The sequence below is a fragment of the Grampus griseus genome (genome assembly GCF_964374135.1).
Source record: "Grampus griseus genome assembly, chromosome: 9".
Classification (NCBI taxonomy): domain Eukaryota; kingdom Metazoa; phylum Chordata; class Mammalia; order Artiodactyla; family Delphinidae; genus Grampus; species Grampus griseus.
The window spans coordinates 99,352,576-99,424,664 of NC_139003.1; the positions used below are offsets into that span (position 1 = coordinate 99,352,576).

Consider the following 72,089-nt stretch of genomic DNA (forward strand, 5'->3'; position numbering starts at 1 on the left):
CTGTTACAAGAGACAAGGAAGGACACTACATAATGATCAAGGGATCAGTCCAAGAAGAAGATATAACAATTGTAAATATATATGCACCCACCATAGGAGCACCTCAATATAAAAGGCAAACACTAACAGCCATAAAAGAGGAAATCAACAGCAACACAATAATAGTGGGGAATTTCAACACCCCACTTACACCAATGGATAGATCATCCAGATAGAAAATTAATAAGGAAACACAAGGTTTAAATGACACATTAGAACAGAAAGACTTAATTGATATTTATAGAACATTCCATCTGAAAGCAGCAGAATACACTTTATTCTCGAGTGCACAAGGAACATTTTCCAGGGTAGATCACATCTTGGGCCACAAATCAAGCCTCGGTAAATTTAAGAAAACTGACATCATATCAAGCATCTTTTCTGACCACAACGCTATGAGATTAGAAATCAATTACAGGGAAAAAATTGTAAAAAACACAAACACATGGAGGCTAAACAATATGTTCCTAAATAGGCAATGGATCACTGAAGAAACCAAAGAGGAGATCAAAAAATACCTAGAGACAAATGACAACAAAAACACAGTGATCCAAAACCTATGGGATGCATGCAGCAAAAGCACTTCTAAGAGGAGAAGGTTATAGCAATACAATCTAACCTCAGGAAACAAGAATCAACTCAAATGAACAACCCAACCTTACACCTAAAGCAACTAGAGAAAGAGGAACAAACAAAACCCAAAGTTAGTAGAAGGAAAGAAATCATGAAGATCAGAGCAGAAATAAATGAAATAGAAACGAAGAAAACAATAGCAAAGATCAATGAAACTACAAGCTGGTTCTTTTAGAAGATAAACAAAATTGATAAATCTTTAGCCAGACTCATCAAGAAAAAAAGGGAGAGGACTCAAATCAATAAGATTAGAAATGAAAAAGAAGTTACAAGTGACACCACAGAAATACAAAGGATCATAAGAGACTACTACAAGCAACTATATGCCAATAAAAGGGAAAACCTAGAAGAATTGCACAAATTCTTAGAAAGGTACACCCTTCCAAGACTGAACCAGGAAGAAACAGAAAATATGAACAGACCAGTCACAAGTACTGAAAATGAAACTGTGATCAAGAAACTTCCAACAAACAAAAGTCCAGGACCAGATGGCTTCAAGGTGAATTCTATCAAACATTTAGAGACGAGTTAACACCTATCCTTCTAAAACTTTTACAAACAAATGCAGAGGAAGGCACACTCTCAAGTTCATTCTACGAGGCCACCATCACCCTGATACCAAAAACCAGACAAAGTTATCACAAAAAAAGAAAGTTACAGGTCAATATCACTGATGAACATAGATGAAAAATCCCTAACAAAAAACTAGTAAACCAAATCCAACAGTACATTAAAAGGATCGTACACCATGATCAAGTGGGATTTATCTCAGGGATATAAGGTTTCTTCAATATACACAAATCAATCAGTGTGATACACCACATTAACAAACTGAAGAATAAAAACCACATGATCATCTCAACAGATGCAGAAAAATCTTTTGACAAAATTCAACACCCATTTATGATAAAAACTCCAGAAAGCTGGCAAAGGGGGAACCTACCTCAACATAATAAAGGCCATATATGACAAACCCACAGCAAACAGCATTCTGAATGGTGAAAAACTGAAAGCATTTCCTCTAAGATTAGAAACAAGACAAGGATGTCCATTCTCACCACTTTTATTCAACATAGTTTTGGAAGTCCTAGCCACGGCAATCTGAGAAGAAAAAGAAATAAAAGGAATCCAAATTGGAAAAGAAGAAGTAAAACTGTCACTGTTTGCAGATGACATGATACTATACATAGAGAATCCTAAAGATGCTACCAGAAAACTACAAGAGCTCAACAATGAATTTGGTAAAGTTGCAGGACACCAAACTAATACACAGAAATCCTTGCATTCCTATACACTAAAGATGAAAGATCAGAAAGAGAAATTAAGGGAACAATCCCATTTACCATCACATCAAAAAGAATAAAATCCCTAGGAATAAACCTGCCCAAGGAGGCAAAAGACCTGTACTCAGAAAACTATAAGATACTGATGAAAGAAATCACAGATGACACAGATGGAGAGATATACCATGTTCTTGGATTGAAAGACTCAATATTGTGAAAATGACTATACTACCCAAAGCAATCTACAGATTCAATACAATCCCAATCAAATTACCAATGGCATTATTTTTTACAGAACTAGAACAAAAAAATCTTAAAATTTGTATGGAGACACAAAAGACCCTGAATATCCAAAGCAGTCTTGAGGGGAAAAAAATGGAACTGGAGGAATCAGACTCCCTGACTTCAGACTATACTACAGATCTACAGTAATCAAGACAGTATGGTACTGCCACAAAAACAGAAATATAGATCAATGGAACAGGATAGAAAGTCTAGAGATAAATCCAAGCACCTATGGTCAATTAATCTATGACAAAGGGGGCAAGAATATAAAATGGAGAAAAAACAGTCTCTTCAATAAGGGGTGCTGAGAAAAATAGATAGCTACATGTAAAAGAATGAAATTAGAACACTCCCTAACAGCCTACAGAAAAATAAGCTCAAAATGGATTAAAGACTGAAATGTAAGGCTGGATACTATAAAACTCTTAAAGGAAAACATAGGCAGAATACTCTCTGACATAAATCGAAGCAAGATATATTTTGATCCACCTCCTAGAATAATGAAAATAAAAACAAAAATAAACAAATGGGGCCTAATTAAACGTAAAAACTTTTGCATGGCAAAGAACACCATAAACAAAATGAAAAGACAGCCCACAGAATGGGAGAAAGTATTTGCAAATGAAGTGACTGATGAGGGATTAATCTCCAAAATACACAAACAGCTCTTGTAGCTCAATATCAAAAAAACAAAAAACCCAATCAAAATATGGGCAGAAGATTTAAATAGACTTTTCTCCAAAGAAGACATACAGATGGCCAAAAAGCACATGAAAAGATGCTCAATATTGCTAATTATTAGAGAAATGCAAATCAAAGCTACAATGAGATATCACCTCACACCAGTCAGAATGGCTATCATCAAAAAATCTACAAACAATAAATGCTGGAGAGGGTGTAGAGAAAAGGGAACCCTCCTACACCTTTGGCAGGAATGTAAATTAGTACAGCCACTATGGAGAACAGTATGGAGGTTCCTTAAAGAACTAAAAATAGAATTACCATATGACCCAGCAATCCCACTACTGGGCATATACCCAGAGAAAACCATAATTCAAAAAGACACATGCACCCCAATGTTCACTGCAGCACTATTTACAATAGCCAGGTCATGGACGCAACCTAAATGTCCATCAACAGAGGAATGGATAAAGAAGATGTGGTACATATATACAATGGAATATTACTCAGCCATAATAAAGAATGAAATAATGTCATCTGTAGCAACATGGATGGACCTAGAGATTGTCATATTGAGTGAAGTCAGACAGAGAAAAACAAATATATGATATCGCTCATATGTGGAATCTAAAAAAAATGGTACAAATGAACTTATTTACAAAACAGAAATAGAGTTACAGATGTAGACACAAACTTATGGTTCCTGGGGGTGGGGAATGGCAGGGAGAGGGATAAATCAGGAGATTGGGATTGACCTATACACACTACTATATAAAAAGTAGATAACTAATAAGGACCTACTGTATAGCACAGGGAACTCTTCTCAATACTCTGTAATGACCTATTTGGGAAAAGAATCTAAAAAAGAGTGGATATATGTATATGTATAACTAATTCACTTTGTTGTACAGCAGAAACTAACACAACAACTATACTCCAATTATACTCACCTATAATCCAATAAAAATTTGGAAAAAAAACTATAAAGCTACACAACACAAAGAGGAACCCTAATGTAAACTATAGATGTTAGTTAATAATATATCAATATTGGTTCATTGATTATAACAAATGTACCATAGCAATGCTAGATGTTAATAGAAAAAAAGAAAAAAACCCCAACTCTTAAATAAAACCTAAAGTAGTTTTCATAATCCCTCTAAGCATGTCATTTCATCCCATTATCCTGTTTTTCTATTACCTTCTGGACCCAAAGGCAGGCTTTTTATTTAGTCCCTATTAAACTGCACTGTGTATTTATTAGTCTGATAGTGTTTGACCATGATTCTACCACCCAGCACATGCCCTATTCTCTTGTAGGTATGTACTACCCAGTAGTTTGGTGAGTAGTTCTTTGTTCATGTATACGTCATAAATTAAAATGAATGAACCAATTTCGTCAACAACTATTTGTTAAGTAACTGGTGTGTACCAGGCATTGCTCTGGTATCAGTGAGCAAGATATGAGTTCTGGTGGAACTTATATTCGTGAGCAGGAAGACAGACAATAACCAATAACATCACAAATGAGTTCTCAAATAGGTTAGGAAAATCTAAGCATCATGGGAAAAACAGAAAGGGGTGGAGGGGATCATTAATTATTCAAGTGCCCTGGATCTGAGCTTGGAAGGAACATGGCGGGTTTGAGGTAGTGTGGAAAGGCCAGTCTGTGATGGCCACGTGGAGAGCAGGAGACAGATGAGGCCACAGGGTGCTGCGAGGCCAGAGCACGCTGGGCTGCATGGGCTGAGGCGAGGGCTTGGAACTCTATGCCCTCCTTCCCCCCACAATAGAAAGCCATTCCACGGTTTTAAACAACAGGGATGATGAAACAAGCCTCTCAAAGAGAGAACGGACGGGAGGGAGGTGAGAGGCGCCGTGGGGAGGAGAGCAGCAGCAGTCCAGAGGGGCTGCGGGGCTTGGAGCAGGACAGCGGGGAGACGGGAAAGCAGGGGCCGCTGAGAGGAAGAGCTGACTCCCCGGCCTCCGTGAACAGTCAGGCGGGAAGGGGAAGCGCTCACCGAGACCGGAAGTCCTGGAGCCGGGGGAGCGGTCCGGGCAGCCTGATGGGGTGTGAGGCGCCTGTGACGTGCACAGGCAGGAGAAGCGGCAGGCAGGTGCATCTGTGGGGCTGGGGATCAGACCCGTGCGTTCATTCAACAAGACGTAGCTTTCCCTGGCTAGGGCAGTATCATAGTCACTGTTCCTGCATCTTGCAGAAGTGTCGCAAAGGCATGTTACGGGAGACGAGAACAGGGCTTCATGCCACGCGGACGTGAGTGCAGTTTCCTTGAGCTCACTGAACTTCTCTGAGTCTCAGCTCTCCCTCTTTTGCAAGTTCTGGTCATCACTTCAGTGAAGGATTTTTGTCAGGCTTGAAAAAGATAACGTGTTAAAAAACTCTAAAAGATCTTTTCTATTTGAGATGAGAATCCTCAAGTCCCCCCTGTCTCTGTCCCTCTCTTTATCACCCCTCCTCTATTTTTTCTTCTAGAGTTTCCTATTTTACTTTCAAAAAAGGAATTTTGTTCTCACATGTCTTATCCCCAGGGTATCTACACAGTCTCCTCCTCAGTGACTGACATGCCTCTAATAATCTGCTCTAGGATTTTTTAACGTCGACCATAAGAAGGTTGTGGACTTAAGAACGCATCTTATTTTCTTTTGTCAAGGCTTTACCTACATCTGAGACTCCCGTCTCTTACCAGCCTTGCACAAATCCTAAATGCTCACGAACAGCATTTGTCATAACGTCAATCCGCCATCACTTGATTTCAATCCGGCTGCACCAGGCAGTGAAGGAGAAACTGAGAATGTGGGCAGATGGGTTCCTTTGGAGTTGGGATTTGACGACACAGCTTTGGTGGAAAGATAAGAAAGCAAGAAAAGTGCAATGCTGATGTACTATTGTAAAATGGTCAATCATTCTGTTCAGCCTTGCTGATAGAGTGAACTGGGAAACTAGGATGATATATACATCCCAGTGATACAAAGAGCAGTGTTACTCGGAATAAAAGAAAAGGCAAAGAGAAAGAACGGCAGGCTCGGTGACATCTAAGCTCATTATTTCAGAGGTGGGATAATCACAGTGTGACCAAGAGAAGAAACTGCTTAAGTGAAATAGAAGTGAAGATTGTCAGGGTTCAGGAGAAGAATATTTTGAGAAAAATTATAACATGAGATAAGAGTCTCTAACCAGATATAGAAACATACTATAACATATCATGTTTAAAGCAAAGAAATATGGCTGAAAAACAGAAAAACATATGAGTGGTAAAGTATAGACAGCCCAGAAATTGACCTAGATCAGTGTGGGATTATTGAAATATTGCTGGATAATGAGTGGGAAACAGCAGAAACTTAATAAATTATATTGGGTAAAAATTAGACAGTATTTTGGAAAAAGTAAATATATAACCATATTCGGAAATCTCTGAATATATCAAAGAACTAAATATTAGGGAAATCACAGACGAGCTTGCATAAAGGCAGAATTTGTTATAACTTTAAACTGTTGATATCATTTGAAGAATTGAAGCAATATAAAAGTATGAGAGAAAAACAACAGATTCTATTACATAGAAATGTAAAATTTTTGTAAGCAAAGAAGGGTTAAAATAAAAATGCAACAGAAGACTGGGTAACACATACAAACAGAGTGCATACATATAATAAAGCAAGTGGTATAAATTGCTACAGCCCTAACGGAACGTTAATCGACTATGGAAATATTCATATAATTTGGACCAGTACTCTAACCTCTAAAAATTTATCCTAAGGAAATAGTAAAAAGGAGAAAAAGTTAGGTCCATGAAAGTATTAATTGCAGGATTATCTGTAACTGTAAAATAATAAAAACAAACCAAATATCTAACAATAAGGGAATGGTTAAGGAAATTAGGACATAGTGGCTCAATGACATATTTAGCTATTAAAATGGTAATTTGGAAAACGATATAATAACACGAAAAATATTTGAGATAATATTTAAAGGGTATGGTAACATTTATATGGTTATGGAAGAACACTAAAATAGCACACTGGAGAGTTAATACAATTCTTTTAGTGTGTTAGGATTATGGGTGATTTTATTTTGTAAGTTTCATTTAAGAGTTTAAAATAGTATATGGAAAATTCAAACAGAAGACATGCACAAGGTAGGAAGGACTACAGGTGTTGCTGAAACCAGACTGGTAAGTCACCCAGGCTAATGGCACAGGCTACAGGAGTTCTGGGTTGTGTCTGAAGCCCCCACAGGGTTTCCTTATCACCCCGATTCCCTCACCAATACTAGAATTAATTTATGTTACTCACAGGAAGTGGTTTGCTTAGATGACTGACTTAATGTCCTCAGATGAGTCTCCTCCCTGAGGCACTGCCCCTCCTAGTAACTACGCACCACCATCATTTTCTAGGCAATAAAAATTTAGGACGGTCAAGCCTAAGCTTCTGAAATGCATAAAAACTGACGTTTTCAAAGTTTGGGCTTTTTCAAAACTTCCTGAATCTTCTGAAAGCAAAATGGACCCATAAGCACCAATTCTATTGGTCCTTCACTTCCTCTGTGCCCAGACAGAGGAAGATTTCTTCCTTTTACTGTACGTCCTCTGCCAGGTAATTTGTGGACCTTTTGGATTATGGATCTTCAAAACATGGAGAAAAGAGGAGAAATGAGACCTGAGACAAGGAGGAACAGAGGAGGGCCAGGAGAGGCTATCAGTCTACAAAGTAAGGCAAGGGGATGTGAGCGGAGGAGGGGCTTGGGGGGGACGGGTCTGCCACCAGAGGGCAGATCCAGGGTGCAAAGGAAGGGGGTGAAGGAAGGGGCTTTGGAGAAGGGCTGCTCTGGGTTCCGAGTCTCTCTCGATGTCCCTGCAAGATGCCAGCGATGCCTTTTTAATTAGTTTGTGGCTGAACCATACTTCTATACGTGAGCCATTGATTTCAGGGAAGGAGCCACACTGGGCCTGAGAACTTATAAATGCCTCCCTCCCCTCCCTATGGATACGTCCTGGTGCCACTCCAGACAAGAGGCCGGGTGGTTCGTGCCTCTCCTCCTTCCTAAGGAGCAGGCCCTGTCGAATGGCTCACGGGAGCCAGAGCTGAAAGTTTTCTCTGCTGGATGTTTCTGCCAAGGAAGGAAAGTAAAGGCAGAATCTTCCGCATCAGAGTTAAATGATGAAGGATACCAACTAGAACAGTATTTCTACGTATTTCCATTTTCCATGAGAGACTGTACCTCATGGAAATTCCTCTCTGGAGTAAAATAATTAAAGGTAGATACAAGTGTGTCCTTTTGCCACACTTTTAGTATTAGTTCTCTTAAGGGGTAATATTTAACATATTTATCCACTGCCTAGGACACAGGCACCAATCATTAAAATGAAACAGACATTAGCCTTGACTGGCTGGAGTGACAGGGCGTTGTGAAGGCTTGGAGCAGGGACCATTTACCAGCCACTTGGAAATACTGCAGTATTTTAACAAAAGTGTGGCCATGTTGGCATCTACTTATTATCAGCCTTGGTTCTTCCTCTTCTCTTCTTTCCCTTGGTAGCTGCAGCCTCTTTTTTGTCCCGCCTGACCACCGCCAGTGCTGGGTGTGATTCCCTTTCACTCTGATCATGAATTACTTCATGTGCCTGGTGGTGACCGGGATCCTACAGGTAGACTTATTCCTCAGGCGCGAATGGGGGCAAGTGGGTGGGTAGTGGTGTGACAGCCAGGGTGATGACCCCAATTGTCATGGAAGCGGAGGACGGTTTCCGTCTTGGGCAGGAAGTCAGAGAGTGCCCGCGGTGGCAGAATGGAGCCCGTGGGGACATTCCAGACGGGGAAACTTTTCCCAGTGGTATAACACTGGGTGGCCCCTAACATCTCCAACCTTCTCAAAGCTGCAGACGTTGCTCGCTTTTGTGAGACCACGCAGACCCCTCACTGAGCCCAGCTGCAGCACTGTTTCGTAGCAACGAATTCCCTCAACGTATCCCCTGGATGAATTCCCAAAGGAGGGGTGGGAGCGGGGACGGGCAAGAGCTTCCTGTGAGCTACACTGATTTCATTAATTTCATTCTCAGTACTTGTATCATCTACTAGAACAAGTAAATCAAGTTATAAGGATGGCTGTCTCGATTCAAGCTGTAAGGAAAAAAAGAAGCAAGTGTTCCACGTTACAAATAGAAACAAAGGGGAAAGAATGACGCTTTAGAAGAGGTTGATGATTTTAACACCTCCAGGTCTATACTCATTTACTCAGTACAGCAAACCCTACTTGGTAAAGTAAGACAAAAGAATGTCCTGTTAAAGAAGCACACAAAACATTTGCATTTGAATGAGTACAATCCCCAAACCTCAATGCTGAAAAGCAGCAGCTGGGGTGCAGTGGAAGGAACTTCTGGACCAGGAGCTGAGAGAACTGGGCTCCAGGCCGGCTCTGCCATTCAGCAGCTGCCTGACTGTGCCCAGCTCAGCCGGCCTGAGCTTGGGTTTCCTCTTCGGTAAATGAAATGCTCGACTAAAGGATCTCTACAATCCCGTCGAGTGGCAATCTCTCTTACTGTTGTCTGCAGTAGACACAAATGAATGGCAACTCCTGACCACCTCTGCCCTCCCCACCCAGCTCACAGCCAGGTGAGTCTGGTGGTCCAGGGAGTGGCAATGTACGATGGTTTATTTATCTATATTTCCCCCAGTACTTCTCTTAAATAATTGATAGTAGCTGGAAAATGCTTTCAAACTTAGCAGTCACTGGGCAGAGATGAGAGGTTGACCCTTAGACTGATTTTATTTAAAGACCACCACAATCTGCAAACCCTCTATACTTTCCTTGCTGTGTGTGGCAAACTTTTTTTGCAGAAGCTGAAGTGTCAGACAACGTTTTGTACGTGGTCCTGCCCTGTCTAAGGTAAGGGTGACCTGCCTATAACTTCTCTCCATTACAGACACTCCAGGCTCCTTTAGGAATGGCTATCAGCACTCTTCCTTGACAGATAATGTGCATTTCTTTATGGCATTTTGATAATTATTTCCTTAAGCCATTAGTTAAAGATATTATTGATATTTTGCTTTTCAAGTGCAGAAGTGCTGTGCCTATAAGTATTAATAGCTATGATTTGATGAGAACCTACCACGTGCAAGTTTCCAGGATGGAAACTTTATATACAATATTATTTAACTGTCAAAATACCCCTTTGAGTGGAGATATTCCTATCTCCAGTTAACAGATCAGGAAAAGCTAAAATCACGTAAGTATCTCGCCCAGTGTCAAACTGATGGTGGGGCAGAAATCTGACCCCAGGCCACTCCAGCTGCGGTTTCCCACTCATCCCCTCCCCCATCCCTTCTGGATGCCAGGCTCACAGCTTTCAATCCCATGGTTTTTATTCCCCAATTCTTATAAATTCTTTATATTAAGAAGTATCTGCTAGCATCATTTGCGTTCATCCCAATATATTCCCTATAATTTTAGCATAATCAACTTAGAGCCTTATTTATAGTGAAGAGGTCATGCTTCATACAAGAGGGCTTGAGTGGACCTGAGGCAAATCCTCAAGAGACCTAAGGATTCAGCACTGCTGCCTCCCAGTGGCTGTGAACCTTGAGTGACTACCGAGCTTTAGAGACCTGCGATTATAGTGATTTTGGGTAGAATGAAGATGTAGAGGAAGGAAAAGATAGGAAAGGTTCTGAGGAAGTATATACTATGAGGCTTGATGACTGGGTATGGAAAGTGGTGGTAAGTGAGAGAGGTTGGAAAGTAGATGATGTTTATCACAATATTGAAATGAAATTACAAAGGGTTTGGTGGGGGACAGAGGGACTTGGAGGCCAGTGAGAAGACCAGTGGGTTGAATGTGGAGTTTCACTAACGTTTAGGAGGTGATCAGAGCAAGAAAACAATCAGTAAATAGTCCGAGAAGGAACAGGAAGAGAGTAGAATAGAAATGGGGAAAGATGATGTGGAAGAGAATTTTAAGGACTAGTCAGCCAAGGGTGTAAAATGTCAGAGTCTATGATTGTATTAAGCTAATTGTTAGTTTAAGAAAATTGCTTTAAAATTACTGCAGCAGATTACTTGACTTCTAGAAATACACAGCGAAATAACTTGTGTAATTTCTCCATTATGTGTCATTCTTTAGTCCCTAAGAGCCCTGAAAACAGATATTACACTGGTAGAGGAAAATGACCCCAGAAATGGGTCACGGTAGAGCCTGCAAAAGATTTGTTTTGCCTACTTTATAGATTTTTATCAACATTATGAAAGTAAATCTTATTAATTTTATGAGTCAATAATATCTACCCCAAGGATTGATATTTATGAAATAAGTAAAACTAGAATGCTGACTTAAACCCCAGGGAACTTTGTTATAATGAGAAATCCTCAAGACCTGAATTTAATCAAGAACTTGATGCGGATTTTACACTGTGCTATTAGTCATACTCCTCAGGATTTAGCTCATCATATACTCTTCCTTCATTTAATAATTTTTTTCTAACTTTGCTGATTTAGAAGCATTCCAGAAACTGATCACGACGCAATAAGCATTACCAACAATGACCCTATTGTAGTGGAAATGACCTCATTATCACTCTTGTTGCCAAAAGCAATCCAGGGCAGATGTGGTCTTGGTTTGAGATGAAGAAAACAGTCTTAGGATGAAACAGAGACACTGGGAAGATGTCTCCCCCCAAATCCCGATCTGTTCCTCTTACAAAAATGATCATGAAACTTTGGTTCCAATACCAATGAATGCACCGCTGATTTAAGAGACAGTGCACGTCAAGCTGACGATTAGAATTTCTATAAATGAGGTATGGACAGCATGACGCGAGCTTGGCTGTGTATTTAAGAGCAATAGCTGGAGTCACAGCAGTGACTGCCCTGCACCTGTGGCTTCTGCTCCCAGTTACAGCACTGCCGTAAATTCAGACATCTCCTTAGCAGGCCTCTGTCACTACCGAGACATAACTTCAAGTAAATATGGCCTTTCCTTCTAACTTTCAGTTCCTTTTTCAGTCATTTACTTCATCATTACTCATGCTATTATTATCTTATTCCTTCAACAAATTATTTTTTGTTTACCTTTCTATGTGCCTTTCCATGTACTGTTCTAGTGGCAGACAAGACAGACAGCATTCCTGGCTCTATGGGGAGACAGAGCCGATGGGCCCCGCTGCTCAGGCCCTCCCTACTTCTGGTGGCTGAGCAGAGAGCTTGGGAAGGAGACCTGAGCCAGTTTAACAGAAGGATGGGCTAATTACTAGTTTCCATGACCTGGAGCATCCTCCTTTCCACCAAAGCTACTTCCCCAGCCAGGGAACTTACGTGATCTCAAGGATGTTCTCTGACCCTGTCCCTCATCCACAAAGTACTCACCACAAATGTATGGAACATTGCAGGGGACTGTCCTTCTTCATTGGTACCTTGGCCATGGGACATATCTACACCCGGCCTAAGCTCTGACAAGTAACAAGAGTCAAGGAGATTCTATCTGCTTCTACTACTTCTTTGAAGGTTTTTCTCAATAAACTCTATATCTGAACTGGATGGTGCTGCAACAAATAAATAGAGATAGATACAATTTCCGATAGTGATAAGTGCTGTGAAGGAAGCAGAACAGTGCAGTTGGATCGAGAGGGACTGAGGCTGGGTCAGGACCAACCTAGGCAGGACAGTCAGGAAGGGCTTCTTGGAAGAGATGGTAACAGAGTCAAAGCGGGAGTGATAAAGGGCAGGCAGCCCAGCAGAGAAAGAACATTCAAACACAGGGAACAGCAAGAACAGTGGCTTGGATGAAAGGATGAGATTGAAATGTCTGTGGGACAGAAAGAAATCGAGCACCACAGTGAATGAGGGAAAGAGTATTAGGGGTGACTTCAGAGAAGTAATCAGGGGACTGGTAAGGAGATGAGGTTTTGTTCTAACTGGAATAAGAAGTTATGGGAAAAAAGAAAAAAAAAAAGAAGAAGCTATGGGAGAAGTTAAAGTGAAGGATTAATAAAAATTGATAAGCATATTTAATAGTTTAACTCTTGGATCTGGAGGAGAATGGCATGCAGGTGACATGGAGGGAAGCAGGGAACCAGTTAGGAGGCTACCACCGTGGTCCAGGGGAGTGGGGAAAGGTAGAGGGGCAAAGACTGCTTAGTCTAATTACGGGACCTGCAGTGAGTGTTGGTGGGATGGGAGAGGTGGGAACAAGGCGAATCACAGATGATTCCAGAGTAGAGAGGGGCTGTAGCCCTTTTAAAAGCTGGTGCACACGATCACTCAAAATTCTGTAAAATTAACCACCAAGAAGAAAGTAGGAGGCCACAGGAAATAAAGATGAACAAAGACTGGAGGGTGCAGGGTGACAGGAAGCTGGAGACAGGCGGTGGTTCTGAAACATTCCCGGGAAGTGCTAACTCCTGCAGTTCCTTACAGGCAGCTGTCATCTGAGGGCTTCTTTTAGGGGGTCCCGCAAGCTAGCACTCACTGCAAAAATGTGGCAGATTATTCTTCAAACCTGCATTTTAAAAGGGGGATGAGAAGATAGACTAAGCTTGTGAGAAGCTTTTTTCTTTTCTCACGGCCCTTTATAAAAAAAGTTCAGGACCAGAGTCTCAAGCTGACTGCGGGTTTGGCCACCAGACTTTACCTCAGAAATTGAGAATTAGTCACAAGATTCCACGTAAGCCACAAAAGAGAAGTGGGAAGCAGACAGCACTCACCGAACTGCGATGTGCCAGGCCCCGTACACATTATCCGTTAATCCTCAAAAAGAACCCATGAGAAAGATGTGCTTTCCTTCAGGATCTGCAAGAACAAACTGAAGCTCAGGGAGGTTTATGAACAGCTCAAGGTGTCCCCGACGGTGGCAGGGATGAGCAGCAGGGATGAGCCCCGGGCTCCGCCTCCTGGGCCAGGTGTGGGGCTGCTACAGGTGAGGGCACCTCCCCTCACACCATCACCGTGCCCGCCCTGAACTCTGGCCTCTGCTTTCACTATCACGAGGTTCACCCCTGGGACTGGGGTCTGCTCTCAGGGGAAGAGTCATAAAAATGGGAAATTTACCAAGTGACCTCTCTCCTTCCACGTCCACCCCCCTGCAGAATCTGCCTGCTTTTCCTCTCTCTCCTACGTCTTCATGTAGTGTTTAAAATATATTATGTCGAGATTACAGTTATCTTCAGGAGAGTTCCTCGACACTCTATTACTGAGAAATAATGTTTTAAACAAAAAAATTCTGAATCAAATAAATGGTTTCTAGAAATGTATTCATTTTCTTTTCACCCTTTACTCTGATAGAATGAATGCTTTTTGGTGCTCACTAATCATCTCATTTTAGTCTCTTTTTGTAGAAGATCTAGTTGGTTCCTACGCTAAACCCGGTGCCCATAGCGTAATAACCACACAATTCCACTGGCGTTTTCCACATTGCATTTTGGTATCTTATTTATGTTTCTGTACTGCCCTCTAGTGGCTGACTGTCTGAAATACAAATCAAAGTACAGCAGGCCCTTTGTATCCATAGGGTCTGCGTCCGGGGATTCGACCAACCACGATCCAAAATGTTCAAAAAAACAAATTCCAGAAAGTTCCAAAGAGCAAAAATTGAGTTTTCTGCAAGCTGGCAACTATTTACAAAGCATGTATATTATACTTATAAGCAACTATTTACATAACGATAGCATTTACATGGTGTTAGGTACTATAGGTAATCCAGAGATGATTTAAAGTATAGGGGAGTTTGTGTGTAGGTTATATGCAAATACTCTGCCATTTTATATAAGGAACGTGAGCATCCCTAGATTTTGGATTTTGGTATCCACAGGGGTCCTGGACCCAATCCCCTCAGATACCGAGGGATGACTGTATTAATTTTCGAAATGCAGGCACTTTTTCTAGAGGTAAGACAAATCTCAGACAGTTCAATTGGCTAGTAACAACTTGTAGTAGACATAAATCTTCCTAACAACAATCTTATTGATTGTGAACTATTTCAATTTTGACTTTGACAACAATAGAAAAATTTTTAATGCTTAGAAGAACTTTAAAAGTTCTGGAGATATTTAAAGAATCTGTTGGCATAGTTGGAATGTAGACAATAATTAATTAAGTATATTGGAAAAGACTCCTGAAAGCCCCTGGAGAAGAAAGTGCTGGGCCTAGAACCTGATTTGAGAGGAGGCCGGGGGAGTATATGCTTTCTTGGAGTAACATCGCCATCTTGCGTCTTTCTTAGATACTGCTGATAAAAATAAGCAAACCCTTATTTCTTTTAGCACTCCTAAATGTTCTCTAATTAAAGAAATTTGAACATTTGTTTCAAGGTTCAAACAGAAGTTTTATTTATTTATTTAAAGAAGAGTTTTTAAAAAGACTGTATTGAGGTATGATTTACACTCAATAAAATGCACCCTTTAAAGTGCACCAGTTTTCAATGAGTTTCAAAAATGAACTCCCAGGTAGCCACCAGAACAATCAAGTTGCATAACATTTCCATCATCTCCCAGAGGTACCCTAGTGCCTATTTACAGATAACCCCATGCCCAGCTGCTGCCCCGGGCAACCACTCATCTGCTCTCTATCATTAGAGATCAGTTTTGATGTTTAGAATTTCATATAAACGAAATCATACAGTATGTACTCTTTTGTGCCTGTATTTAAGTATGTGCTTTTTTTCTTCATCATAACATTGTTAAAATCTGTTCATGCTTTTGCATCTATCAGTAGCTCATTCATTTTTGCTCCTGAGTACTATTCCTTTGTGTGACTACTCCTCTATTTACCATTCTCCTGTTGATGGCCACAGCTTGTTTCCAGTTTTTAATTATTTTGAGTAAGACTGCTCCGAAAGTATGTGTATAATAAGTGTGTACAAATGTTCTCATTTCTCTTGGTAAATACTTAGAAGTAGATGGCTGGGTTTCAGGGTAAATAGATGTTTAACTTTACATAAAACAGACAAAGTATTTTCTAGAATGGCCTTAACATTTTATTTTCCCAGAGCAATCAATGAGAGTTCCAGCTGAGTCATATCTTTCATATTTGGTGTTGTCATTCATATTATCCATTATGATGGATATATAGTAGTAGCTCATGATGATTTTAATTTGCATTTTCCTGTTCACTAATACTGTTAAGCATCTTTTCATATGCTTATTGGTCATTCATATATATTATTTTGTCAAATGTTTGATTAATTTGCTTCCCTCTTTATAAAGTTGGGTTGTCTTCTAATTATTGAGTTATAAATTTCTTTGTATATGCTCTGCATGTCTTTTGCCAAATACATGCATTGTTAGTATATTTTCTGAGTCTGTGACTTGCCTTTTTGTATTCTTAAGTGTCCTTTGAAGAGCAAACATTTAAAATTTTGATTAAGTCTAATTCATCAATAATTTTTATAGGTATAGCTTTTTGTTACCTATCTAAAACTTTTGCCTATACTGAGATCACAAAAATTTTCCCCTATGTTTTTTTCTAGAAACCTTATAGTTTTAATATTTGTATTTTGGCCTATGATCCTTTTCATGTTAATTTTTGTATATGATAAGAGGGAAGTACTGAGGTTTCTTTTTTCCTAGATAGATACCTAAATGCACCAGCATCTTTTCTTAAAAAGACCATCTGTTCCCCTTGGCCCCTTTCTTGAACATCAGTTGACCGTATTTGTATGGGCATATTTCTGGACCCCTTATTTTATTCCTTTTATCTGTTTATCAAAACTTAGACTTGTCCTGATTACTCTCATTCTATACGTCTTGAGATCCTCCAAATGTGTCCTTGTTTTAAAATTATTTTGGCTACAGTATGTCCTCTGCATTTCCTTATATTGGGTTGGCCGAAAAGTTTGTTTGGTTTTTTGCCCTTAGTTGTCTTTAACTTCATTTGAAACAATTTTGTTAGACTGTATTGTGATAGCTGTCATATAAGCGTGCATTTAAAAAAAAAATCAAAATTGGTGAATTTTTGTGTAGCCATTTTAATATCGAATATGGAAAAAAAGCGCATTTTCTGCATATTATGCTTTATTTATTTCAAGAAAGATAAGAACACAACTGAAACGCAAAAAAAAAAAAAAAGATTTGTGTCACGTACGGAGAATGTGCTGTGACTGACTGAACGTGTCAAAAGTGGTTTGCGAAGTTTTGTGCTGGAGATTTCTCGCTGGACAGTGCTCCACGGTCGGGTAGACCAGTTGAAGTTGATAGTGATCAAACAGAGACTTTAATTGAGAACAATCAATGTTATATCACACGGGAGATAGTCGACATATTCAAATTATCCAAACCAAGCGTTGGAAATCATTCGCACCAGCTTGGTCATGTTCATCACTTTGATGTCTGGGTTCCACATAAGTTAAGCGAAAAAAACCTGCTTGACCGTATTTCCGCATGTTATTCTCTACTTCAACGTAATGAAAACGTTCCATTTTAAAAACAAATTGTGACAGGCGATGAAAAGTGGATACTGTGCAATAACGTGGAACGGAAGAGATCGTGGGGGAAATGAAATGAACCACCACCAACCACACCAAAGGCCAGTCTTCATCCAAAGAAGGTGATGTTGTGTACGTGGTGGGATTGGAAGGGAGTCCTCTATTATGAGCTCCTTCCAGAAAACCAAACGATGAATTCCAACAGCTACTGCTCCCAATTAGACCAAGTGAAAGCAGCACTCGACGAAAAGCATCCAGAATTAGTCAACAGAAAACGCATAATCTTCCATCAGAATAACATGAGACTGCAAGTTTCTTTGATGACCAGGCAAAAACTCTTACAGCTTGGCTGGGAAGTTCTGATTCATCCGTAGTATTCATCAGACATTGCACCTTCAGATTTCCATTTATTTCGGTCTTTACAAAATTCTTTTAATGGAAAAACTTTCCATCCCCTGGAAGACTGTAAAAGGCACCTGGAACAGTTCTTTGCTCAAAAAGATAAAAAGTTTTGGAAAGATGGAATTATGAAGTTGCCTGAAAAATGGCAGAAGGTAGTGGGACAAAATGGTGACTACATGGTTCAATAAAGTTCTTGGTGAAAATGTGTCTTTTATTTTTACTTAAAAACCAAAGGAACTTTTTGGCCAGCCCAATACATTTTAGGATCTGCGTGTCCAGTTCTACAAAATAGCTAGCTGGGATTTTGATTGGGATTGGCATTGCATCTATTAATTTGGGGAGAACTAACATCTTAACAATATTGAGTCTTTCAATCCATGAACATGATATTTTTCTTTACATCTTTAATTTCTCTCACCAATTTTTTTATAGTATTCAGTGAATAGGTTTTGCAAATATTTTGTTAAATTTATCTTTAAATATTTCATGATTTCGATGACAGTATATAAATATAATGGTATTTAAAATTTTTCATTTTCTAATTTTTCAGTATGTAGGAATACAAGTGGTATTGTATACTGACCTTGCATCCTGTGGCCTTCTTAATTCACTCATTAGCTCTAACGTAAGTTCTGGAGATTCCTTAGGAACTTCTACACACAATCATGTCATCTGCAAGTAAAACAAATGAACATTTTTGTTTCCAAGACAAAAAATGCCTTTTATTGCTGTCTTGCTTTTTTTGTACTGGCTAGCCTGGCAAGGACTTCTTGTGCAAGGCTGAAAAGAAGTGATGGGGATGGAGCCTGATCTTAGGGAATATGGATTCAATCTTTTCTGTTAACTGTGATGTTAGCTGTACATATTATGTAGAAAAATGTCTTTTACCAGTTGCCTTTTATTCCTATTTTGGTGCAAGTTTTTGTAATAATTGCAGACTAAATTTTGTCAAATGCACCTTTTCTTCTCCTCCTGAAGCAGGAAAACTTATTTTCCCCTTCTTTATTCTGTTAAGGTTGAGTTACATTAATTTTTCATATGTTAAGTCAACCTGGCACTCCCAAGAAAAATTCCACTTGGTCATAATATATTATGCTTATTACACATAGTTAGATTCAGTTTGTTAATAGTTTATTAATTAATGATTTTTGCATCTAGGTTCCTGAGAGATATTGGTGTGCAGGTTTTTTTCTTTGACGTATTTGTCTGGTTTTGGTATAAGAGTGATGTTAGCTTCAAAAATTGAGTTGGAAAGGGTTCCTTCTTCTTTATTTTCTAAAAGAGTTTGTGAATATTACTATTATTTTTTTCTTCTTAAAATGTTTGGTAGGGCTTCCCTGGTGGCACAGTGGTTAAGAATCCACCTACCGATGCAACGGGGTTCAGGGAGATCCCACATGCCGTGGAGCAACTAAGTCTGTGTGCCAGAACTACTGAGCCTGTGCTCTAGAGCCCATGAGCCCCAACTACTGAAGCCCACGTGCCTAGAGACCGTGCTCAGCAACAAGAGAAGCCACAGCAATGAGAAGCCCGTGCACCACAATGAAGAGTAGCTCCCAATCACCACAACTAGAGAAAGCCCGCACGCAGCAACAAAGACCCAATGCAGCCAAAAATAAATGAATAAAATAAAAAAAATTTTTTAAAAAGTAAAAAAAAAATGTTTGGTAAAATCCACCAGTGAAGACATTTGGGCTGGGAGTTTTCCTTGTAGAAAGATTTTTAATTATGAATTCAGTTTACTATATACATGGCTATTCAGATTTTCTATCAATTTTTATATTACAAAGAATTTGTCCATTGCTTCTAAGTTACCAAATTTAACAGCATAAATTTATTTGTACTATTCTCTTTTTATCCTTTTAATGTCTGTAGGATTGATAGTGATGTCTTCTCTTTCATTCTTGGTATTAGAAATTTGTATTTTTTTCTTTTTTTTATCATCTTAGGTATAGATTTACCAATTTTATTGATTTTCCAAAGAATCCTTTGGTTTCATTGATTTATCTCTATTTTCTACTTAAAAAGGTGGTAAATGTTTTCTGTTCGTGGCCAAATAAATATTTTAGGTTTTTCAGCCATATGATCTCTAAGGCAGCACTAGACAACAAGTAAATGAATGAGTGGAACCATGTTCAAATAAAACTTTATTTACAAAAACAAGTGGTGAGCCAGATTTTGCCTGCAAGCTGTGGTTTGCCGACCCTTGGTTTATTAATTTCAACTCATCTTTATTTTTTCTTCCTTGTACTTTGGAGTTGATATTCTCTCATTTTCTAGCTTTGTAAGGTAGAAATCTTAATCCTTCAGTTCTGAAGGACATTTCCAATGAGTTTAGAACTCTAGGTTCACTCCCCCAACTAGCACCAGTAGTTTAAAGATGTGATCGGTTTTAGATGAAATGCTTGCTCTTGGTCTTTGTTTCTGTGTATTGCTTCCTCTGGCTACTTTTAAGATGATCTTTTTAATCACGATTTTCAAAAATTTGATTATGATAATGATATACTTTGCTGTGTTTTTCTGTTTCTTCAGCTTGGTTATTTGTTTGTTTCTTTGTTTAGCTTATTGGATGTGTGTGTTGGTTTATAATTAATCAAATTTGGAAAATTTTGTGTTCAGTGATGTCACATTGGTACCTTGAAATCAACAATAGTGTGAGTATTTACATCATAAAAATTGGCCTATGCTATAAATCAAGTCTTTTTCCCCCCATTGAGCTAGTTGTTAAAATTTACTGCCTACAGGTCACTAAAATTTGGTTCTTTTGAATTTTTTTTCTTTATGTTTTTCTATTATGGTAGTTTCTGTTGCTATGTGTTCACATTTACTGATATTAAGTTTTCATTGGATGCTATCCTTATACTGTAAATTTATTATTTAAGATACTGTATTTTTCAGCTGTAAAGTTCTGTTTGGATCTCGTTATAATACTTTCCACTGATCTTTTCATGATGTTTTTCTTTGAATCCTTGACCATATATATATATTTTTTGCTGCATTGTGCCTTTGTTGTTGTGTGCGGGCTTTCTCTAGTTGCAGCGAGTGAGGGCTACTCTTCATTGCAGTGTGCTACCTTCTCATTGCAGTGGCTTCTCTTGTTGCAGAGCATAGGCTCTAGGTGCACGGGTTTCAGTAGTTGCTGCACGTGGGCTCAGTAGTCGTGGCTCAAAGGCTTCAGTAGTTGTGGCACGAGGGCTCAGTAGTTGTGACTCGCGGGCTCCAGAGCACAGGCTCAGTAGTTGTGGCTCACTGGCTTAGTTGCTCGCAGCATGTGGGATCTTTCCAGACCAGGGATCAAACCCAAGTCCCCTGCACCAGCAGGTGGAATTCGTAACCACTGCACCACCAGGGAAGTCCCTTGACCATATTTTTAATAATTGTTTCAAAGTAACTCATTGTTAACGCCCTGTTATTGTTGACAGGAACACTGTCAACTCCTGTTTGGCTTCGACTGCTGCTTCCTTCCCTCCCTTCCTCTTTGTGTTTACTCTATGTCTAATTTAGTACTATTACTAAGGTATCACCCTTCTGAGGTTTCTACTAAATGTTCCATATAGTTGACAAAGATTCCCCATTTGGCTGGTCAGAACTTGCATGTTTCCTAGATCTTGTGTCCTCTGGGAATGATTCATCTGAGGGCACCTGGTCATTGTTAGCCCAGCCTGGTGGAGTTTTACCTTATGTTAGCATAGCTTAGTTTTTATCAACAGACTCACAGAGAACCCTGAAGATTTCTACAGCTCTTTCTCCATCTAGCTCCCTCCTCTATGCTGCTCTGCCCCAGAAATTCCAGCATCTCAGACTTCTTGATCCCTAATAATAATCTCCTGAACTCAAGACCTCTGCAAGGGATCCTCCCCTCAACCCTGAAGCTTTGCTTTAGACAGTGCCCTTCAGGCAGAAGGCTGGAGTGATTTTAAGACTCAGTGTTTGAAAGCGGTTATTTCATATATTTTGTCCAGTTTCATTTTTTTTAAACAATGGGAGGACATGTCTTTTTCTAGTTTCTCCATCATGGCTGGAAGCTGAAGTTCTTATACATGCTTGACCAAACCAGTAATCTTCCTTCACCTGGTATATTCAACCCCTTTGACAGAGCTCTTAATAGCACTATCAGTCTTAAGTGGTATGCATTATGAATAATAGAAAGGGAGGAGATATTATAATCCACTGAGTCAACACCAGCTATAATGGAGGGAGCTGGATGTTGTGGGTAGATAGATGGTCCTCTTGTGCAGTGAACAAATCATGTCCTTCCTTGGTACTTAATCCTTAGGTTGGGTTGAACTAACCTGAGGGCTAAGTATTAAATTTCTCATTTCTTAAAACAGCTAGAAAGTAACAATCTGAGGATTCACTATGGGGTAGTAGAGAAAGAGATAAAATGCAAAAATAATTCCTTCCTGGGAGTTAGGAAGCTTGGCTCAAAGGCCAAGACTCTGCATTTATAATCCTCCACACTTCCTTCCATTTCTATCTGTAAAAATGGGGAATTGAACTCTTTGTCCTTTAACAATCCTTCTGGCTTGGCGATTTTTACTACTGTTCTGTTTTCTCACCATTATTCCTAGTATTATCCCATGTTAATTGGTGTAATATCATAGGCTAGAACAGTTACCTTCTTAAGGGTTAAATTATTCCTATTGCATCAATTAGTAGAGGGTAGGTGCTAAGAGCAGTGCTAGGAAAGTGAATAGAAGATAAACACAGGCATATCAAATAGCCTCTTGTAATAGTGTAGAGATCTCTGTATTTCCAGTTAAAGAGAGCTTCTGGATTAAAAACAATCACAAGATAGCAGGGCCTGATATTTTAATCTCCAATCTTCTTATTAAAATAGCAATGATTGTGAATTAAAGCAGGAGCTCAGAATTCATCTCCTCCAACATCTAACGTAACTAACAATAATTATTAGCACAGCGAAAATTTCAAGAGCAAGAACCAAACAAGGAAAAGCATACAACTTCATGCCATAGACTTCAATAAGTAGTGAAAAAAGAAAAAAAAAAATATTCTGGCACGGCTTGGCATAGCTTCCTAGCCTTAACCCTAAGCTCCAGAAAGAGAGGGAATGAAATATTGAGAATTTCCACAATTATTTCTTACTTTGGAGAAAAGTAGTTGGAGGGTTGAACAGGAAGCTCAGGTAAAATTCAAAAAGAAATTGTAATAGGGAAGAACAAATCTGACTCCATATTGGATGTATTTCTTTTACTTTAACCTTTGTTATGCATAACAGCCCATCTCTGGGAACCCCACCTCCTATGCCTGAACATTAAGATAAATCCCTTTTTTCAGCTCACAGGAAGCATCCTGACCAGGCCCACCTGTGAATGGCTGCAGGAAAGAAGAAACTGACCCACCCCCTTGGAGTCTGGCAGAAACCAGGAAATATTTGCAACAACTTATCTTTTTAATGTTACCTCCTCACCTCCCACCTCTCTGTTCCATAAAAGAAACTAGCACCCAAACCTGGGCAAGATGGGTCTTTTGGACACTAGTCCACCATCTTCTCAGTCTGCTGGTCTTCTGAATAAAGTCATTATTTCTTATCCCAACAACTCGTCTCTCAATTTATTGGCCTGTCATGTGGTGAGCAGTATGAGCTTGGGCTCGGTAACAAAATCTTCAGGAGTAAAAGCATCTACAGCAAGACGCTCTGGAGGGGCAGAAGAGCTCTAAGACCTGTGTGGGTTGGAAGAACAGTCTGAGAGTAAGGGATCACCCACACAATAACTGGGTGCACTTTGGGCCAAGCGAATATTAGGATAGGGCACTGGGTCAAAGGAGAAAACAGAATCCATATCCTTAAGCAAAGGAAACATAGCTGGAGCCAGGCCTATGCCATTTCCCTGCATCCTCAGGCTACAGAGAAGGCAACAGGAGCAATGCTCACCTTCCGAGCTGCAGGTCTAAGGAAACAGTCAGGACTCTGAGTATGAACGACACTGAGGAAAACTCGACCACACTATAGAGAACAAAGGGCAAGTCAAGCAGAGTAGCCTATGTTCTGCATATGCAAGATGAAAAGAAAGGACATAATTATACCATTCCCTGTATTTTTGTGGCTTTAAATTTTTCATAATAAATATTTTTAAAGGATTGTTTAAATTTAAATTATACAAGCATACTACTGAAAGGTAAATACAAGGAGATATGAAGATAGCATAAGAAGACAAAGAGTAGAAATCTCAAAGAAACAGAAGGAAACTCTCTACAACTTTTTGTGACAAAAGAACCTTAATAAGGACGTGAACTCCAGAAAATGATTACTCGTCAGTTAAATTTTAAAAACAGAATAAAAAAGACAAAACTGTACTACTAAAGAAAAAAATTGAGAACAAAATAATATCAGGGAATGAATTAGAAATAGCAAGAAACAGAATAGAGTTAAAAACTGAAATAATAAAGTACAAAAGGGCTTGAGCTAATCACAGTGAACAGAGGAACAAGCAAGGTAAAACATTAAGAAAATATAATATATAAAGAAAGAAGAAAAGCTAACAAAAGGTCATTTCCTTAAACAGATACCCCAGCAGATCAAGCAGAAAACTTACTACAAAATTTCCCTGAAGTACGAATCAAATAGTCTATGTAAAAAATTATACAGAATATCAGTTTTTATTGAGAGTTGTTTACCACTGAATTTCAGGAATAGAGAAATAATTCTTTAATCGCACAGAGGGGACAAAGTAAGATGGGAATATTTCAAGCCAGTGTCAAATTTCTCCTTAGTAACACTTAGTGCTAGGATATAACGGAGTGATTAATTTCAGCCAAATTTTTAAAAATAATAAAGTGACAATTTTATACCCACCCATGTCACTAAAATATAAAGACAGATATATTCAAACGTGTGAACTCAGGAAATGTACTGTCTATAAGAACCTTTAAAAAAAATAAAACTACTTGACAAGGAAATTTAACTGATCAAGAAATAGTTTTGAAAAGATAGTTTAAAATCTGCAATCTTTCTCAATATAAATTTTCACAAAGCTCTATAAATATCTTCCTAAAAGGTTAATTCTACAGTGCAACCATGGAAAACATTTCATGATTTTTATATTCTTGTGATGTTACTGTGTCCAAAAATTATACTTGCTTGAACTTTTATTTCTTTTAGAAAACAGGAAGAAAAAAAGGCAATAAAAACTTGCCCCAATTTGCTAGAGCTGCCATAACAAAGCACCACAGACTGGATGGCTTAAACAGAAATTTATTTTCTCACAATTCTGGAGGCCGGAATTCTGCGATCAAGATGTCAGCAGGGAAGGGTTCTTGTGAGACTGCTCTCTTTAACTTCAGATGGCTGTCTTCTCACTGTATCTTCATACCACCTTCCCTCTGCACCTGGGTCCAAACTTCCTTTTCTTATAAGAACATCAGGCACACTGGAATAGGGCCCACAATAATTACCTCATTTTAACTTAATTACCTCTTTAAAGGCCCCATCCCCAAATACAATCACATTCTAAGTCCTGGGGCTTAAGACTTCTACGTGTAAGTTTTGGGGAGACACAATTCAGCTCCTAACACTCTCCATGGCTCGATGTAAAGAAAGTGCAATTGAATGTCATCATGCTCCATTATTTAAGCCCCAGAGAATGCAATGAAAAGGTCAGAACCCCGTGCCTTCTTGAAATAAGTCAACTGGTTATAGCTAGGTTTGGGATCAAAGTCATCTCATCCACTTTGTCTTGGGAGAGGTGCTGGACTTCTCATCATCTTGGGGGAAGAAAAGACTGACTGGTAGTAGAGGGAAAGAGCACAGGACACTCAGTGTTGTTTAACAGTGGTTTTGATAAAGCATAAAGAAAACAACAGAATGACTAGTTTCTTCCCATTTCCTAGTCTTATTTTTTATTTTCACTCACTTTACTGTTTAAGGTTTACAGAAAACATTGAATATAAAGTACAGAAAATGACTACACCCTCCCCCTCCCACTGCAGTTTCCCCTATTATTCACAACTTGTACATCTGTTACTATCGATGAATACATTATTAACCAAAGTCCATCATTTACACTAGGTATCACTCTTTGTGTTGTACAGTTCTATGAGTCTTGACGAATGCATACCATCATGTAGCCACCATTGTGGTTCATTCACAAGTTTCCAGGCACTCAAAATCCCATGCTACACCTAGACATTCCTTCTTCCCTGTCCCCATACCCCAGGTAACTACTAACTTTTTCCTGTCTTTACAGTCTTGCCTTTTCCAGAATGTCATAGCTGGAAGCAAACGGTGTGCAGCCTTTTCAGATTGTCTTTTTTCACCGAGAAATACGCATTTAAGGTTCCTTCACGTCTTTTCACAGCTTGATAGCTCTTTTTTTTTTTTTAAACACTGGATAACATTCTATTCTATGGATGTATCACAGATTGTTTATCCATTCATCTACTGAAAGGCACCTTCGTTGCCTCCACATCTCACAATGATAAATAAAGCTGTTATAAAAATCCCTGTGTACGTTTTCAACTCATTTGGGTTAAACACCAGGGAGCGTGACTGCTGGATAGTATAGTCAGATTATGTTTAGCTTTGTAAAAAATGCCCAAGTGTCTTCCAAAGTGACTGCACCATTTTGCATACCGACCAGCAATGCATGAGAGCTCCTGTGGCTCCACATCCTCATTAGCACTTGCTGTTGTCAGTATTTTGGATTTTAGCGATTCTAACAGGCACATCTCATTGTTTTAATTTGCAGTTGCCTGATGACGTGATATTGAGCACTTTTTCGTATTTGCCATCTGTATATCTTTTTTGGTGAGGTATCTTGTGCAGATCTTTTGCCTCTCTTTGAATTTTTTTAGTTGCTGACTTTCAAGAGTTCTTTGTATATTCTGAATACAAGTCTTTATCAGACATGCATTTTGCACATATTTTCTCCCAGTGACTTGTCTTTTCATTCTCTCAACAGTGTCTTTATGTAGAGCAGAAGTTTTCGATCTTGATGAAGTCACACTTATCTTTTTCTTTCATGGATCATGCCTTTGGTGTTGTATCTAAATACATCACCAAACCTAAGGTCACCTCTGTTTCTCTTATGTTATCTTCTAGACATTTTAGAGTTCTGCATTTTACATTTAGGTCTCTGATCCATTTTAATTTTTGTAAAATGTCTAAGTTCTGTGACTGGATATCCAGTTATTCCAGTACCTTTTGCTGAAAAGATTATCTATGCTCTTTTGAATTGCCTTTGCTCATTTGTCAAAGATCAGTTGTCTCATTTGTGTGGGTCTATTTCTGGATTTTCTACTGTTCAATTGATCTATTTATCTCTTCTTTCACCAATACCATATTGTCTTGATTACTACAGAATATACAGTAAGTCTTGAAGCCTAGTAGTGACAGTTCTCCAACTTTATTCTTCTTCAATATTGTGTTGGCTACTCTTTTGTCTTTCTATAAACTTTAGAACCAGTTTGTTGATACCCAAAATAATTTGCTGGGATTTTGATAGGAATTGTGTTGAATACCAAATTGGGAAATACTGACATCTTTAAAATATTGAGTCTTCCAATCTGTGAACATGGAATATCTCTCCATTTATTTACATTTGTATTTCTTTCAACAATTTTGTAGTTCTCTTAGTATAGATCTTGCACATATTTTGTTAAATTTATACCTATGTCTGCCTGCCTCCTTCCTGCCTATCTCTCTTTTTTTTTTTTTTGGTGCTAATAAAAGTGATGTATTTTTTATTTCAAATTCCAATTTGAAAGCAATTGACTTTTGTATATTAACTTGGTATCCTGTAATCCTGTAATCTGGCTGTAATTGTTTATTAGTTCCAGGATATTTTTTGTTGAGTTTTTGGGATTTTCTATACAGACTATCATGTCATCTGTGAAAAAAGACAAGTTTTTTTTATTCTCCATCTATATGCCTTCCCCCCCCTCCCCTTTTCTATGTCATGAGTAAGGACATCTAGTATGATGGTTAATAGGAGTGTGAAGGTCTTACAATTTTTACTTTTCTTATAATTTTTACTTTATTGTTTTAAAAGTATTAAAGTGGGCTTCACCAAGAGATTAATTCCTTGTGTAGGGACTATTCCAATACACTAACAGAAGTTGGAGGGGAGAGGAATAAGGAGGGAGGAAGTGTGTTAAATTTCTCATCATAGCACGGCACCAATTTTACTAAAATTAAAACATTTCAAGAATATATACCTTATAATAACTCCAACCTAATGTTTCCTCTTAATCTAAGAGTTATAATTAAGGAGCAATATAGCATGTGGTAAAGAAATGTTTATCATCTTACATTCAGAAATTTGGAAATTATTTCATTTTCATTTCAGTTCATTTTTCTTCTGTTAAACTCAGATAAACTTGATATTTTAAATATAATTTTAATATGATCATATTTTTATTATATATCTGTATACTTTTTCTAGCTATTTACCTAGATATCTTTCAACCTGTATGTTTGCAGAGCGAGAACTGGAGTGGGTTCATCTGTTAACAAAGCATTTTACTGGATAAAGGATAGTGGTTGATTTTTAACATTTTCTTTGTACTTGTCTGTACTGTCTGAATTTTAAAAATAATTAGCATGTATTATTTTTGATAAAAATGTTATTTCAGGGGTTTCCCTAGTGGTGCAGTGGTTGCGAGTCCGCCTGCCGATGCAGGGAACGTGGGTTCGTGCCCCGGTTCAGGAGGATCGCGCATGCCGCAGAGCAGCTGGGCCCGTGAGCCGTGGCTGCTGGGCCTGCGCGTCCGGAGCCTGTGCTCCGCAACGGGAGAGGCCACAGCAGTGGGAAGCCCACGTACCGCAAAAAAAAAAAAAAATGTTATTTCAAAAATATAATCACAACTGCTTAAAAAAGATGTACTCAACAACCAAAAAAATTAAGATAACAGCTATATGTCCAAATATGGATGGAATTTGCTCTAAATACATACTATAGTGTTAGATTTTGACATCATGTTTACACAGGTTCTACCCTCTGAAGCAGTACCACATAACTTAGGGGGTTAGGTAGCAATCACTGTCTTAACTTTTCCCATCTGCCTCTACATGAGGGATTAAAATGCTACAGCAACCAAAAACTGCACAACCACAGACTTAATTATGCAGAATCTACTTTATGAAACAACTAAATTGGTGGACTATCCTCTCCACTCCCCAATTAGCAAGTCTTATTTCACATACCTTAAATCTTAGGACAATAACCCAGTATCATTCCTAAATTGTTAACAATAATTTTTAATATTATAATTAGTGTATGTATAAAATAGCAGCTTCTTTATTGAATCAAGATAAATATAAGCTGTCATAAGTTAATATGCTTTTTAGATATATTTGACTCATAGATTCTTTTTCTCTTGCAATTATTTTAGAAAACTAAGTCATCTGTAGAGTTTTACTATCTCTTGTTTTATCAAATATCTTATTACCTTAAAAAAAAGGACTTAAAATTTTTTTTAAAATTTAAACTAGTAAAAATTGTCAATGGAAAAAAATTTAAACAGTATCAAACCTAAAGTAGCAAACATCATCAAATCTATATCAGATCTATATCTTTAAAGGCTTTCCCTGAGACATATATAAATACATAGATGTTGTGATATTTACTATAATGTAACCCAATGTGGTACATATTTACTATTTTGTGGTATGATATTTACTATTTTGTAACCCAATATAGAACTAGCTCAATTACTGCAATGAGAATATAATTATTAGAGAATTACATGTTTTAAAGCAGGCATACCTCATTTTATTGCACTTCACTTTACTGTGCTTCGCAGATACCGCACTTCTACAAATTGAAGATTTGTGGCACCCATGTGTTGGGCAAGTCTACTGGCACCATTTTTCCAACAGCATTTGCTCACTTCCTGTCTCTGTAACACAGTTTGATAATTCTCATGATATTTCAAACTTTTTCATTATTTTTATATTTGTTATGAGGATCTGAGACCAGTGATCTTTGATGTTACTATTGTAATTGTTTTGGGGCACCACAAACCACACTCATGTAAGACAGAGAACTTTATAAATGTTGTGTGTGTCCTGACTGCTCCACTGACCAGCTGTTCCCCCATCTCTCTCCCTCTCCTCAGGCCTCTCTATTCCCTGAGACACAACAATATTGAAATTGGGCTAATTAACAGCCTCTAAGTGTTCAAGTGAAAGGAAAAGTCAATTCATGTGCCAAACTTAATTGCTGTCTTTACGGAGAAATGGCCACGGCCACCCCAGCTTTCAGCATCCACCACCCTGATCAGTCAGCAGCCACCAACATCCAGGCAAGACCCTCCACCAGCACAAAGATGACCACTCACTGAAAGCTCAGATGATGATTAGCACTTTTTAGCAATAAAATATTTTTTAAGTAATGTACACTTTTTAGGCATAATGTTACTGCATACAACAGACTATACTATAGTATGAACATAACTTTTATATGCACTGGGAAACAAAAAATTCATGTGACTTGCTTTATTGTGATATTTGCTTTATAGCACTGGTCTGGAATTGAACCCACAATCTCCGAGGTACACCTGTACCCATTTTGAAAACCTATAGAAAGAAGATATAGAGGTACAATTTTTTTTTTTTTTTTTTTTGGCGGTACGTGGGCCTCTCACAGTTGTGGCCTCTCCTGTTGCGGAGCACAGGCTCTGGACGCGCAGGCTCAGCGGCCATGGCTCACGGGCACAGCCACTCTGCGGCATGTGGGATCTTCCCGGACCGGGGCACGAACCCGTGTCCCCCACATCAGCAGGCGGAGCGCCACCAGGGAAGCCCTAGAGGTATAATTTTTAACTCTCTTTCAGAGAAGCACAGAGATCTTGCTTGTTAGTAAAATAAATGTAAAAAAAAATCATATACCCCATTTTCAATGAAAGATTATATTTTTCTACTTTAAGGAACAAAAGACTAGAACTCTGGGTAAAATATTGCTTAACCTACTTGGAGGGTGTATTATTTAAACTTGGCGTTTTTTAAAAAAATCCTGTATCTATACAAGGGTTTTTAAACTTTCTTACTTCAAGCAGAGATTCAGGAATCTAAATGGAGCATTAATTCAGCTTATCTCAAATAACACTATATTTCACTGATATTTTTAAATTAGGGGCAATTTAAAATTTCTACTATTTATACTTACAATTTATAGTCGACATTATTTATGTCAAAACAAAATTTTTAAAACTTGATTTAGTGATGTGCGTATAGATCTTTTCCACATCATGAAAAAATTCAAACATACGTAAAAGTTGAATTGTTCAGTGAATACCCATACTACTACACCTAAGAATCTTTCAATGACTGTACACTTGTACCTGTACACTTCACTCCTGTCAGTGGTTATATCATTTAACTAGAGCAAGAGTTCAGTGTTTGTGTATGGTGTTTTATTTTTTGAGGTAAACTTTACATGAAGTAGAATACAAACCTTATGAGTACCAATTGATGTCGTGTGAGAAATGCACACACCTGCTGCCATGACTGAATGTCTGTACGCCCCACATTCATTTGCTGAAGTGCTAATGTGATGGTGCTTGGAGGTGGGGACTTTGGGAAGTGGGGGGGAGACTTTGGGAGGTGGGGACTTTGGTGATGAGGGTGGAGCCCCCATGGTGGGATTAGCATCCATGTGCAGATGCCATGAAGACAGCCATCTGTAAACCGGGACCACACTCTCTACTAAGAACCCAACCACGCTGGCACCCTGATCTGGAAGTTCTATCTTCCAGAACTGTGAGAAATAATTGTTTACTGTTTAAGCCATCCAGTTGATGGTATTTTATTACAGCAGTCTGAACTAAGACTCCTGTGTAACCCTAATCCTTGTCAAGTTACATTATTTTCACGCCTGAGTTCTCTCATCTTCCGTCTTAATCCCTATGCCCAAACACTGTTTTCAACATATATTAATTTTGCCTTGTCTGGAACTTCTTACAAATATTATTTACAGTATGCAGTCTTTTGCATAGACTTCTTTCACTCACCACAATGTTTCTGATATTAATCAATGGTGTTACATAAATATATATATATTTTTTCCCCTTAATTGTGGAATAGTATTTCATTGTGGAAATACATCTTTTTGTTCATCCATTCTTTGTTGATGGACCCGACTCACTTTTAGTTTTTTGGCTATATCTTTGTACAAGTCTTCTGGTGAATGTATTTTCATATCACTTCAGTAAATACCTAAAATTGAAATTGAGGGATTATAGAGTGGTATACACCTAATTTTATAAAACTGCTGGGTACCATTTTACACTCCTGTTGACAATGATAACAGTTCTGATTGATCTAATATTTATACCCAGATTTGATGTTGTCAACCTTTTTAAGCATTCTCAGGGTGTGTAGTGATATACTGCAGTTTGATATACTGCATTCTCATTATCATTCGGTTCAAATAATTTTCTAATTTCCCTCTTGATTTCTGCTTTAACCCTTTGAATTATTTATTTAGAAGCATGTTATTTAATTTCCAAATACCTGGAGATTTTTCTAAGTATCTGGTTGTTATAGATTTGTAATTTAATTCCACAATGGTCAGAAAAAATGTATGATTTGAAACTTTTTTAATATAAGACTTGTTTTATGACACAGTATATGTTCTATCTTGGTAAAGTGACCATGTGCACTTGAAAACGATGTGTATTTGCAGTTTTGGGGGGTAATGCTCCACTTGTAGACTAATCAGGTCAGGGTAGTTGACAATGTTGTTCAGATCTTCTATTTCTTTGTTGATTTACTTTTTTGTCTAATGCTGTAAGTTGTGGAACGAAGACATAAAATCCCCTACTTGTTTGTACAGTGGTCTTTTTGTTAATTTTTGTTTCCTGTATTTTTAACCTCAGTTACTAGGTGCACACAAATTTGATTGATATACCTTCCTGATGAAGATATTATGATTGATATACCTTTTATCATTATGAAAATGCTTCCTTTTTATCTCCAGTAATTCCTATGTTAAAGTCTACACTATCTAATATTATCTGATATAAACAAACCCCGGTACCAAATTCTGACGTCTCCTTATTGTTTGCATTTCCATCTATTTACTTGCAACCTATATGTCTTTATACTTAAAGTGTACTTATATAATCAGCATATAGCTAAATCTTTGTTTTTTTTTCCAATCACTTTGACATCTGCTTTTTAAGGGGAGTTTTTAAACATAAAAATTACATTTGGATGTAATGAAATTACAGATGTTATATTTAGTTCTCCTTTTTTTTTTTTTTTTTTTTCTCCCTTCCTCCTTTTGGGTTTTGGGTTAATTGCGTATTTCTCTGAATGCCATTTTAATACGTGATTGTTTTTTCAGCTATATAGCTTTGCAGTTTTTAATTTTTTTCTTTAGTGGTTGCATTCTTAACATAGTCTTAATACTACACCACTTCATGAAAAATATAAGAATGTTGCAATAGTATAGTTCCATGCACCCCTTCCATGGTAAAAGGCTGTACTCTGCTTGTATGACATTTGGCATTTCCGTATCTATGTCCATAAGTTCAGAACTCAAGGAGAAACTCTATAATTACTAAAGTGTGGATATACAAATATAGTCTCACCTAAATATCATGGACATAATGGTTCAATGTGGCGTCCACAGAGCTCAGCGGTCTGCTGTAATATATATATTGTCAGGGTGATGGGCATCACTTGTTTTCTAGGTAAGAACCTAGGTTTTCCGAATATGTGATGATATGATTATGGGTTTTTGTCCCATGTCAAGGCAAAATACTGGAGCCTGTTAATAGTTATTGCACAGAATATTTGACTACAGGATGTGCTGGGAATGAAGCAGAGTAAAAACTTTTCCAAAGCCCAGAGGTCTGTAAAACATACTTCTTCTCTCTGCCTAACAATGGAGCATGACAAGGGTACCAGAGGAATAAATGTAACTCAGGAGCAGCTGATAGAGCTGAGTTCAGAGCGAGGTTAGAACCCTCAGTGCTGTGATCTTCAGTACCTAAACGTTCCTGCTAAGTTTAAAAAAAATGTAGGTTTCTAATCCCTAAATGACTAAATATTCTGATTCAGTGGGTTAGAGGTCAGGAATTTATGTTTTTAACAGTTTTCATACACTGTACTGCAGGTGGTCCATACGTATTGTAAAGTTCACATGGGTACTTGGCCTTAGTTTTAAGAATTTTAAAATTCTGGACAGATTGGGGTGTTTAAATAAGTCTTCACCCCTAGGCCTTTAGCTCAGGTGACGTGGCCTTAGAGTCCTACAGTGATCATCCAAAGGAATGCTGTCTTTATCCCACCGCCCTTTATTTTTTTCTCTCTTCACAACACACTTTTTATTTGCCATACAGTATTTTTACTAACGTATATTTTGCTTTCTTGTCTGTTCCCTTCCCTCTCCTGTAAATTCCCTTACTAGACCGTAATAAGAGGGCATGACATATCTGGCTCATTCATAGCACCTAGTAAAGCGTTATACACCTTAGGTGCTTGATAAATAATCGAGGACACACTGATTCATTCCAAAAACGTAACATCACAGCACCATTTAGCACCAAATGTCTGGGTTCATAATAGTCTCAGCAAAATCCATAGTCGGATAACACGTATACCCTGTACCATGTCCCCACGGCAAACCCAGATCATGGCCTCAATTCCTGGGGAGTTCCAAAGATGGACACAGAGGAAGGCCAGGTTTTGCGGGTGGGAGACCGTTTCGAGGGAGGTCGGTCACAAAACACTATGTTGCTTATAAGGTTCACTGTTGACGACTACAATTAAATACGTACAAAGGGACGGGCAGTCAAGAGGTCACCGCCCAAGACGAAGCCTATCAGAGCCTGTCGTCCGGACCGGTCCAGCAGAGTTGACCCACCTAGGGAGTTCGGGTGAGGAGCGCGGCGGAGAGCACGCCCCGCCCACGCCGCGCAGGGGCCCACGCCACTCCCCACGCTCTCCACGGAACTACCCAAGCCGTCGCCGACGCCACAGACTCGCACTCCGCGAGCCCGTTCCGGAAGCGGGGCCGAGACGCACGTCGGCCTGCGCCTGCGCGCCGACGTCTTCCCGAAGGACCAATGAACGGAGGGGTGGGCGGGCAGTAGGCGGTTTCCGGTTCCGGTCGGCCTTTGTGTGTCGGCTGTTGTGCTACGTGTCTTGGACTTGGCCAGCGGACGGCGGGCAGGTGAGGCTGTGTCTGGCGGGGGCTCCGGGCTACCGTTTGGTCACTCGCGGAGGTGGCGGACGTGGGCGAGTCCGCCGGCCGTCCGCCGGCTGCCCGCACGGCGTCGGGGGAAGCAGACCCGGGGCCGCGGCCCGCGTACCCGATGGAGAAAGGCTTCCAGGGCCTCTGTCCTTCGGGGCCGGCTTTGCGGCCGCGCGGGCTCGGCCACCTTGCTGGGAACACTTCCGCCGTCTCGGTGCTGTGGTCACGGAGGGTCTCTTCGGTGTTGGCTTTGGGGCCGTGTGTGTGGAGCGTGTCTCGGGGAGCTCCCTGTGTTGTGAGGGTGAACGGGTTGATCTAGAGTCTGGATCAGGAGGCCATAGTGGGTTATTGGATCCCCTCCCCTGACGTTCAGTGCAGTGTTTCGGGTGTTGCACGGGTTTTTTTGTGTATGTTTTTTTTCCTGAAAGGACCCTTCGCATTTATCACGACATCTGTAAAGTTTAGGCTCAGTGGATTTGCAGAACAGAGTTAAGTGCAAGACTAAGGAAACAGGCGTTACTACCTGTGTGTTGCAGGGGCCCAGCACACCCGGCCCGGGACGTTTATAGAATTCCGGACGTCCTTTCAGTTCCTGGGTGAGGAACCCGGGGCTTAGAGAGGCTGCATTTCATAGAAAGGGATTTGAACCACCACCTCTTGCGGGTGGCATTAGCTCAACAAAAGCTTATCGAGTATCTGGGTGCCTGGCCACGGTTGTAATCACCTGAAATACAGTAAAGTCCAAGTAGCGAATCGGCTTCATTGGCTGTTGTACCAGTGACTGTCAGAGCCAAGGTTGGATGACATTTCTACTGTATGACGGGTTCCACAAGAGAGCCCATCGGTAACATACATATAGCCCTTTTCCTTAAAAGGTGTGTCCAGACCTAAAGGTTCAGACTTCAGCGGATAGCTTCTGAGAGTCTGGGTCTTGGTTTAGCCAGTTTTTGTGGTTTTGAAAATTGTACAGATGATCTGCCCCATGCAGAGAAACTCTTTTCTTCAAATGTTGTGTGGCCATGGTTTGGAACAGTCAGATGGAAGTCCACATTTACCTCTACTCTAGGCCCTTGAAGCATCACAGCATTCACTGCACGGGACACTGAGGTCTGGGGAGTTTAAAATAAAATATAGCAAATATTTGTTGGGTCCCAACCCTGTTGATTCCTCAGCAGGAGCAGTGGGAGGACTGCAGGGTGGGTGAGGAGCGGATCTGTTGTCAAGTGCTTATTAGACTTTTCGTAGTGAGAGCCCTTTTATATTAAGAGCTTGCGTCCTTTGTCAGTGATAAGAACACGGGAAAACCTGCGGTTTTCTTATTGCCTTTGTTTTGGTGATTGGCTGGAGATTGCAAAAAGTAATGTCAATTTACTCTTGGAGTCTGGTTTTTTTTTTTTTGTTTTTTTTTTTTGTGTGAGATGATATCGACCCACCCATATCAGGCTGGTCTCATTCACATTTTGATATAACTTAACAAGTCCTTGCTCTATAATAAATAACATCAGTGAGTATCTTTTTTGTTTTTTAAATAGGCATCATGGATCAGGTAATGCAGTTCGTTGAGCCAAGTCGGCAGTTTGTGAAGGACTCAATTCGGCTGGTTAAAAGATGCACCAAACCGGATAGAAAAGGTAATAAATAGCTTTGGAATGAGAGAAAAAAATTAAATCTTTGCATTCTCTAAGCCCTTTATTTGATTAATGTCTTCCTGTTTAATAATTGTTGCAATTCTTTCATCAACATTTTTATTGATTTATTTTGCTTTATTGCTTTTTAACATTGTTATTTTTTCTAAATTTTGTATACTTTTTACACACCTCATAAATTTTTCTCTTATGTGTATTTTCACATCGTATAAGGTTATTTGTTACAGCCTTATTTTCCATGTTGCTTTTGCCTTAGTCGTATTTAATGACTTGAGAGTTTTTAGTATCTTTCACATTTCTACTCTGGAAAATCTTTTGGAGCTCTTCCTGCGGTGCCACTCCCTCCCCAAGCCTCCTCCAAGCAAAAAAGCCTTAACGTGAAATCAACAGCATAGTTGATGCCAACCTAGGAAGTTTAACTTCTTATTTATCACAATTCATGTGTTAAAAGGTGTACCACAATTTGCTTCTATTCATTTATTGACTGCTGCCTGAGTTAGGAGGTGGGAATATAATAGAGACTATAATATGATGCATTATAATACATATATAGCATAATATATAAAAATATACAATAGGGAGCAGTCCTTGCTTTTATGGACCTTAGATTCTTTGAGAGAAGATAGTCATAAATAATGACAATTACAATTTTTAATTACTGCTATGGTAAGTATTATGGAAGGTAAATAGAGGAATATTTGATAGCATGTAATAGGAGGACTGACCAAGTCAGGAGGTCAGGGAGAGCTTCCCTGAGGAAATAACATTAAATGGAAATATTACCAGGGTCTGGGACCTTTACATAAAATTGTGCTCAACCCAGTTCGGTTTTTCAAGCCTTATTTTTGGCTTCATTATAATATCAAAGACAGTTGACCTATTATTTATAAAAAGTTATGTTCTGTGCTTTTATAATTAATACTTCTAGCAATGTTACAAAGTTTTTAAGACAGATACTGTGTATTCTGTCCATGTTTCATTTCTTTTTGGTATTCTGGTCATTTGCTAGGAAGATAAATATGTCACTGTTGGTTGATGGAATCACTAGCCTGAACATGCAGTTTATTTTTATATATCATTAAATATCAATAAAATATGAAAGTTAAAAAAATCTGTCAAATACCTTATTTACTATTAATACTGTCATGTTTTATGTAAAATTATGTACTTATTATCAGGAGAAATGTACATCAGTAAGTTTATGTCAGTGCTAATTTTTTCCCCCTATACTTGCAGTGACAATGCAAAAAATAATGTAAATTTTGTGTTTTTAAATCCAGAGTTCCAGAAGATTGCCATGGCAACTGCAATAGGATTTGCTATAATGGGATTCATTGGCTTTTTTGTGAAATTGATCCATATTCCTATTAATAACATCATTGTGTAAGTAAACTTTATGAAATAGACAATATCTAGGATAGAATGAAAATGCAAACCATTTGAGTTAACAGCCTGCTATTTCATTAATACACAGATATGTTTCTTGACTTTTTAATGTTGGTACAGTCTACTGCTGTTTACTGAGTACCAGATAATTCAAAGTGACTTTAAATCTTATATAATTTTTATAGCTACTCTGTGAGATAGGCACTAATTTTTTAATAAGTAAAATTTTAAAGGATCAAGGAAGTGAGTTAAAGGCACTCAGTATGAGACAAAACAAGTATTCAGTGACAGGACCAATATTCAAATCCAGGTCCTCTTTCTGCAATATATTAACTTGTCCACAAGAATTTTAAGGTGAAGAGAAAATGCTCCCCATCTGAAAATCACTACAGCGATAGAGTTCAAACTCTGGACCAGGTTGCTTAGGTTTAGATTCTCTTTCTTGTTACTTAATAGTTGTCATGACCTTGGACAGCTTGCTTAGCTCCTCTGTGCCCAGTTTATTCAATAAGGATAATAGTTCTTAACTAGGGCTATGGAAAGATTAATGACTTAGGTCATGTAAAACCCTAAAAAATAATTTGGGTAAGAACCTAAATGGAAGTTGTGGTTATTGTAATGAGCCATTGATACTAATATACTTTTAGGTATATATAGGAGGAGAAAAGACAGAGGAACACTGGGATTACTTTATTCTATTCTAAATGCTTTTGCTTTTTAGATTCATTACAAGATTCATTACAAGTTGTTGGGAACACCTTATGGCAGTGTGCAATTAGAGCAGTCAGTTTTAGGCCATTTTTTTTGGTGTAAAGAGTTAGTATGAGTTGCAGTACTTATTTGCTCTGTGGTTTTGTATTCACCTAATCACTGAGCCTTACCTGCCAGTGAGATAATCATGAGAGAAGCCTTTTAGACTTATTTTATGGGGTGGGGATGCTTTGTAAACTATAAGTCTCTTTAAGTACTAGATATTTTATTACGGATGCTGGTGGAAGTTGTCTTTTAAATGACGAGACTGGATGAGTATTGTCAGGTGGCTTTCTTAAGTAGGTTTTCATAGCTATTATGCAGACATGCCACAAAGGGGTATTTTAGGATCACAGAAAGTTAGACCTAGAAAGGACCAAGTCTCTCAAACCTCCTCCATCAGTTCAGAAATCTCTATTATATTCCTAGTGAGGAATGCCATTTCTGGAATAGTGGAATCACGGAGCGAATCCTGACGTAGAATTAGGAAACCTGAGCTCAGTGTCTCTGGGCTACAGCCCCTACCTAGTCAGTAAACAGAGGAGGTAGGGTGGAGTCTGTGACATAAGCTCAGTGCTTCTGCTCTCCTGCTCCCCAGTCCATTGTCAGACAGGTATAACTGACAGTTATTTCTTTAAATTGTTATGAAGTTTAATTAATTGGTAAGGTAATATTAATACGTAACTGTATATATATATATATATATATATATATTCTGTAGTTTGTGCGTGTGTATACACTACAGAACTTAGTCCAGTGTATTGTACACTTTGAAAACACTTGAGTACGTGTTGAATTAAGTGAACAACGGCAGGTTCTTAACCTTTTTCTAAGGATCATGATGGTAATAATAATTGCTAACATTTATTGAGCACTTGCTGTGTGCCGAGGACACACAGCTTAATGTGAGCTGACTCTTAACCCTCATGACAGTTGTGTGAGGTAGCAGTATTATTATTTCCATTTTATAGATGAAGAAACTGAGGCATGGAGAGTAAGGAAGTACGTCGCATGCCTATAAGTGGTAAAGCAGCATGTGAAACCCAGGCTTGGGAGCCTGTGTTCTTAACCATTGTATGGGCCATCTCTCATTCCGGCTCAGTTTCAGACCACTACTCATCCTGAGTCAGGCGCCTCACTTCAGGCTCCAGTTTGCATTTCGTTAAGCCCTCTTAAAATCCAGTGTTTAGAATCCAGTGCTTACTGTGGATGTTTTCTTGCTAAAGGCTAAAATCTTCAGTTTCTCACAGATAACGGCTACAATAAACTTCCTTTATCCTGGGTTTACATAGTTGGTGTGGTTTGTTTTTAGCCTAAGAATGGAACATTACCCCTTGTTAAATTCCTTTTTGCTAGATTCTGTTATGGAAGACTTTTGCATTTTTAATCTGTTCATCATTGTTATTTATCCTAGTTTTGTGTTCAAACATCTTTTATTTCATGATCTGAGTTGTGACCTAAAGTACCTTTTAGGACAGTGCTCTCTTAGCACACCCTTTCGGGATTGAGATTCATTAGTCCAGTTGTTCCCAACAGGTCTTTGAAACAAGTGTTAAAGATTTGTTTTCTCCCTTCCCACTAGCTGTCTATTTTAGGGAGATCAGCTTGGTGCTTTGTGACCACCTGGGTGGGTGGGATAGGGAGGGTGGGAGGGAGGGAGATGCAAGAGGGAGGGGATATGGGAACATATGTATATGTATAACTGATTCACTTCGTTATAAAGCGGAAACTAACACACCTTGTAAAGGTGTTAAAAAATAAAAAGATGTTTAACAATAAAGATGTTAAAAAAAAAAAAGGCAAGGGAGTTAACAAACGTTCAGTAATAATTTGAATTGTTGAGAAAAAAGGATCCATTTATTCACCGGCCAAGGCTATTTCTGTTAGGTTGATTCCGTCCAGTAAAATGTAAATATTATTTGTCACTGGATAATTAATCAGCATGTGGTATTAGTGTGCTTAGATCCAAGGATTAATTATCATTATTTAGTATAAAAAAATCCATTGAATGAAGTTGTCTTTTACATGGAAAATGCACGTTATCAGTGGTCTTTTGCCTTGGTCTCACTAGACTATATAGGTGCTATGCTGTGTGTGTTTCCTGACTGAGATGAATTTTAATTTTTGCCAGAATGAAGGGCACAGGGAAACTTACAGATAGCAAGTCAGAGAAGAAAAACAATATGTCCTTACTTTTATGCTTGCTCTTTGCTTTTTTTTTCCTCTTAGAAACCTTGGCTTGCATTCAAACTCTGACCAACTAGTAAAAACAAGAAAATTAAAAAAAAATTTGCTTTCTCTTAATTCTTATTTCTGCAGCAGGCACAATATATCTTTTGCCAACCTTGCTAGTCAGAGATTGTTGAACTATGACCTTTTGGAAGCTAGTTGCTTAGAAAACTTTTCTTCTAGTAACACAATTGTTTTCAGTGTTTAAAGAGTTAAAAAAAATATATCTCTAGATAGTTTTTACATTAAAATGAAGGCCAAATAAAACATTTTGTGAGAAAAGCTATCAGAAAACTTTAAGTTTCTTCATGATACGCCATGACAGCTGTAAAACTAAAAGAAATCTTTTTTTCCTACTTGAAAGAGCATAAATCACTGTTTAAATCATTTTGAGGCGGTAGCAAGTGAAGTATAAACACAAGCTTCTCTTTCACTAGGCTGAATTATCACATGTTTTTCCTTATGATGAAATTTTTTCTTCTATACAATTACAGCAGTCAAAATTAATATCCACAGGGTTATAATTTAAAGGAGTTTTATAGTTGTGGGTATTTTAGTTGCTGCAATACAGTTTAATGATATAAGCACTTAAAGCACTTCACGTTAAAGTATAGATGCAGGAGTGTTTCTTTTAGGAGTATAACTTTCATCTAGTATTGGAATTATTCTCTTTCTTTAACATCACAGTTTTAAAATGTATATCTCAGTATACAGTTTTAATGTTTATGCTTTTGAAACTTGGAAGGTCTTCTGTAGAAAAGGTGATTTTTATGTTCATTATTAATCCAGGTTTTTGAGTGATTATGGGAAGATATAGTGGTTGAGAACCAGCATACTACTCTGCACTCTTGATTTTCAAATTGCTGATTGTACATCAAATTGAAAAAGTTCTCAACTAACCGCCCTGTTATGTAATTCATATTTTTCGTCTTGTTGAGAAAGATGTTATGCTAGACTGTTAAGCATGTTTTCCAAATGAGGATTCTGAGGTTTAACAGATTAAGCCTGTTCCAGCAGCCACGTCCTCTGTAAGGACCTTTTCAGTTCCAAGATTTTAAAGTTCAGTTTCTTCCCTTTTGTGCTATTTTGGAGTAACGTAGGGGTGGTTCTCAAATAACTGGTTTTGCTTCCGTAAAATTACAGCATATTGCATTTCAAATTTTTCTTCTTATTAAAATCTTATGTACACTCAAAATTGACCATCTTTTTTTCTTTTACAGTGGTGGCTGAATACCTTTTTAGAAAAGTGTTTTTCATCTTGGGGATTGGTGAACAAGTGAGGATTTGAGACGCTCATGGACTAAAAATTTGCCTATATGTTTTGTGTTTTTCTTTCATTTTTTTCTTCCAAGATGTTTTCTATTTGTAAATTAAAATAATTTCAAAATAGACAAATTTCTCTTTTTTCCATCACAGATATTTGTCAAATTTTAGTGGTAAAAAATAATGGGTTCTTTTCCCTTCTTCCCTTCTTTCCTTCCTTCAATCCTTTATATTTTGGTTTACAGGAGAAATTAAAGGGCACAGTGGAATATTGCACTTTCTGAGTACTCCTCTATCAGATCAGTGTTTTGCCATCATGGAGGAAGAAACAGCAAGTAAAGGATGGTAGAGATAGTGAGAGAGAGCTTGAAGTTGGGGTAGGAGTTTTGTCCCTAAACACTGAAGGTGTAAGTAGGTAGTCAGACCTATATACAAGTTTATGTGCTACTTGAAATAGCTTCCTGAAAACCATGGTTAAAAACTTTAAAGTGAGAGCTCCTCTTCAGGTAAACTATAATTTGTTATACTGTCATAAACATTGGAGTTCTAAATATTTTAAAGAATTTTTTTGATAATTAAATGTGAGATGAAAAGGTGCCTTGTCTTCTTTCCCTTTTAAAAAAATACTGGTATAAAATTGAGACAGTCTATTCTCAGTTTTATTTATAAAACTATTAATCTGTTCATTGAGTGTTATTGAACTTTATTTCTCAAGTTCTAATATTTAAAAAAAAAATTGTATAGCAGCACACATTTGGTAGGTGTCCTCTGATTCTTAGCAAGTAAGGTAGACAGGTGTCTAACTGGTATTGTTTGGCAGTATTCCTCAGTTTTGGGATCCATGGTTCAGAGAGCAAAGTCTGTTTTCATAGTGATGATAACAGATTTTCTGCCTATTTTTGAAATACTGATAACTGTTTTCAGTCTTGAATGAATTGATGTCTTCAAGGAAATAAAGCCTTGGCCATCTCTGCTCTTAAGAAGACCATATAGCTACGTTTGATAGTTACGTAGCTCCTTAAAGGCCAGAAGTGTGTGTGTTTACGTGCATGTGTGCATATGTATGTTTGTCTCTATGTTTACACAAGCACTCATATATAGTGTGCCTATACACATATATACACGTTTACATATATACACATATGTATTGAGTACTTATGGTAGAAATCTAAAATGTACACTTGCTAAAATGTCAGACTTGCTTCTGGCAAATGTGTGTATTTTCTTGTAGGATAAAATCTGTACATAAATATTGACTTGATGTAAGATAATTATGAATCTCTATAGCCTACATTTGTGCAGCTCATTTTTTATTTTTCTGACTTACTGGTTCCTGACACACGGGTAGGTAAGGCATGACATAAATATTTTGTATTTATAAATGTGAAGTGAGGGCTGACCAAGGATTGTGGTGATAAAACAGAATAGCCTTCACACTCAACAATTGAATTCTTAAATAGGAAAGAATAAATACCTAGATTTTTCTTACTAACCATACCCCTAGTGTATCTAAGATATGCTAGTGTGTTTGTTTTGTAAAACAATACTTCCTAAACTTCAGCAAGTTTAAGAATCACCTGAGGGAGTTTCTTCCCAGCCTGAAGAGTGTTGAGTGAGCAGGTCTGGGTGGGCCTGAGAGTCTGCATTTCTGTCTCCCTGCTGATGCTTCTGGTACACAGAACACGCTTTCAGTGGCAAGGTTTTAAAGCTCTTGGTAATTTTCTGGTGTCTTAATACCTGCAGCAAAACATACTAATGCCCTTGTGGCAGTTCTGGCATTTCCATGAACCCCTACACCTTACAACCAAGTGCTTGGCCACCTAGACTAAAACCTGCTGTTAACAACAGAAAGACACGTCGAAGAGGGAGGCAGTTAATGGTCCAGACAGGATGGCAGAGTCTTGATAGGAAAGGGTAGGAAGTAAAGCCCTGTTTCTATTTCAGTGTCTTTGTTACTGCTGGAAAGCAGTGCTTTGCTCCAGACTCTGTCCCTCTTGGGGCATCTGTCTCCCATTTATCTGCCTGGAAGGAAGGCTACTTAGTTTCACCTGAGTACGGGAGGCACCATGGTGCTTCATGTTTAAAGGGTGCACCTCACATTGGAAAGCTCCTGCTTAACAGGAGCTGCAATCTACTGCAAGTTACGCATGTCATGGTGTGCTCTAGAAGTCTTGTGGCAGATTTTCTAGATTCTGTGGATGCAGTTTTGTAAGGCTTATTCTACCTGTAGCATCTCTCACTCCCTAACCACTATTATAGTAATGTATATGCCTATCTCATGATCTTGAGGTCCTAATAGAGCTTGCTATTTTTTTTTTTTTTTTGCGGTACGCGGGCCTCTCACTGTTGTGGCCTCTCCCGTTGCGGAGCACAGGCTCCGGACGCGCAGGCTCAGCGACCATGGCTCACGGGCCCAGCTGCTCCGCGGCATGTGGGATCTTCCCGGAACGGGTCACGAACCCGTGTACCCTGCATTGGCAGGCGGACTCTCAACCACTGCGCCACCAGGGAAGCCCAGGTATGCCTTCTTGAGAAGCGAGAAGAACGTGTGTAACCTCCCAAGTGTGGCTGTATAAAGAGGATGCGGAAAGTCCTATTGGTAGTTTATTCTAACCACTTCCCTAATCAGCCTGGAGTAGAAAGAATTACATCCACTGTAGGCAATAGAAAACGCATGATTAGTCGTTTTAGGAAGCTGTAAAATAGTCACCTCAAGACATCTAAAAATTGTGCACGACTCACTACCTGTTTAGTCTCTGTGAAGAAATTAGAGGCGATTTCTCAGGTGTCTCTTAGTGTTGCATTTCTGTGATCTGGCGTATTCAGAGGAGACTCTAGGTTATCTGAAAGTGTCCCCACCCCACCAAAGCTGGCCTTCAGTTCAGGGGCACTCCCTGGATCTGTAATGCTTTTCTTTTAACACCAAGTATGTGTCATTTTTCCACCCCAGTTCTCCAGTTTTCCGACCAACTGAGTGTCCAGCAGTTGAACTCAATCCTGTCTCGAGTAGCCTCAGATCCCACCTGGTAAAGGCCTCAGTCCCATGTGACTGCCCCACTTCAGACGCCAACTGCAAGTGGGGTCCCCAGACGACCCCTACTTATGACAGTTGGCTACAAATCGGGGGTTTCTGCAACTGTCCTCAGGTTCAATAACTCACTAGAATGAATTACAACCCAGGTCAGTCATCTACTTAACGATTACAGTTATATATGTGTGTGTGTCTATATATATATATATACACATAAATAATATGTGTGTATTTATATGCTATATGTTTAAAGAAATACGTGTTGACTATTTTCAATATTTATTACATATTGGTCTTTCCCCATTCCATTGTTGTTCAGTAATAACATGTTTCATTTAAAAGATTTTACAGATAACCTTAAAAGCACATAAAGTTAGAAGGAAAAATGGTAGAGGTTGAAAAGCACAGGAGATCCTCAAGTCCTTCTCCTTTTATAGAAGTGGACACTCCCCTACTCCTGGCCCTTAGAATTCTGCTCTGAGCAAGAGTCCTGCCTTATTCAATTTTCTATTTACTTGCTTTACTTGGACTCATTGATTCATATTTTTCAATGGTTTATGATTTATTATTGTCTTTAAATTTGCCATTATTAAAAATTGTACTAAAAGCAAAAGTAATAAATCCTGAAAACTCATCTCTTGCTAAATATTTCTTTTTTGGCCTTCTGCACGTATTGCCTTTACCTGACCTGGATTGTCCTGATTAATTTCAGCACAGTTAGGGTACCTAGGAGGCTTGGGTTCTTTCTCTCATCTATGTTTTATCTGTTGATATTATAGGTCTTAATGTTGAGGTGACCTGAACTAGATTAAGCCTTTGTTGGAACCAGCAGTCGCAAAACTACGCTTGTAAGCTAGGCCATTATCTGAATGCTCTGTAACTAGACAAGATATTTAGAAAAAGAAGTCAGTAAGGAGCATTGTTCAGGGTCAATAAAAAAACACACACACAGGAGTCCATGAACACACACGAGAAAGGAAAGGGTTAGGTAACAGTACTTATCAGTTCACTGTGCATTCTTATATTTTCTATTAAATGTATTCCGTTTCATTTTTTAAAAAACAGGCTTGCACTCTATGAGGTAGAAGTGCACAGGGTTACTGCTTTCTGCCTCTAGAGGGCTGAGGGGTTAGATGATGAACTTACTGACAGCCAGCTGGATGGACCTAACGCCAGGGAGACTGTGACTGCTGAAGGCTTCGTGTGCCCTTAGGGCCTGTGCAACATCGGGCCTGGGGGGAGGGTCTTTGCAAACCACTGAGGTTGAATTCCTGACCACCTGTAGGATGGGATCTTGGAACAGGTTAACTTTTATTAGAGGAGAAAATGTGAATTTCTTGCATCCTAGTCTATGGTGTAAAATTCATACCTGGGTATTCTGTAGCTTAAACCTTTGCAACTCTCACACATGTACATTTTATCAAACTAAGAAGAAGCAAGACTTTCAAGTGTTACAGAGGCTTATAAATAACATCGACCTTTTCTGTTCCTTCAACTTGGCAGTCCCACTCTCTAGAAGCATACTCTTTTATTTTAGCTGTTTCTTCTGATAATCTCAAAATCATAGAAATTATTTCTAGATTCATCTATTTAGATATACTCTTGATATTCTGTTATGATAGGTGATACTTTAGCTCACATAGCTGCCACTTGTTCTTTTCCATCTTCCTAACATAGCTAAACCACTATTTTTAATTGCTCTTACTACCTTTGTATCTTTAAATAATATATTCACACCTCTATTTCTTGTTCTAACAAGTGTGGAAGGTATCTTTTCAACTCCCCGTCGTGAGGATGAGGATTTTGTGGACTTGCTTTTCTCTTCAGTTGGCCCCTCTCCATCACCTCTCATCTCTTGTCATCTCAGCTTTTAATTTTACATTTTCAGACTTGATGCTATGTCCTTTTTATACAGGTAGATTCTAAAAGTTAAAAATTAATAGCTGGGGTTTACATTACTATAACAAGTAAATATTGCTAATTTTCTGGCCAAGTATAATACCACGATTACATTCCTTTTTTGACCAGTTGTATGTATTTTGTGTGTTGATGTTTTTATTTCTGTTTTCCTTAACATGGGCTGCCTTGTCACCATCTCTCAAGGAATATCGAATGTATGGCATTTTCCCTTTTCTGCATCCCTCCCACCTCCCTCTAAAGCCTGTCCTCCCATTCCAATTCAGACTGATCATTTTCTTGTCCTGATGTACAGCTGTCACCCTGGGATCTTTCTTCTCTTGATTCTCTTCCACTTTCTTGCTTTGTTCTCTTATTTTACTGTAGTATATCACCAAATAACTGCCTAAGTAAAATGTATGAGGTTAAAATATCTTTAGTCTTATATCGTATTTGATTGATAGTTTAACTGCATATAAAAAACTAGGTTCTAAATAACTTAAATATTTTTCCCTCAGAACTTTGAAGATATTGATAATTGCCTCTGATAATATACTGCTTTTGATATATTTTCAGTGTGATTCTCATTTTTTGTTGGTTACTTTTGTTATTGTAGTTGTAATTATTACTATTATTGTTGATATTATGAAAGCTTTTAGGGGCTTTCCTTTACCTTGATAAATTTCACAAAGAATTGCCTAGGTGTGATTTATCTCTTGTGCTGGGCACTTACTAGACCTTTTAAATCTGAAGACCTGTGTCTTTCAGTTCTAGGAAATTATTTCTGAAAATGTTCTTTCCTCTGTTTTCCCTGTTTTCTTTCTTTTTCTTTTCCAGAACTCTAGTTAGTCAAATTCCTTGTCCTGGAGTTCTATTTCCTGGGAGAGTTTAATCTTCCAAATTTAAATTTTTAAATTTCAGCAATGATTTAGCATTTTTTAAGCTTTCTTTTTTGTTTTGATTTTTTAATAGCATCATCTTATTGTTCCATGGATGCGATAACATCTCAAGTCTTTTTGAGAAGAGAATTGTTTTCTGTTTCTCATTTTAAGAACGTTTGTTTTCCCATTCTTTGCGTTATCTTTCCTGCTGGGTCATTTTTTTTTTTTTTTTTTAGCTCATACATAAGGATAGGGCATAAAAATATCATTGAGAGTTCTTTGGGCCAATCATTTACCTGTTTGCTCTAAGATTCATCCTAGTGGCTGACTCTGCAAACTAGATTTCCAGACTGTCTTAGTGACTGGTTTCAGCCATAGAGAGGCACTGGCTGGAGGAGGGAAGAACCTAGACTGTTTCGTCTTTTCTCTTTCAGCTCCAGGTAAAGTTTGCCACAGTGCTGCATTTCCCTTCTGGTTTAGGCTCCTGGACATTGCTCCAACTGGTGGCCTTGGCACCAAGCCTCAGGGAACACCCCTTCTCCCATTATTCCTTCAGACCTACACATGGTAGTGGCTTCCTTTTACTAATTTGGGTGTTTTCTCACCATTCCCGCTTTCCTTTTTAACTTTACAACTTTGAAACTAGCTCCTTGTATTAAATTTTCTGTCTGTGCTACATGGAGTATCTTTTCTTGACTGGATTCTTACTGACAAATCTTTGGAGCTTATAGACCAACAAAATTTACCTATGGTGGCCGTTATGTTTGGAGACTCCTAATCACCAGGATGGGAAGTATTCTTCTGGGACCAATCCATCTTTGGAATAAAGTTATTTTATTATTATTTTGTCTGGGGAAAAACACTTGTCTGCAATTTTTCCTGCCTATAGTGAGAAAGGGGAACAGGACTCTTTATTTTCAGCATCATTCTTCAATCCAGGGTGCATATTAAATTTGTTTTCCTCATATATTATCCAGTATTTCTTTGCATTTATAGTGTGAGGTGTCTGCATTAGGTCAGTCCATCTTGTTGCTGGGACTAGCTAGAATTTCATTTTAGAAAGACCATAGTAGGAGTAGTGCAGAGGATATACTGATTGGGGTAATAACAGTGAGTAAAACTGAAAGCAGAAGGTAGTTTGCAGTCTAAGGTTCTAAGAGGTGATGAGATTATCCTGAGTGAAGAGCACTAGTCAGAAGGAAAGGAGAGGATGGGAAATGGGTTACAGGAAGATTGAGGAGGTTACAGTTGGAAGGCACTAGAGTGTAAAGGGAGGCAACTTCAGTACTTGCCAGTTGTGTCATCTTGGATAAATCATATTGTCTCTGTGTGCCTGATGCCCTCATCTTCAAAACCGGGTGCTTGTGAAGGTTGCATGTAAAGTGCTTGGAAGTGTTCCCAGCACAGTAATAACGAACATTATGAGAAAGGGGATATCAGAAGACTTCAGGGTCAGAAGACTTCAGGGTCAGACTGGTTCAAATTCTGCCCTGGGCTTTCAGTAACCATAAGGACAAGTTTGTGTTGTTCACTAATCTGTAAAACGGAGGAAATACCTGCCATGCAAGGTTGTGGTAAATATTCAATCTATTATGTCGAGTTTATTTCACAGTGGGTGGAAGAAAGTAGGTGTTCAATAAATGGTCATTATTATTTAAACATTGATGTTAATCTTACATTCAGACATAATATACCAAATGATTCAACAGTTTAAGGAATAATAACACACATACCCATGTTCTCTACCCAGTTTAAGAAATCAAATCCAAGCAGAAGCATCCTATATGCTCCCTAGTTGTATTTCTCTCCTTCCACCCACACAGAGGTTATAACTATCCTCAGTTTTCTTTAGGCTGTACACGACATGCATGAGTGCATAAACAATATATTGTTTAGTTTGCCTGTTTTTGAGCTTCATGTAAATGGAAAGATGCTGTTTGTATTCTTCTATGACTTGCCTTCTTTGCCCAAAATAGTGTTTTTGATATTTATGTATATTGATACTTAGCTGTAGTAGCTGTAGTCCATTTATTCTCAGGGCTGTGTAACAAACAGTCCCTTGTAAAATTATTCCACAACTTACTTACTCATTTTACTGTTGATTTACTGTTGATTACTCATTTTACTGTTTGGATTGTTTCTTTTCTTTCTTTCGTTCTTTCTTTTTTTTTGGTGCTATTAAGAAGAACTCTGCTAAGAGTTTGCTTATACATGTACCTGTACATGTATGTCCACACTCCACCTTGGTACTGGCCATCATTTTCTGAAGCGCTCCGCGGCATGTGGGATCTTCCTGGACCGGGGCCCGAACCCGTGTCCCCTGCATCGGCAGGCGGACTCTCAACCACTGCGCCACCAGGGAAGCCCCCAACTTAAATATTTTATATTTCAATCCCAAGGGACCTGAAGACCACATAGACATCAAAATAGTTCTCCTTTTTGAACAATTATATACAAATCCTGGAGAATCACTCCCATACAAATATAGGCCTGATGAGGTTGCAGTTAATAAAATGGGAATGATTAGGATAGGAGTGGATTTGGAGGATAATTGGGAATTTGGTTTTGGGCATGGTACTTCGAGATGCCCATTGGGTTGAGTAGGCAGTTGGATATACTAGTCTGGTGTTTCTGGGAGATGTTCTGCCAGAGATATAAATTTGGGAATCATCAGGGTAGAAATTTTTTTAAACCTTGAGATGGAATAAGATCATCAAAGGAATGAAGGTAGCAAGAGAAGAAAAGAAGTCCTGGGGTAGCGTCTTGGGAACGGCAATGTTGAGGACTCAGAGGGAAAAGAAGCAGCCAGTGAGGTAGGAAACAGCCCTGGGGGTCATGGCGCTATGGAAACCAAGTGAAGAAAGAGCTTCAGAAAGCAAGTGACCACTGAGTCAGTGCTGCTGAGAGGTTATGTAAGATGAAGGTTGAGATATGACAAATCTGTCAATGTACAGAGTATTTGTGACCTTGATAAGAGCAGTTTTAGTGTTGGGACAAAGGCCTGACTGGAGTGGGTTAGGGGCTAGAGATACAAGAAATGAATTATGGATGAGTCTTTAGAGATTTCTTTAAAAGGTGGCCATTGAAAGGAGTAGTGGGGTCAAGAGAGGGTTTATTTTTAACATGAGAGAAATGGTAATGTGTTTTTATAGTGGTAGGAATGGTCCACGAGAGAAGGGAAACATTTTAATGCTGGAGTGAGAAGACAGGGGATCTACTGCCCAAGCAGTGGGACTGCCTCATCCTTGCTAACAGAAAGAGCATATGCATATAGAATTGATTTTTTTCCAACTGAGGAAATAAATAGGCAGGTGGATTGAGGGTACATGTCAGAGAGTGATATAATGATGTGCCACGGGATTTAAGCCAGGTAAGAAATAGAGGACAAGTGTTGGATGAGGGACAATGGATTGTGGGTCCCAGTGAGTTGAAGCTTTGTTGAAATTAAGGTCTTGGAGGGAGTGAACTAGAAAGATAGGAGTTTGTGATTGAAAAGTAGAATGCTTGAATTTAAATTATGGAGGTGGTGTTGTCATTGATAATGACCAGTCATAACACTGGTCACCGTGGGAAACAGCAACTAAGGTAGGGTGAAAATCCAGATCCTTGGAAGTGAGGAAGAAAACAAAAAGCAAAAGTTATTGGAAAGATTATTTTTGTGGATATTAACATCACCAAGAATTACTTAGAAGTAGAGGGGTGGAGAGAGAGCAAGCCAGGAATAAAGTCTTCCAGGAATAAGGTGGGAGGGAGGAATGACTCAAGAGTATACCAACAGTGTATGCAAGGGTACCCTTTTCACCGCATCCTCACGAACACCTGTTGTCTCTTGTCTTCTTGATGATAGTCATCCTAACAGGTACGAGGTGGTATCTCATTGTGGTTTTGATGATTAGTGATGTGAGCATCTTTTCATGTGTATGTTGGCCATTTGGATGTTCTCTTTGCAAAAATGTCTATTAGTTCTTCTGCCCATATTTTAATCAGATTGTTTCTTTTTTTGTTGTTATTAAGTTAACTGAGTTCTTTATATATTTTGGATATTACCTCATTATTTGATATATGTTTTACAAAATTTTTCTCCCATTCTGTAGGTCGTCTTTTCATTTGACTTTTTTTTTCTTGTGTGCAAAAGCTTTTCAGTTTGATGTAGTCCCATTTATTAATTTTTGCTTTTGTTGTTTGGGCTTTTGGTGTCATGTTAAAAAAAGATCATTGCCAAGATTAATATAGATGAGCTTCTTCCCTACCTTTCCTTTTAGAAGTTTTATGGTATTAGGTCTTATGTTTAAGTCTTTCATCCATTTCAAATTAATTTTTGTGAGTGGTGTAAGATAGAAGTCTGATTTCATTTTTCTTCAAACATTTCTCTAGTTTTCCCAGCACCATTTGTTGAAGAGACTATCCTGTCTCCATTGGATATTCTTGGTTCACTTGTGAAATATTAATTGATCATATATACTGGGATTTAATTCTGGGCTTTCTATTCTGTTCCATTGGCCAGTATGTCTATTTTTGTGCCAGTATGAAACTTTTTATTACTATGACTTTGTAGTATAGTTTGAAATCCAGAGGCATGATATGTTCAGCTTTATTCTTTTTTCTCAGGATTGTTGTGACTATTTAGAGTCTTCTGTGGTTCCACACAAATTTTAGGGTTGTTTCTTCTATTTATGTAAAGAATGTTTTTGGTATTTTGATGGGAATGGTGTTGAGTCTGTAGGTGGCTTTGAGTAGTATAGCCATTTTAACAGTGTTAATTCTTTCCATCCATGAACATGAATGTCTTTCCATTTGTTTTTGTCTTCAATTTCTTTCAGCAAAGTCTTGTAGTTTTCATTGTATAGCTCTTTCACTTCCTTGGTTAAGTTTACTCCTAAGTATTTTATTTTTTTGATGCTATTGTGAATGGGAAGGTTTCCTTATTTCTTTTTCAGATGCTTCATCATTAGTATAAAGGAATGGAACTGATTTCTGTATGTTGATTTTTTATCCTGCCACTTTTTTTAGATTGATGATTAATTCCAACAGTTTTTTTGACTGACTCTTTGGGTAAATTAAAAAATTGTATGTATAAGATCATATCATCAGCAAATACTGATGACTTTACTTCTTTCTTTCTAATCTGGATGCCTTTTATTTCTTTGTCTTGCCTAATTGCTCTAGCTATGATTTTCAGTATTATGCTGAATAGGGGTGGTGAGAATGGGCTTCCTTGCCATGTTCCTGACTTTAGAGGAAACACTTTCAGTTTTTATCCATTGAGTATAATGTTATTGTTGGGTTCATGATACATGACCCTTATTATGTTGGGGTATGTTCCTTATATACACAATATGTTAAGGGTTTTTATCATGAAAGATGTTGTATTTTGTCACATGCTTTTTCTGCATCTGTTGAGATGATCATGTGATTTTTAACTTTCATTTTATTGACGTGATGTATTACATTTACTGATTTACATATGTTGAACCATTCTGGCAACCTAGGGATAAATCCTACTTGGTCACGTGCAGAATCCTTTTGATGTGTTCTTGAATTTGATTTGCTAACATTTTATGGAGAATTTTTACATCTATATTTATCAGGGATATTGGTCTACAGCTTTCTTTTTTCTGGTATTTTGATATGGTATTGGTATCAATGTAATGCTAGCTTCATAGAATGAGTTTAGAAGTGTTCCCTCCTCCTTGATATTTTGGAAGAGTTTGAGGAGGGTTAGTGTTAATTTTTCATTAAATGTTTGGTAGATTTCACCAGTAAAGCCATCTGGTCCTGGAGTTTTCTGTGTTGAGTGTTTTAAAATTACTGATTCAATCTCTTTATTCATTACTCGTCTCTTCAGATTTTCTATTTCTTTCTAATTCAGTCTTGGTAGGTTGTGCATTTCTAGATATGTATCCATTTCTTCTAAGTTATGTAATTTGTTGTCATAAAATTGTTTACAGTAGTCTCTTACAATTCTATGTATTTTGGTAGTATCAACTGTGTCTCCTCTCTCATTTCTAATTTTATTTATTTGACTCTTATCTCTTTTTTTTCTTAGTTAGTCTAACTAAAGGTTTGTCAATTTTGTTTATCTTTTCAAAGAACCAGCTCTTAGTTTTGTTGATTCTTTCAGTTGTTTTTCAGGTCTATATTTTATTTTCACTATGATCTTTCTTATTTTCCTCCTTCTGCTGACTTTGGATTTAATTTGTTCTACTTTTTCTGTTTCCTTGATGTGTAAAGTTAGGTTGTTTATTTGAGATCTAACTTCTTAATATATGCATTTATTGCCATAACCTTTCTTCTCAGAACTGCTTTTGCTGCATCCCACTATACTTAATATGTTATATTTCCATTTTCATTTGTTTCAAGGTAATTTTTTATTCCCTTTGGATTTCTTTCTTGACCCAAATGCTGTTTACAAGTGTGTTGTTTAGTTTCTACATATTTGCTGATCTCCTTACTTTCTTCTTGTAATTGATTCTAGTTTCATACCACTGTGGTCAGAGAAGAGATTTGGTATAATTTCAATCTTTGTAAATTTGCTAAGATTTGTTTTGTGGCCTATCATATGATCTATCCTGGATGAATGTTCCCTATGCACTTGGGAAGAATGTATTCTGCTGCTGTTAGATGGAATATCCTATATACGTCTATTAAGACAGTTTGTTATAAAGTGTGGTTCAATCCCAATGTTTCCTTGTTGACTTTCTGTCTGGACAATCTCTCCATTGCTGATAGTGGGATATTGAAGTCCCTTATAATTACTGTTTTGTTATCTATTTCTCCCTTAAGATTTGTTATTATTTGCTTACTATATTTTGGTGCTTGGGTGTTGTGACCATATATAAGATTGTTATATTTTCTTGACGTACTGACCCCTTTATCATTATATAATGACCTCTTTGTCTCTTGTTACCCTTTTTTGGCTTGCAGTCTATTTGTCTGATATAAATATGGCTACACCTGCCTTCTTTTGGATTCCATTTGCTTGTAATATCATCTTATGTCCTTTCACTTTGAGCCTATATGTGTCTTTTAGAGCTGAAATGAGCCTCTTGTAGGCAGCATATAGTTGGGTCTTGTTTTTTTAATCCATCCAGCCACTCTGTCCTTTTGATTGGTGAGTTCAGTCCATTTACAGTTGAGTGATTATTAATATGTAAGGATTTACTACTGCTATTTTATCTTTTGCCTTCTGGTTATTTTGTCTTTCCATTGTTTCTTTTTCCTTTTGTTTCTCTCTACCTTTAAGTTGGTGGTTTCCCGTGGTGATTTGCTCAGTCTCCCCTTTTTAATGTTTTGTGTCTCTTCTCTATCTTTATGCTTTGTAATTACCATCAGGTTTACATAAAACATTTTCTAGATAAAATAGTCTTTTTTCTGCTGATAGTAATTTATCTTCATTTGTCTATAAAAGTTTCATCCTTTTACTCTTTCCCTTTTGTATTTTTGATGTCACAAATTATCTCTTTTTATGTTATGATTTTGTTATTGAATTGCAGTAGCTATACATATTTTAATGTTCTTTTCCTTTAACCTTTGTGCTGTAGTTAAGAGTTTAATATACTATTCTAAAAAAGAGTTACAGTTTTCTAATTCTGACTATCTACTTATCACATTGATCAGAGTTTTGTGTACTTTTTGTTTCAGATTGAAGATCTCCTTTCAACATTTCTTGTTAGGCAGGTCTAATAGTGGTGAACCCTCTCACTTTTGTTTGATGGGAAAGTCTTTATTTCTCCTTCATATCTGAATAATAACTCTGCTGGATTGAGTATTCTTGGCTGACGGTTTTTATCTTTCAATACTTTGAATATGTCCTTCCACTCTCTCCTAGCCTGTAGAGTTTCTGCTAGAAATCTGCTGATAGCCTAATGGGGGTCACTTGTAGGTTACTGTCTTCTCCCCCAGGCTGCCTTTAAAATTCTTTATCATTGACTTTTGATAGTTTTAATATAATGTGTCTTAGAGAAGTTCTTTTGCATTGAGATAAAAAGTTTTCTAATAGTATCATGGACTCGTATATTCAGTTCCTTCCCCAGGTTTGGGAAGTTCTCAGCTATTATTTCTTTAAATACACTCTCTGCTGCTTTCTCCCTCTCTCCCTCTTCTGGAATACCCATTATTCTTATTTTGGATTTTCTAATGGAATCAGATAGTTCTTGTAGAATTTCTTCACTTTTTAAAAATCTTAGCTCACTCTCCTCTTCCATCTGAATCATTTCTAGATTCTATTGTCCAGCTCGCTAACTCTCTCTTCCATCTGATCTGATTATTTCCAATGTGTTCTAATGCATTCTTCATCTATCTCATCTGTTGAGTCCTTCAGCTCCAGAATTTTTGTTTGGTTCTTTTTTAGAGTTCCAATATCTTTGGTAAAGTACTCCTTTTCTTCATTAATTTTATTCCTGAGATCATTGTATTAGCTTTATGAGTTTTCCCATAGCTCACGGAATTTTGTCGTAACAGCTCTTTTGAGTTCTCTATCAGTTATATCGTGATATTCTGTCTTTGGGTTTGGTTGCTGGAAAATTGTCATTTTTTGTGTGTGGAACCAATTAACTATGCTGCTTGATGAGTTTTTCCTTTGCTGCTACATTTGAAGTAGTGAAAGCCTTTCTTATTCAGGTAAAGCTTTATTTTGATTCTAACAGTTCAACAGGCTGCTGGCAGTTAGGAGCCTTCCTTTTGTTTTCCAGAAGGTGGCGCTGTCCACAAGTTTTTGGTTTCTCTTAGAGGAGCTGATGAAGCTAAGGTCAGAACATGGTAAAAAGAAAGTCTGGGGGCAGAGTGAGGGGAGGTGTGTACTTAGCATTTGGAGCTTTGGTGCGGGAGGGGGGTCCATGTCTGGTAAGGGATCCTCAGGTGGGGGCGTGTCCCAGAGGTCTGGGCCAGCATCGGGGGAGACAGCAGGAGAGCTTCCCTTCAGATCTCTTTGCCTACTTCCCTTTCCTTTCCCTCACCCATCACCAAGTCTCTCCTCAGGGAGAGCAGGTCCCTCCAGCTGCAGGACACACGGCAGGACAGAGCCCCACTCATTGCCTTTACCCTCACCTCCTCTGCCAGAAAGGTCCTGCTGTCCCACTCCGTGCCTGACCCAGCACCACGTCTGCTGCCACTCCCCTTACTTTGCAGCCTCTGAGGTCCAGTCTGCCCACTTGTGGGGGCACAGATGGATGGATCTCTCAGGTGACCTGGTATTGACAACAGATTTTTGGGTCTTAATTTTAAAATTCTGAGCTAATTTTAATCCCTCTGCAGCTCTGAATACCAAGCTTAAACCTACTTTTATCTTATAATGGGTCAGAATCTTAAATGAAGCCCTCAAAATCAGTGGAAGGAGCTCCTTCCCTACTGCATATCAAGTAAATTTGGATTAGCTTCTTGATTTATTCAATACATATTGAAAGCCAGGCTGCCCCTAAGAGTAGAAGGAAAACCTGTTCAGAGCAGCTGCTTGAGGGCCTGAGTGTTTCTGTAGGGCCTTTGGCTGTTGGCAGCATTGAGGTAAGGGTCCTGTCAGGTGGGAGAATCTTAATTGTATAAGATGCCACACACATTTGTGTAATTGGGGCATGTGTAATTATATATGATGGAGATCACTAGTTTGTGGCCTAAATAGAAAATACTTACAGACATCTAGATGTGTTTGGTTCTTTTTAAAAATTTAATTCATTTATTTATTTTTGGCTGCGTGGGGTCTTTGTTGCTGTGCGCGGGCTTTTCTCTACTTGCAGCGAGCGGGGGCTACCCTTCGTTGTGGTGCGCGTGCCCCTCGTTGCAGTGGTTCTCTTGCTGTAGAGCACAGGCTCTAGGCGTGCAGGCTCAGCAGTTGTGGCTCGTGGGCTCTAGAGCACAGGCTCAGTAGTTGTGGTGCACGGGCTTCGTTGCTCCACGGCATGTGGGATTTTCCCGGACCAGGGCTCAAACCTGTGTCCCCTGCATTGGCAGGCAGATTCTTAACCACTGCACCACCAGGGAAGTCCCGATGTGTTTGGTTCTTGAGTCAAATTCATTAAGACCACATTGTCACTTGAGGAAGAAGTGGTTTCAGCACTCAGGTGTTCCAGCCCTGACTCCCTGGTGTCCTGTAAAGTCAGTCTGTCAACATTAGCACTGCAAATTTAACATAGTCTTTACATGGAAGTCCTGCTTCTCCTGTCATTTGTAGTACAAACAGGTCTTCTGTCTTTCAGCCTTCTCATTCTGGCAAAATAGAAACCCGTGATCCCTCTTCTAATCTAACCTGTTTGTCACAAACACATCTTATGTTAATCAGTCTCTTTCATTACTGCAATGTTTCATCTTCACATTGGGATTGCATTCCCAATGTCACTTTAGTGTGTAAAATATATGCTGAAGTTCTAAGATTTGCATACGTGATGAGACACTTGTGAATGTTTAGTGAAAAGTACCGTTATCTTGATGCCACCATCTCTGTATCAGGAAATTCGAATAATCACCTTTGATTTAAGTCCTTGAAGAATTGCTTAAAGGACTGTTTTGATGCTTGAAACTTATGCTAGTTTAAAATTTAGGTTCACTTCTATTTACTCAATATAGTTTTGTTTTAAAAGGAAGATATTTTACTTCTTTTCATGAGTTGGTAGAAAGTGTAACTATCGATATTTTATTTGAGTTTGAGCTTCAAGAATTACTCTCTGTGTGTGTGTGTGTGTGTGTGTGTGTGTGCATTGTATAGCTGCCAGATTCTTGGTTAATAATTAAGTCTAGATAAAATTCCTAATATGTACTATGGATAAAGGAAATAAAATTTGTATAATCCTTCATTATTCTTCTAGTTATTTAGTATTATGTAGATACAGCTTACATATCTGCTTTTCAAACCAGGAGAAAAGTGTGGGTGTCCTACTGGACCAGCAGTAAAGTTTTCTATAGTAATGAAAAATTGTCCACACTTTGAAATCCATTGCTTATGAGCCATCTGACTTTCATTTATGCAGTATTTTCTCAAGATACTACAATATTTTATATTTATCTAAACTCATTTAAAATCTATATTTACAGTATTTTTCTTCCTCTCTGTAGTGTATACAGATGAAGACATTTATTACAGCCTTCAATTTATTTGCTGTTTACTTAATAGCCAGGTTCACTTAATGTGACCCTTATTAGATAAAAAGGAAATAGAGTATCAGTAGATTTCTTTCATCAATAGGATGCAATTACCTGAGTGATTATTTAATGAAAGGATAATGTCAGAAGAACTGTATTGGAGGAGCTATTTTAAGACCAAAGGACAGTTTTATGCAAAAGTTCACACAGAAGGTAGGGTTATCATTAACATGGGCTTAACAGTGAGTAGCAGCCAATTTTCTTCTCTTTTCTCTTATTTCATGCTTTAGCAATCAACACAAATGATATGGATGATAAATGTACTTCATCAAACAAGGAATGTTAAGTTTAGAGAATGCTTCAGTTTGTTACTTTTTAGGAACTTTGCAGAAATACAACAGTCACCCAGAATAAAGCTGAGACCCACTTTCCGTTCAGTATGAGCCCTGCCCAAGGTGAGAACATCCACACACCTGACACATCGTTTGGACAGTTCTATTGAGATGCACGGAAATGGTTTTATTTCCTTGATCTAGACATTCATAAAATAAAAACTATTGTGCTATAATATAAAATGTGTTTTTTATATTTGTAATAAAATAGGTTAATTTAGAATTTTTTCCATTTTCTCTAAAACTTAGAGTGAGAATTTATGAACTGCCAAAAGCAAGAACAATTACAGTCTTCGTGGTGATTATTGCTGAAGCCTTTGTTTGGCATTGGTTCTGGAGGGGTGTTATCTCTTTTATTTCAAAATGCCAGATTTAAGACACATCAGTAAAGAACTGTATTCACTTGAATGTGAAAAGAAAGCCCTTGGTGGGTTTCCTCAGCTGGAAATCTGTACGTTATATTCTTCTTCTTCTTAAGAAATTCTGAGAAGTGATGCACATATAATAAAACCAACCTCAAATTCAGCAAATCTTTTCAGAAACCAGTTGGCAAAGTCAAAATGATTAACTGCTTACCTTTCAACCCAAGAAAAGACCAATGCCTCTGAGTTTTAGAAGTTTTTAAAACTTCCAAATTGTTTAATGAAATTCAAATTTTTTCTTTTAGTCATGTTACCTTAAAGACAGTCATTCTACTTTCTAGAAATTTTCCCTTAAAAATTAAAAAATGTAATTTTTAAGTAAGTGTCCAGTTCTCCTCCGCTGTCTCCTTCAGTGGCACATCCAATCACCGTTTGTTAGCCAAGTGTCTCAGTTATTTATTGTTAGGTAATAAACCATTTCCAAATTTGGTGGCCTAAGCAACACAATTTATTATTTCTCACAGTTTCATGGGCCAGGGCTCAGTTGGGTGGTTCTCTGCATAAGGTCTATTATACATATGCATTTAGCTGAAAGCTTGGTCGGGGGGATATCTAAGGTGCCCTCTCCTTCTACAGGGCCAAGCTCCATTTAGGGCTCTGGTCTGGGCTTCCTTACATCCAAATGGCTGAGCTCTAGGAGAAGAGTGTGTAAGTTGAAATCCCCTTCAGGCCTGGGCTTCGAAGCCCCAGAACATCACTTCCACTGTTTTCTATTGGACAAGTCAAGTCACAGAACCACTCCAGATTCAAGGGAGGGAAGACAGATTTCCTTTGTTGATGAGATGAGAGGCATACATGTACACGAACAGAAGGCGTTAATGGCTTCTTTCATTAACACTATCTGTTACCCTAGAGTGGTAATATTTGTTTATTTCTCAGATGGCAAACATTTATTGAGCCCTGGGAAACAAAATGGAGATGGAGTCCATAAATTGACACGGTTCCTATCTTTGTGATAATTATAGTGTTGTAGAAAAGATCGACAATTAAACAAGTACACAGCACCTGTGTTTTTGGCAACATGGCAGATTAAATAACCCAGACAAAACATAAAATATGCAGAATAAACTTTGACAAATTTTTGAATGCATAGCCAGGAAATTTCCAGTGACACAAATAAAGAGGATAAAATTTAAAGCACATTAAGTGTGTAAAGTGATGCTACAGTGGTTTATAAAGACATCCAACAGGATATAAGCTTTAAAGGCTAGAGGCCAGGGTTTGAAGGTGTCCAGGGAGAGGAAGGGTAGAGAATGGAAACAGACTGCTGCATCTTTCATGTAAAGGGTCTAAAATTTCTACCTGAACAACCTAGTGAAATATTGAAACACTAAACCTGGGCAACCAATGGGCATGGAGCCAATAATTTGTAAGAAAACCAAAGCTGAAAAATTAACACAAAACTATTATATCTGTAAAATCCTTGGGATATCAGGCAGAAATTAACACAAATCTTCTCCATACGGGCACCTCACGTTTATAGGGCACAGAGTGTCCACAGAAAAAAAGTAACCCCAAAAGTTGAGCTAACAATAAAACATTAGTCACCATAGATGGTAGTTTCCTAAGACTGCTCACCAACATTTCTGGGTGTTTCCCGTTATGTATTCAGTATTAATGCATTTCCCCATTCCCTTGAATGCCATGTGAATGGCACGACTGGCTAACAAATTGTGAGTGGAGATTACATGTGTCATTTCTTGCTGGGAGCATTTCAGAGTGTGTGTGCTATTATTTGTAATACTCTCATTCTACCTTGGTGATTGATTGTGAAAGCATATATGTTGATAATGAAGATGCAACTCTGAGCCCTCATACTGAGGACACTGTCTTAGTAACTTGAACCTGAGGCCTGATAGATATGCATCTTAAAATCATTTAAATTTGGAGATTATATGCTTCCATGGCATAACTGAGCATATCATAATTAATAAAGTGTACAAGGAAATTAATTAAGAAACAATTCAAAATATAGTACTTAAAGAACTTTAAATAAGGGATAACCTGAAAGTCAAACAAGTGTAATGTTGATTACTTTATTTTAAAACTCTATTTTTAAATAATTATAAATGTAAAAGAAGGAAAAGGCATTATAACCAAAGAAAAAGACAATGCAAAAAACAGAGATTTAAAAAGTAGCCAGTGGGATTTCTAGAAATGCAAAAATGTAGTTATTTAAATTGAAAATTCAGGCATTCAAACGAAATCACCAGGCATGTTGGGAAACAAGATCAAGTGAGTGATAACTAAAAGTAATGTCAGACAGTAAAAATAAAACCATAAGTGATTGAGACATTGAACTTATTAGGTAAAGATTTTACAATAACCATGGTCAATTTCCTGTCACTGTGGAGGGATGGCCATTTCTCAAGACAGCTGCAAGTTCTCCAGACAGGAGCAGAGATAGCCCTACCACAAGAAGCAGAACTGTGACTTGGAGTGACCATCAACCAGCACAAAGACCAGCCTGCATGGCATACTGACAGTGTGGAAGCAGGCAGCAAGAAGTAGCATCCTCTAAGGCATGTACTCACCAACTTAGAGTCACCAGTGGGGTCTGTAGGGGTTCCAGTAGTGAGCTATATTAAGATCCTGGTGAAGAGTGCTATGCTCAGATGGTACTGCAATACCCAACAAAGAGTCTTCTTCTTAAGCTCAATTAAACATTCAGACTCACAGAATTACCAAAGGCTACTCTTAGAACATAATTACTTAGAAAAATATAGGACAAGAAGCACAGCCTGCCTGGGAAGGCAATCTGCTTTACTCAGACTACTCATTCAAGTGTTAACCTCGTCTGGAAACACCTTCACAAATACCCTGCAAAACAATGTTTAACTGGGCACCCCATGGCCCAGTCGAGTTGACACATAAAATTAACCATCACATCATCCTTGAACAGAGAGAGTAAGTGATAAAATTTGGGAGCTGACCACATAACGAACCCTATGTCTGGTTCTATCCAGGGGAACCTCTTAAGCTAATTATAGAGCAGAGTGGGGTGAGAATGGGGCATGCACACCCGAATGTCAGACCACAGACAATGCTGTTGAGGAATTAATACAGGCAAGTCATGTGAGAAGGTTGGGGGAAATCTGGTTGGGAGCTACTGGAGGATGTAACTTTTCTGGCTATAACCCAAGCCCCTTAGATATACTAAAAAAATCAGATTTTGAATAGAGGGACAAACCACATGGTATAATTTTGGCCATGCTGTTAAAACAATGCCAGAAGCATAGAAATGAAATGACTGAATCATGATTTTGGAAACAGAATACTGTATGATCAACCTAAAGTTGGAAAGATTTTTCTAAGATGAATATCGTGTATCCCTTGTTTAAGTCATAGTACCTTAGATTCCTTATACATTTTGTGGGCCACGTTGTATTATTAGAACTCCATATTTATAGTTACTTCACAGAATCTCTTATAAATTTTTCTTACTTTGAATGCAGCTGCACACATCTTTATATATTTTTTCATCTTAACTGAATTGCTTCAGCACTGTAGAGAAATATTGATTTTCAAGTCCTATTAAATGTCTGTTATTGCTTAGTAGGAAACGCTCCCTCATCCTTGCCTTGGTTGATGAATATCTGCTCTCTTGCTTTCGCTCCTTGTGATTTACTTCTCTCTCAGTGCAGCAGGAGGTACATAATTAACACTTCATACGATAAAGAACTTTGCTCCCCCAGAGTTCAGGAGAATCTTACTTGGTGCCAGTGAAGTTCTGAGTGATTTTCTGCTCCTATTTTCTGAGGGAACGGGGAACTTGAAGAGATTGTAAATCTTAAATCCAGTGTCCTTTGAGTGACCTTGCAGGTCTCTCCTGTTCCCAAGCCCATTGGTGGTACAGTGTGTACAGCAGAAAGGCGCCAGCTGGGGCGTCCACTGGTCAGAGCTGGGGGCCTTGGCACCGAGCAGGATCATCCAGGAGGAAGGGGACGCTTCTAATCCATCCACCCAGGAAGGCCACCCTGTGTGCTTTCAAGAGTCTTGTACATTCTGGCCCCGCCGTTGAAATTTAATATATATTTTTTCAACTAGCTAGTTAAATGTCATAGTAATAAAACCATGGACTTTAGAGGGAAAACCATACATGTTTGAATTTTGGTTTTACCATTAATCACCAATTTGATTTTTGTTAAGTTAGGGTAGCTGCATGAGCCCCTGTTTTCACATCAGTTTTTTCTTTTTAAATTACGAAAGTTATTCATACTCATGGAAAATGAATAAACACACCAAAAAAAAGGGGTGATATCTCAGAATTCCACTACAGAGGGGACTTGGTGTGACTACCTTCAAAGTTTTTTCTCTGCCTACACATGAAAATTAAAATTAGAGTCAGAGTTTATATGTATTTACTTGCTTAAATTACAAATATTTTAATTCAACTTTATTTTCTTGACTGCATCTTAGGAATGTACCGGATTTATTTCACTAATCAGCTATTGCTTTACATAGATGCGTATTTATGCACATTCATGACTTTTTCCTGCTAAAGATAGTTTTCCAAATGCCTTTTTCAAATTTATGTCTACAACTGTCATATATGAATAGTATATAAGAAATGTCTATTGCTATATATTATCATCCTTTCAAGAATGTATGCCTTTTTGATAGATAAAAATTATATATTTTTTGGTTGCTATAATTTGCTTTTCATTGAATAACGTAGGATTGAGCTTGTTTTTTGTTTGTTTACTTGCATTTGTATTTATTACTTTGTGAATTTCATGATTCTGACTTTTCCCTACGTTTCTATTCTTAAAACATATTTTTCTTCTTGGTTTGTAAGAGCTCTTTATATATTTTTTACAAAGTTAACCTTTTCTATGTCCTGTCTGTGTTTCAGGGGATTCCACACCAAAGATTAGAGGAGACTGCCTTCTCTTAGTTTATTCATTGAGTCTCTGTAACAGCCAGAGAGAATTCAAGAGGGTGACATTAGTCAGAAGAGGTTTTGTTTTGTTTTGTTTTGTTTTTAAGTCCCCTTTACTTTCTGGACAAATAGTATTTATGATTGAGTACAATCTGCAGTGGTTCTACAGCTTTCTGTTGGCAAGGTATATTTCTTTGATCTGTTTCCTAGATCCATTGTATCTTAGGAGATGAGGACAAAGATGAGGCTGGTCAGTTGTTAAACCTTTGTCGACACAATCTAGTCACTACATTTTCCCTGGATGAAGGACGCACCTCCCTCTTTAGTTTGTGGGATGATTGTCAGCGATGGCATCCAATTACAGCTTTTCCATTCTTGACTGGGTAGAAAGTTGCACTTCCTTTACACTCCAGCAGAAACACAGCAGAGCCAGCATGAGAACATTTTCTGATACAGAGCAAGCTCTAATTATTTTTACCTCATACTTCTGTTTTTTCTGTTGATTATAACTTCTATATGAGTCTGTTGGTACAGCAGTCCTCTGATGTCAGTTTCCAAGTTTTTTCCTGGAGGAAGGAAGGACAAATTTTTCTTATGGTAAATGGCCAAAACTTTTCATGCTAAGGCAAGATTTCTTTTGGTTCTCTGGCACAGTAAGTTGCAAATAAAATTTTTCAGTGTATAATTTGCCTTTTAATTTTGTTTACAGTGTGTTTTTCCAAAACTCTACTGTTAATATTTTCAAACATCCAGAAGCACTGAACTAACACAATGAATACTTGTATAGTCTCTACCTGTCTTCACAACTGTGAACAATTTTCCCTATTTATTTGGTGTGTTTTCTATATATTTCCCTAAACCATTGGCAAATGAATTTCAGAAATCATAATACATCACCCCTAAATACTTCCAAATGTATCTGTAAAAATACTGAATTATATAAATAAAGCGTATATATATATATATATATATAACCATATACCATTTGCTACACTTAATAAAATTAACAACAATTTTATATCACCTAATATCCAGTTCAAATATGATGTATTTTTGACATTCAAATTTTTAAATCATCAAAACTATCAATCTTTTCCTTTGAGCTTTTTTCTTTGATAATATGCTTTAAAATAAGTTCTCTATTTCAAAAATATTGTATTATATTTATCTGTATTCTTGCCCTTGTATTTTTTTTTCCATTTGAATTTCTAATCTATTTAGGATTCATTTAGATGAATTTGGTTCTAAGGGAAAAAATCAAATTTAATTTTTCCACACTGTTAGATGATTATCTCAGCATGATTGATCAATCATATTTCCCCCACTGATTAAAAATGACACCTTTATACTCTACAGGAATCCACTGTGTATTTGGTCATTTCACTGCTCTGTTTATTCCTGTGCCAGTGATGCCTACTTACAATGACTATAGCTTTTCCTGAGTTTTAATATTAGATATCCATATGCTCATTCCAGAAATCTCAGTTACTTCTATCTACACCCCCTCATGGCCTCCAATCTGGTTTTGTCATCCTTGTACTTAGTGACTAGACTTCCTTGAATACAAAATGTCAGTAAGAAACCACACTGCACAAAATGTTAGAGGCACCCCATTTATTGTGATAACTACAATTACCCATGCAGATTTCAAAAATGCCACCTAGGGATCCATTTGTGATAAGTTAGTTTAAGCATCATTTCATTAAGAAATGTCTTGAGACTAGGTAAGCACTCCTGTTATACATGCCAGAGCACATCTGAACTCTCTTCAAAAAATACTTGTCTTGTTCATCAGCACCTATTACATACAGTGCCTGCCACTTGGTTCATGATTAATAAACATTTGTTAAACGGCTTAATGAATAGAATGGCCAGATATAAATTGTACTGGAAAAATAACAACGGCAGCACAAGCCTATACTATCCAAGAATAAGAAATGTGTGAGTAAAAATTATTACTAAAAAGAATAAGACAAAGTGAAATAAATAGTTTGTGGCTGAAAATATGAAATATTATAAATTAGACACCACTATCATTGGATCTAAATGATTTGTTGGTTTAATGCAATTTGAATATAATTTTAACCATGATTCAATATTTCTAAAGGTCTTTGGAAAATAAACAGATGAGACTAGCTAAGGCAATATTATAAATTAAAACAATAAGATGGTAGTACAAGAACCAGCAGACAAGCTACTGTAAGGAAGCAGACCTAAAAGAATCCTGGTTTGTATAAGTACTGTGAATAAAACAAAAGATGAAGAGAGAGGCTATTCAGTACAGGGATTTGGAAAAACTGGCCAAGTATTTGGACTAAAAAAAGACAGATACTCATTTCTACCATACACTGAAATAATTTTGATATGGAATAAAGAACTAAGTGTAAAAAGAATAAATAAATATTTTATTTACAATCTACCTCTTGCCTTCTGATGAAGTGGATGCAAAAGAGAGATAGTTGGGTAATGGCTGAATTTGATGAAAAGCATTCAACAGGAAATAAAATCGCCATATGTATGAAGAGAGGCAATGAGTGTGTGTGTGTGTGTGTGAGAGAGAGAGAGAGAGAGACAGAGAGACACACAGAGAGACAGAGCGACAGAGAGAGAGAGAGAGACAGAGGGAGCAAAGGAGATACCAGGGCAAATAGAACTATGAAGCTGAGGATGAGAAATCACTAAGTCACTGAAATATTAAAGAGAATTTATTTTCAGGGAAGTTTTTTTGTTTATCTGAATATGTGAACTGATTCATTTCTCTCTTCCTTTATATCTGCGTGCTCCCACCCCAGCACACACACACTCTCGTCCAATCTCATTGTCACTCACCTGAACACCATCACCTCCTGCCAGGTCCCCCACATCCTTTCAAGCGTGAGGGATCCAGACATCCCGTGTCCTCACGTAACTGCTGCGGAAGGAACTGGACCAGCTTCCCATCGCTCTTAAATGGCCTCCAAAGTCCCCCCAAGGTCTCCAAACTCAGCTCGTGCCGCTCTCCTCCTTACTCTATGTGCTCCGCCATATCTGAAGAGTTCTCTGTCCCTCAAAAGTGCATCCTTTCCCCTACTTTAGTGCCTTCACCACATACTCTCTTCCATGTGGAACACTCTCCCCCAGCCAATGCCTCCTCTTCAGCCTCAGATTTAACTCCGAGTTTTCCCTGGACTTTCAGCAGCATCATGTCCCTACACTTCGTGCTCCCCGGACCTGCTGTCTTTTCAAGTGAAGGGGAATTGGGTTTCTTTACAAGTGTTCTGAATAAGCTGATGTAAGCCCTCAAATTTGCCCAAAGAGATCAGAGTCGGTTGCTTTACTCTGCACCTATTTGGAGTCATTTTATGTGCCCATAAGTTTTGTGACTCAGTGACTCATTCAGCCGCTTCATAATTCACTCACAACACATCTGCTCAAAGGTTTCAACAGCATCGTCACTCCAGGTGTCCCACCTAGCAACCATTAATCAATGCTTGATTAAAATATGACCTTTTTCATTTTTTAAAATAGTGGTATTTCAAAAAAAACCCCTATAGCACACAGCTTCACATGGCCTTTCATTGTTTTTGGTTCACAATCTATAAACCGTTATATGAATTTCTGGAAATACACTTCCAAAGCACATGAGTATCTTGAATTATTTAAAAATTATTATCGAAGTAATATTTTAATTGACTTAACAAGGTGCCAAGATAACAAAGAGTATCTTATAAATGTTATATTTTCCTTAGAAAATCAGAACTTACTTGGCTGTAGGGTGACCAAACATCTTGGTTTTCCCGGGACTAAGATTTTGCTAGGATCTTGGATTTAAATGCTACAGTCAGGGTAGTTGTCCCATGTCCTCCACTATTGTTTCATTTTTCCACCTGCCAGGCATTGTCTTGACGGAACCAGTTTAAGTCAGTGCAGACCAAAGCAGAGACGAAATCCACCCATCCTGTGGGACCTGGACTCTGTTTACGTGCTGGGGATTCGCTCCAGACATCTGTGTAGCATGTGTCACAGCAATGTTCATTTCTCCCCTGCCCTATTTATCTAATGATTGTATTAGATTCTAATTTGATTCTAACCTTTATGACCAGACTCAAATTTTGGTTTAAGTGGTTAACAATCCAGTTCCATGTTGGGAGTAGATTAAAACTGTTAATATCACTTAGCTTGTCTGGACCCGCAAATCCTAGGTAATTCCTGCCAATAATTCTGACAATCAAAAGTCTATACCTCCTCTCTGGCTCTCTCCACTACCAGCTGTGAACTATGGTCTTGCTATGACTACATCAATCCTAGGAGCCACGTAAGTATTTATATGTGTTTCCTCAATTAATAGGGACAATTATTTTTCCTTGAATTTCTTCTTCTACCCAATTTGCCTAATTGAATCTCTTCCTCCACCTCAGTGGTTCTCAAACAGTAATGCACAAGAATCTTATGCTTTACTCTACTTATGCAAAGCTTTAGTGCAGAAGAAGCTCCAGGAGAGCTTTTAACACACCGTTCTCTGGGCTCTATCCCCAGAGATTCTGATTCAATAGGTCATGGAAGGGTCCACGTATTTGTGTTTCTAAGAAGCTCACAGGTAAATCTGATGCTCTTGAATCAAGTACTGTCCAGAGGGGGCACCTCTCTGGTACCCAGTTGCTTTTCTTCCAAACCTCTATCAAGCTCAGTTCTAACTTTCTCTCCTTCTTATCAGTTCATTTTGGCCACCGAGGTGCTTGCACACCAAATGACTCAGACAAAGCTGCTGGCAGACAGGCTGGAGTGACCGGCATCCCTGCTGACAGTGCCTTTAGCATATCCTTTTACCTCAGAAATCACAGAGCCTATTTCAACTTTTACTTCACTGTCTTAAGAGGGGTGCACGTTTATCAGATTAAGTCAGCAGCTGAAATAAGATTTAAATTCATTTAATGTTCCTGTTTCCTCAATGTATATTTACTGGATCTAACAATGTGAAGTAGGATCAAAATATAAAAATTTGCCCCAAGTAGGTTCTGGCTCTGAGGCACAGTCTAGAATGTCTTAGTGGATTGAGTGTGAATTTAATAAAATGGATAGTAAATAAGTCTCCTGAAGTATTTTCGTTTCCCCTCTCAATTTGAATTGTCAGAGTATGTATAAGATAAAGAAAAAACAGCATAAAGCTAACATTATGGAATGGAGGCATGTATTATTTAAAAATATCGTATTATTTTATTGGTTATATTGTCAGCTGTGGGGAATTTTAGCCAGGATCTTGTTAGCAGTGAAACATAGGAAACAGCTATGAAGCTTGCTGAGGTAGGATTTCTCGTGTTTTTCTTCCTGAGAACAGATTAATAGGGACTTTGATGACTTGGGACTTTTCTTTCATGGTTCACAGAGTGAGAAATGCATATATAGAATAGCTGAAGAAAAAAGATTTAAAATTAGAGAAAGAGGTGATTTATTCACTGATTCATATTTACGATGGAAAAGAAGCAAAAACTCCTAAATAGCTCTTTGGTCGAAGAGGAAATAAAAAAATATAATCATCACTTACTGAGAAAATGAAGTTAATGAAAAGACTGTATAAAAATTTATCTGATTTGGTCTGATAAATCAGATTTGGTCCGAACCCTAAAATAACTGTTTTTTTTTTGTTTTTTGTATTTTAGACTTTTTTTACAGAGTAGTTTTAGATTCACAGCAGCATTGAGAAGATAGATTTCCCATATACCCTCTTCCCACACACAGTCTTCCCCATTAACATCCCCACCACAGAGGTACATTGGTCACAACTGATATCGACATGTCATTATCACCCCAAGTCCACAGTTTACGTTAGGGTTCACTCTTGGTATTGTATATCCTATGGGTTTGGACAAATGTGTACTGACACATCCACCATTATAGTATCATACAGAGTGTTTCATTACTCTAAAAATCCTCTGTGTTTCATATTCATCTCTCCTTCCCACCAACCCATAGCAGCCAGTGATCTACTGTCTCCATAGTTTTACCTTTTCCAGAATGTCATAGAGTTGGAGTCATACAGTATGTCACCTTTTCATACTGGCTTCTTTCACTTAGTAATATGCATTGAAGATTCATCCATGTCTTTTCGTGGCTTGATAGCAAATTTCTCTTTAGCACTGAGAGATATTCCATTGTCTGGATATATCACAGTTTATTTATCCATTCACCTACTGAAGAACATCTTGGTTTCCTCCAAGTTTTGGCAATTATTAATAAAGCTGCTATAAGTATCTTTGTACAGTTTGTGTGTGTGTGTATGTAGACATAAGTTTTCAGCTCCTTGGTTAAATACCCAGGAGTGCTATTACTGGATCATACTGTAAGACTATGTTTACTTTTGTAAGGAACTGCCAAATTGTCTTCCAAAGCAGCCAAACCACTTTGCATTCCCACCAGCAATGAATGTTCCTGTTACTCCACATCCTCACCAGCACTTGATGTTGTCAGTGGTCTGGATTTTAGCCATTCTAATAGGTGTATAGTGGTATTTCATTGTTTTAATTTTCATTTCCCTGATATAATGTAGAGAACATTTTCATATGCTGATTTGCCATCTGCGTATCTTCTTTGGTGAGGTGTCTGTTAATGACTTTGTCTCATTTTTTTTAAATGAGATTTTTTCTTGTTGAATTTAAGAGTTCTTGGCATATTTAAAATAACAGTACTAGGCTTCTCTGGTGGCACAGTAGTTAAGAGTCTGCCTGCCAACGCAGGGGACACGGGTTCGAGCCCTGGTCCAGGAAGATCCACATGCCGCGGAGCAACTAAGCCCATGTGCCACAACTACTGAGCCAGCACTCTAGAGCACGTGAGCCATAACTACTGAAGCCTGCATGCCACAACTACTGAAGCCCATGCACCTAGAGCCCATGATCCGCAACAAGAGAAGCCACCGCAATGAGAAGACTGTGCACCACAACGAAGAGTAGCCCCCGCTTGCTGCAACTAGAGAGAGCCCACATGCAGCAACGAAGACCCAACACAACCAAAAATAAATTAAAAATAAATAAATAGATAAATAAAATTTAGTAAAAAAATAAATAAAATAAAATAACAGTACTTTATCAGATGTGTATTTGCAAATAGTTTCTTCCAGTCTTTGGCTTGTCTTTTTATTCTCTTGACAGTGTCTTTTGCAGAACAAAAAATTTTAATGAAGTCCAACTTATCAATTGTTTCTTTCATAGACTGTGCCTTTGGCATTGTGTCTAAAGCAAAAAGCAATCACCAAACTCAAGGCCCTCTGTACTTTTTCCCATGTTATATCCTAGGAGTTTTATAATTTTGCATTTTACAAATATGTTTGTGGTCCATTTTGAGTTAACTTTTAAGAAGG

General features: G+C 38.1%; 1 protein-coding gene and 1 long non-coding RNA gene across 2 annotated transcripts; one reads left to right on the forward strand and one right to left on the reverse strand.

Annotated features, from left to right (window-relative positions):
• Window positions 1–25,004: 25,004 nt before the first annotated feature.
• On the reverse strand, window positions 25,005–34,711 carry LOC309827394. The gene is made up of 3 exons (XR_014297215.1): window positions 34,496–34,711; window positions 29,476–29,608; window positions 25,005–25,140 (listed from the first exon to the last, which is right to left on the reverse strand). It is a non-coding gene; the product is annotated as an uncharacterized lncRNA (long non-coding RNA).
• Window positions 34,712–34,810: 99 nt separating this feature from the next.
• On the forward strand, window positions 34,811–37,944 carry SEC61G (SEC61 translocon subunit gamma; the record flags this gene model as incomplete). Its single annotated transcript, XM_082662519.1, has 3 exons — window positions 34,811–34,890; window positions 36,444–36,542; window positions 37,838–37,944. Exons 2-3 carry the CDS (start codon window positions 36,449–36,451, stop codon window positions 37,942–37,944), a joined length of 201 nt encoding a protein of 66 aa, XP_082518645.1. The 5' UTR covers window positions 34,811–34,890; window positions 36,444–36,448.
• Window positions 37,945–72,089: the final 34,145 nt, after the last annotated feature.